The following is a 69793-nucleotide window of genomic DNA, read 5'->3' on the forward strand; positions in this document are numbered from 1 at the left end:
AGGGGGAGATAAAGAGAGACAGAGAGACACCTCAGCCCTGCTTCACCCCTCGTGAAGCTTTCCCCCTACAGGTGGGGACGGGGGCTCGAACATGGGTCTTTGTGCTTAGTACTATGCGCGATTCACTGGGTGCGCCTCCACCTGGCCCTGCACCCTGGCTCTAGAGAGGCATGACAGACTGAGCAGAAGTGCCGCAGGCGCCTGCAGTCAGCGAGTGGTCTCCCGCCTGTCCAGCGGAGGCTCAGGCCACACTTCTGACACCGCAGGAGCTGAGCCTGGACACCGTGGCCAGGACAGAGCAAGGAGGTGGGCAGGCAGCATCCATGGCACCCAGGGCACTAGTCATGGTGGGGGACCTCGAGGGGCCCTGATCAGTGACCAGCACCACCATAGGGGAGGCTGGGGCAGGGGGAGGCCATGCCACAGGGGAGGCCAGGATTGGGAAGAGGCCAGGCCATGATAAAGGCCAGGACAGGGGGAGGCCAGGACAGCGGGAGGCCAGGGCAGGGGGAGGCCAAGGCAGGGGGAGGCCAGGGCAGGGGGAGACCAGGGCAGGGGGAGGCCAGGGCAGGGGGAGGCCAGGGCAGGGGGAGGCCAGGACAGGGGGAGGCCATGGCAGGGGAAGGCCTGAGCAGGGGGAGGCCAGTGCAGGGGGAGGCCAGGACAGGGGGAGGCCATGGCAGGGGGAGGCCTGAGCAGGGGAGGCTAGGATAGGGTGGAGGCTGCATATCCAGAGGCACAGGCCAGAGCACCCTGCAGTTATCTCCTGGCACAGCTGCGGATGGCATGAGGCAACTTCCTGACTGCACAGCTGGACAGCGTGACGGGTCAGGTCTATTTCTGTGCTCTGAGGCTGACGGTGGAGAGGAGCTGGAGGACGGCCTATCCTGCAGTCCCTGGCCCTGCCGCCACTCTACGCTGCCGCCGGTCCTGCTTACGTCCAGGTGCACTGCGTGCCCTTCCTGCGGTTGTCGCTCGGACAGACACCTGAGCGAGGAAGGCTGCCGCTCCACGCGGTGAAAGTCTAGTCTGACCCCAGTAAGCACCCAGAGGTGATGGAGGAACTGGTTTGGATGAGCAGCTCGGCCTGGCTGACGGGCTCTCAGGACTACCCAATGGATGTCCCCAGGCAGGCCCAGCCTCAGCAACTCCCCAGGAGAGTGCACCACCACTAGCCCAGGGGGTGATGGAGGGTGTGCACAGCCTCACTCGTCCACGGGGCTCCGCCTGTGCCCCGGGCATCTGGAGAGCCAGAGGGGCTGCCCCATGGGCCTTAGCCACTGCAGCACCCACCCAGCCTCCCTGCCGCATCTCTGGGGCTGGGACCCAGCCTCCCTGCCGCATCTCTGGGGCTAGGGGTTGAGTTTCAGTTTCCCACTAAGAGAAGGCCGGACAGGTTCTCATGTCTTGTACACAAGTCCTCTGTGGCACTTGACCATCCTGGCTTCTGCTTCTCCTCAGCCCTGCCCTGGCCCGCAGGCTTCTGGCTGACATGGGCCTGAGCTGGAGAGATGGCTCTGTGACTCTGCAGACTCTCCCCGTGTCCCCTATGGGATGACACTCAGCCATTGCTATTGTTGTTATTATTATCATTATTTCACACAGACTCTCAAGGTACAGACTGGCCATGACGCTGGGCTTAGCAGAGACTCAGAGCCACCTAGCGTGGTAACTGTTTGCAGGTGCAGATCTGTATCTGTCCCTCACCACACGGGGCATCAGAATCAGCCTGCTGTGCAGATCTGAGACACTTTGCAATAACCAAGGGGGACAGGTGGGGAGGGCAAGGAGGCTTGGGGTAACCTGAGGCCTCATTCACGGGGCTCTCCATATAGACACTGCCTTCCTGCAGGCTTGGCGGGGTACGATCGGGATCCACAACCCTAGATCCCAGTCTGCATTTCTTCGGTTTACCCCAATAGCTTCACCAAGCCGTCAATGGTGGTAAAACACTTAGGCTGTTCTCAAGCGACAGGTACAACGTCACCATGAACTCCAAGAACTGAGCAAGAGTAGCTGACAGCCGGAGCGACCTGCCTTAGCAGCAGTTTATTAGATCCAGGAAGTTCTGGCTTGGAGGAAATAGATTCCCCAAGAATCCTAGTGCTGGGTTAAAGTTGGGAGGGCAGGAAAACTTTGTTTTTAGGGGCCAGACAGTGGTTCACCTGGTTGAGCACACACAGCACAGTGCGCAAGGACCCTGGTTCAAGCCCCCGGTTCCCACCTGCAGGGGGAAAGCTTCACGAGTGGTGAAGCAGGGCTGCAGGTGTCTCTCCTTCTCTCTTCTCTCTTCCCCTCTACCTCCCTTTCCCTTCTTAACTTCTCTCTGCCTCTGTCCAATAACAAATAACGTCTAAAAAAGGAAGAAAACTTTGTATTTGCCCCCTGAGATCTGAGAGTGGGACAGTCAGGAGCAAGTCAGTGGGAAGACTTCAGTCCTGCTTGCATGCAGGGTGGCCGTGCCTGACCGGATTACATCACACTGTCTTGCCACACGCTGTGACATCATCTCAGCGTGTGGCTTTGTCTCTACGCAGTGTCCTGACAGCATGTCAGGCCACACACCACACACTCTGCCCAGTGCTTCACGTGCTGACATCGGCAGACCCCTCCGTCTCGCCCAGCTCTGTGATGTTCCCCGAAGGCTGGGCAGCCCACAGTCTGTTCGCTGAACGGGCCAGCAGAGCCTTCTGGTGTGGCAGGAACACAATTCCTGAGCCAGGCTCGTCAGAGGAGCAGGGCGTGACACACACCCATGTGGTTCTGACGGGAGCTATCTCTGTCACGGCATGGCATGAGGCAATTCTCAGAACTGCTACGTTTCCCCTGCCTGCTTTTTATAGAAAAGGAAAAGCGATGTTTGTAAGTGTGCATACAGTGCAAACATGTATTCAAAGCTGAGGAAGAAAATGCACAGTGATGCTCACAGCAATGCTGTTTACAGGGAACATTTCAGGGGAGGAGAGTGGACACAGCCTTGCGGGCTGTGTCGAGTGGGTCTGGAGTCAGAGATGGCTGCAGACAGGATACTTCTGTGACTCCCAGGACGGCTGTGAGGAGCTGCCCAGTCTCAGGCTCCCCCACGAGAATGCAGCACACTTTCCTGTGAACAGAAAAACAGGAAAGCCATCTGCTGACTGCAGGAGAGAACCCACATAGCCACATTCTGTCTGAGGTTCCTGCCGGACAACCAGAGGCCCAAAGCCACCACCTAAGCCGCTCTCAGCAGCTACTTGGCCTCACAGCCCCAGGCCTGTCCCTCAGATACCGTGCTCCTGACTGTTGAGTCTTGATTGCTGCTAGGTCAGCTAGGGTGACTTGGGCTAGAACAGAGGAGACTGCAGGAGGTGACACACGGAGGCCTATAGAGGCACTATCAACAGGATTCAGACAACAGAAAACAGGCTTAGAATGTACCTTGCCAGAGGCCGGGCGGTGGCACACCTGGTAAACGCACACATTACAAAGCACAAGGGTCTGGGTTCAAATCCCCGGTCTCCCCCTGTAGGGGGAAACTTCATGAATGGTGAAGCAGGGCTGCAGGTGTCTCTCTGTCTCCCTATCTCCCCCTCCCCTGTCACTTTCTCTGTCTCTAATAAACAAACAAATTAATTAATTAAGCTGTCCCTTGCCACGTGCCCTCTAGTTACTGAGCAGAGCTGCTTCCCACTTCCTGCAGGGAGAGGCGGGATCAAGGGACAGAGAAAGAAACAAGAAGTACTGACACTCTCCAACCAGCATGATGCCGGTCTTTCTGCTCACCTGCAAAACACCCTTTAGGGATGGGAGATGACTCACCTGTGGAGCGCCCACCTTCCCCACCAAGGACCCAGGATGAAGCCCCCAGCACCACACGGGAGCACCAAGTTTTTAAAATGGAGCCTTTGGAATCCGAACTATTAGGGTGAACAGTATGTATGTTTCCTGTTTTGGTTTTCACTTTTTTAAAAAAAGATTTTATTTATTTATTCATAAAGATAGAAGGAGAGAGAAAGAACCAGACTTCACTCTGGTACATGTGCTGCCGGGGATTGAACTCAGGACCTCATGCTTGAGAGTCCAACGCTTCATCCAGTGCACCACCTCCGGACCCGGTTTTCACTTTTATGTGCTGTCTGTTGGCAGTGTGACTTTTATGTGATTTTGTTGCAGCCTGTTGTTTTGATTCCTTTGATGACATCTATATAAATATTTATTGCCTCCTTAGAATATATATATATATATATATTTCTCTAAGTTACATATTGGCGATGTACAATAAACTGAGCTTTATCAACAAATCTGCCTCCTTCTGTAGTTTATTTTCATAACTTTATTAATTATTGTATATTGATAGAAACAAATTGAGGGAGAGAGGCCTGCAGCCCTGCTCCACTGTTCCAACCCCCCCCCCCACCCAGGTGGGATCTGGGGGCTTGAACCAGGTTCTTGGGCCTGGGAACATGTGCACCTAATCAGCTGCGCCACCTCCTGGCCCCAAAATGTAATGCTATCGTGTTTTTAATTTTTATATTTTTATTTATTGATAGAGACAGAGAAAAATTGTGAGGAAACCGATGTCCTTTTGGTTTTGGTTTAGAGACGAGGAGAGAAGCACTGCTCACAAGCACTGCTCACCAGACACTGGTGCTCGGACTCGAACCCAGGGCCTGCACAAAGCAGGAGAGGTGCCGGCCTGGAAGACACCCGCTGCCCCAGAGAGGCTCAGCCCCGGTGGCCCCACTTCTGGAGTTTGGCTTGAACCCCGACCTCTCGAACCACGTGGGCTACCTGCACCCCACTTGTGACCCAGAGACCCAGGGTTGTCCTGCCTCCTCCGGTGGGAGGGAGGGCAGAGGACAGGGGAAGGGGAGAGGAGGCAGAGGGGAGGGGAGCAGAGGGGAAAGGAGGGGTGGGGAGAGGAGAAGAGGGGAGGGGCCCTGCCCCAGGACCCTGGGGCAGCAGCCTGGGACGCGGGGTCAGCAGCCCGGACTCGGGGTTAGCAGCCCGGACTCGGGGTCAGCAGCCGCGATCGGGGTCAGCAGCCCGGGACTCGGGGTCAGCAACCGGGACTCGGGGTCAGCAGCCGGGATCGGGGTCAAGAGCCGGGACTCGGGGTCACAGCCCGGACTCGGGGTCAGCAGCCCGGGACTCGGGGTCAGCAGCCCGGATTCGGGGTCAGCAGCCGGGACTCAGGGTCAGCACCGCCGGGACTCGGGGTCAGCAGCCGGGGACGCGGGGTCAGCACCGCCGGGACTCGGGGTCAGCAGCCCGGGACTCGGGGTCAGCAGCCGGGACTCGGGGTCAGCAGCAGGGACTCGGGGTCAGCAGCCGGGGACTCGGGGTCAGCAGCTGGGACTCGGGTCAGCAGCCCAGACTCGGGGTCAGCAGCCGGGACTCGGGGTCAGCAGCCCGGACTCGGGGTCAGCAGCCGGGACTCGGGGTCAGCAGTTGGGACTCGGGGTCAGCAGCCGGGACTCGGGGTCAGCAGCCCGGACTCGGGGTCACAGCCCGAGACTCGGGGTCAGCAGCGGGGACTTGGGGTCAGCAGCCCGGGACTCGGGGTCAGCAGCCGGGACTCGGGGTCAGCACCGCCGGGACTCGGGGTCAGCAGCCTGGGACGCGGGGTCAGCAGCCGGGACTCGGGGTCAGCAGCCGGGACTCAGGGTCAGCAGCCAGGGACTCGGGTCAACAGCCCGGTCTCGGGGTCGGCAGCCGGGACTCGGGGTCAGCAGCCGGGACTCGGGGTCACAGCCCGGAATTGGGGTCAGCAGCCCGGGACTGGGGGTCAGCAGCCCGGACTCGGGGTCAGCAGCCGGGACTCGGGGTCAGCAGCCCGGGACTCAGGGTCAGCAGCCCGGGACTCGGGATCAGCAGCCGGGATCGGGGTCAGCAGCCCGGACTCGGGGTCAGCAGCCGGGATCGGGGTCAGCAGCCGGGATCGGGGTCAGCAGCCCAGACTCGGGTTCAGCAGCCCGGGACTTGGGGTCAGCAGCCGGGGACTCGGGGTCAGCAGCGGGGACTCGGGGTCACAGCCCCGGACTCGGGGTCAGCAACCGGGACTCGGGGTCAGCAGCCGGGATCGGGGTCAAGAGCCGGGACTCGGGGTCACAGCCCGGACTCGGGGTCAGCAGCCCGGGACTCGGGGTCAGCAGCCCGGATTCGGGGTCAGCAGCCGGGACTCAGGGTCAGCACCGCCGGGACTCGGGGTCAGCAGCCGGGGACGCGGGGTCAGCACCGCCGGGACTCGGGGTCAGCAGCCCGGGACTCGGGGTCAGCAGCCGGGGACTCGGGGTCAGCAGCTGGGACTCGGGTCAGCAGCCCAGACTCGGGGTCAGCAGCCGGGACTCGGGGTCAGCAGCCCGGACTCGGGGTCAGCAGCCGGGACTCGGGGTCAGCAGTTGGGACTCGGGGTCAGCAGCCGGGACTCGGGGTCAGCAGCCCGGACTCGGGGTCACAGCCCGAGACTCGGGGTCAGCAGCGGGGACTTGGGGTCAGCAGCCCGGGACTCGGGGTCAGCAGCCGGGACTCGGGGTCAGCACCGCCGGGACTCGGGGTCAGCAGCCTGGGACGCGGGGTCAGCAGCCGGGACTCGGGGTCAGCAGCCGGGACTCAGGGTCAGCAGCCAGGGACTCGGGTCAACAGCCCGGTCTCGGGGTCGGCAGCCGGGACTCGGGGTCAGCAGCCCGGACTCGGGGTCAGCAGCCCGGGACTCAGGGTCAGCAGCCCGGGACTCGGGATCAGCAGCCGGGATCGGGGTCAGCAGCCCGGGTTCAGCAGCCCGGGACTTGGGGTCAGCAGCCGGGGACTCGGGGTCAGCAGCGGGGACTCGGGGTCACAGCCCCGGACTCGGGGTCAGCAGCCGGGACTCGGGGTCAGCAGCCGGGGACTCGGGGTCAACAGCCGGGACTCGGGGGTCACAGCCCGGACTCGGGGTCAGCAGCCGGGACTCGGGGTCAGCACCGCCGGGACTCGGGGTCAGCAGCCTGGGACGCGGGGTCAGCAGCCGGGACTCGGGGTCAGCAGCCGGGACTCAGGGTCAGCAGCCAGGGACTCGGGTCAACAGCCCGGTCTCGGGGTCGGCAGCCGGGACTCGGGGTCAGCAGCCCGGACTCGGGGTCAGCAGCCCGGGACTCGGGATCAGCAGCCGGGATCGGGGTCAGCAGCCCGGGTTCAGCAGCCCGGGACTTGGGGTCAGCAGCCGGGGACTCGGGGTCAGCAGCGGGGACTCGGGTTCAGCAGCCCGGGACTTGGGGTCAGCAGCCGGGGACTCGGGGTCAGCAGCGGGGACTCGGGGTCACAGCCCCGGACTCGGGGTCAGCAGCCGGGACTCGGGGTCAGCAGCCGGGGACTCGGGGTCAACAGCCGGGACTCGGGGGTCACAGCCCGGACTCGGGGTCAGCAGCCGGGACTCGGGGTCAGCAGCCGGGACTCGGGGTCAGCACCGCCGGGACTCGGGGTCAGCAGCCTGGGACGCGGGGTCAGCAGCCGGGACTCGGGGTCAGCAGCCGGGACTCAGGGTCAGCAGCCAGGGACTCGGGTCAACAGCCCGGTCTCGGGGTCGGCAGCCGGGACTCGGGGTCAGCAGCCCGGACTCGGGGTCAGCAGCCCGGGACTCGGGATCAGCAGCCGGGATCGGGGTCAGCAGCCCGGGTTCAGCAGCCCGGGACTTGGGGTCAGCAGCCGGGGACTCGGGGTCAGCAGCGGGGACTCGGGTTCAGCAGCCCGGGACTTGGGGTCAGCAGCCGGGGACTCGGGGTCAGCAGCGGGGACTCGGGGTCACAGCCCCGGACTCGGGGTCAGCAGCCGGGACTCGGGGTCAGCAGCCGGGACTCGGGGTCAGCAGCCGGGGACTCGGGGTCAGCAGCCGGGACTCGGGGTCAGCAGCCCGGACTCGGGGTCAGCAGCGGGGACTCGGGGTCACAGCCGGGGACTCGGGGTCAGCAGCCCGGACTCGGGGGCAGCAGCACCGGCTGGACCTGGTCGGGGAGCCAATGCGGCGCGTCCCGGAACCCGCCATGCCGGAACTCTCGGCGCGAGCCGGAAGCGGAGGGGAAGGCGTTTGGGACACTTCCGGGGCGGGGCTTGGGGCGGAAGTGCGGGCCGCGCGGGCGAGGGGGCCGCCATGAACCTGGAGCGGCTGCGGAAACGCGTCCGGCAGTACCTGGACCAGGTGGGCGGCGGCGGCGCGGCGCAGGCTCGGACCGGGGACCGGCACCCCGGCGGGCGGAGCCGCAAAGGAGGGGCGGCCCGACCCTGCTGGAGTGGACGGTCCTCGCACCCGGAGCCTCCCGTCGGGCACTGCCCTCCCCCCCTACGGAAGCCACCCTCCGGCATCCTCACCCTCCTCACCCTCAGCCTCCTCACCCTCAGCCTCCTCACCCTCCTCACCCTCAGCCTCCTCACCCTCCTCACCCTCAGCCTCACGCTCAACTTCACCCTCCAGCACCCTCACCCTCCCGGCACCCTCACACCCATGTCACCCTCACCATCCCGTCAACCTCATTCCTGCAGGTTCTCCCACAGTTCTCTCCTGGAGGGGAGGCCCGGCAGCTGGAGCTGTGCTGCTGTTAGTGGCTCTGACGTGGGTGTCCCCAGGGTGACAGGCTCTCTCGCCAGGGTGACAGGCTTTCTCCCCACAGGGTGGCAGGCTCTCTCTCCAGATGGTAACAGCTCTCTCCCCACAGAGTAACAAGCTCTCTCCTCACAGGGTGACAGGCTCTCTCCTCACAGGGTGACAGGCTCTCTCCCCACAGGGTGACAGGCTCTCTCCACACAGGGTAACAGACTCTCCCCAAGGGTGACAGGTTGTCTCCCCACAGGGTGACAGGCTCTCTCCACAGAGTGACAGGCTGTCTCCCCACAGGGTGACAGGCTCTCTCCACACAGGGTGACAGGCTGTCTCCCCACAGGGTGACAGGCTGTCTCCCCACAGAGTGGCAGGCTCTCTCCCCACAGGGTAACAGCCTCTTTCCCCAAGGGTGACAGGCTCTCTCCCCACAGGGTGACAGGCTCTTTCCTCACAGGATGACAGACTCTCTCCCCACAGGGTGACAGGCTCTTTCCCCACAGGGTGACAGACTCTCTCCCCACAGAGTGGCAGCCTCTCTCCTCACAGAGTGACAAGCTCTCTCCCCACAGGGTAATGGGCTCTCTCCCCTTAGAGTAACAGGCTCTTTCCCCACAGGGTGATGGGCTCTCTCTCCAGGGTGACAGGCTCTCTGCCCACAGAATGACAAGCTCTCTCCTCACAGGGTGACAGGCTCTCTCCCCACAGGGTGGCAGGCTCTCTCCCCACAGGGTAATGGGCTCTCTCCCCAGGGTGACAGGCTCTCCCCACAGAGTGACAGGCTCTCTTCCCACAGAGTGACAGGCTCTCTCCCCACAGGGTGACAGGCTGTCTCCCCACAGAGTGGCAGACTCTCTCCCCACAGGGTAATGGGCTCTCTCCCCAGGGTGACAGGCTCTCCCCACAGAGTGACAGGCTCTCCCCACAGAGTGACAGGCTCTCTTCCCACAGAGTGACAGGCTTTCTCCTTACAGGGTGACAGGCTCTCCTCACAGAGTGACAGGCTCTCTTCCCACAGGGTGACAGGCTGTCTCCCCACAGAGTGGCAGACTCTCTCCCCACAGGGTGACAGGCTCTCTCCACACAGGGTGACAGGCTCTCTCCCCACAAAGTGACAGGCTCTCTCTCCACAGAGTGACAGGCTCTCTCCCCACAGAGTGACAGGCTCTCTCCCCACAGGATGACAGGCTCTCTCCTTACAGGGTGACAGGCTCTCTCCACATAGGGTGACAGGCTTTCTCCCCACAGGGTGACAGGCTGTCTCCCCACAGAGTGGCAGGCTCTCTCCCCACAGGGTGACAGGCTCTCTCCCCATAGGGTGATAGGCTCTCTCTCCAGAGTGACAGGCTCTCTCTCCACAGAGTGATAGGCTCTCTCCCCACGGAGTGACAGGCTCTCTCCCCACAGGATGACAGGCTCTCTCCTTACAGGGTGACAGGCTCTCTCCACACAGGGTGACAGGCTGTCTCCCCACAGAGTGGCAGGCTGTCTCCCCACAGGGTAACAGGCTCTCTCCCCACAGGGTGACAGGCTCTCTCCCCACAGGGTGACAGGCTGGCTCCCCACTGGGTGACAGGCTCTCTCCCCACAGGGTGACAGGCTTTCTCCCCACAGAGTGGCAGGCTGTCTCCCCATAGAGTGGCCGGCTCTCTCCCCACAGGGTGGCAGGCCATCTCCCTGGGTGGCAGGCTCTCTCTCTGGGGTCTCATGCCTGTCTCCCCGTCTGCAGCAGCAGTATCAGAGCGCTCTGTTCTGGGCAGACAAGGTGGCCTCGCTCTCCCACGGTGAGTGGCAGGGGCAGGGTTTCCCCATTGGGTGTTGAAGGGGCCGCTGCCCCTCCTACCCTTGACCGAGTCCTGTCCCCCCAGAGGAGCCGCAGGACGTGTACTGGCTGGCACAGTGCCTCTACCTGACGGCGCAGTACCACAGGGCCGCCCACGCTCTGCGCTCCCGGAAGCTCGACAAGGTGGGTCGGTACCTCTTGCTGAAGGGTTGGGAGGGTTCTGACCTCGCTCTGAGCACCTCACCCCTCTCCCCCTGCTGAGTTTCTGCGTTTGGGTTCTTTTCTGTTTGTTATTTAAGAAAATCGCCACCAGGGTGCTTGCTGAGACTTGGTACTTGCACTGTTCCACCAGTGGCTCCTGGTGGCCTGTTGTTTTCGACAGGTTATGTTGTTTTCGCTGGGCTATGCAGTGGTTGTGTAAATAGAATAGTGTTAAGTAGGGGGGATTTAAACCAAATGAAACAGAAGGGGTCTCATGCATACCAACAATTCCCCCTTTCTTTTTAACTAATGGCCATAGTATTAGGAGTGTGGGGTGAACAGAAACTTAGATCGTACAGGCGTTTTCAAAAGAACTGGCGTAAGACATGGAAAACAAAATAGGTGAGCAGCAATAACCAGTGTGATGCCAAGGGGAACGTTTCTTGCCTCAAAGGGCAAGGCCTAGCAGGCGAAAGGGCATTTCTTGCCTCTGGGAGTGCTTCATGCCTCTGGGGGCATCTCTTGCCTCAAAGGGCGTTTCCTGCCTCTGTGGACATAACCTAATAAGGAGGGAGAGTTTTCCGCCTCTGGGGGCAGAGCCTGCAGGCAAGGGGACATGGTCTATAAAGTCTCAAGGCAATTGGCTGAAGTTAGTCTTTGAGAAACACAGCAGCATAAAGGGAAGCTGCTGTAAAGTTGTATAAAGTGTCCAAGAGGTGTACCAGTCCAAAGTAGTTGACCACAGAAGAAAATGCCAAGGGATGAAACGCTGCACGTCTGTCTCGATGGGGAATGTCGGCCACCAGAATTCTGCTTTGCTGTAGAGAGTGAGCTTTGGAGTCTGTGAGTCTGTTTCTTCAGGTCATGCCAGGTCACATTATTGGTCTCCGGGGATGTGTTGTAGTCATTCCATCTTGTGGGCGATGTCAGAGAACAGGGGTCCAAATGCATTTCCAGAAATTTTTATCTGAGTTGATGCTTTTTCATGTGAAGACTTGACAGCTGAAATTCACTTACTTGTCAAACAAAACTTGTAGCAGATTAGAAGTTTACTATAATTGATAACTCCATTATAATTGGAAGTCCTTTCTAGTATGATTTTAAGGTTGTTTAAACAGTTTAAACTCAATAAAATGTGGAAAGGTAAACAGAAGAATCACGGTTAAAAGCCTCAGGCATGAGAATAATTAACATAATCATTGCACTATCTGCCCCACCCATAACTCATACAGTTTTCAGGATTAAACATTTCAGATTCATGTCAAGATGTAAAAGAGAAATCAAAGGAGGGAAAAAACAATTTTTTGGATTGTTTCTGGATGTCTCTAGAAATCATGGCTGCGTCCAGCATTTTTTTTTTTAGTCAATGTCAAACAAAAATTCAGTCATTCAAATCATTCTCTTATGAAACACAACTTGAACCAGATTATCAAGATCTCACCATGTAGGATTAAGAGTCCCCAGAGGGCGTCCTAGTCCAAAAAGCTCCTCGAAATTCCATTTAGGGTGCTTCTGACTGTTCCTGCTGGATTGCTTCAGGCACCCATTTTTAAAAGCGTCTTCCCACCGAAGAAAGAATCCAATCAGGAGAGTAGAACTAACCACGTGTCTCCATACTTGGGAACTGCCAGGGTACTGGAGAATGCTCCTCAAACTAGAGTAGTCCTTCTCCATGGGAAACATTGAAGAAGAAGTTCAGAAAGTCCCAGTGGAAATCTCCATGCATATCCCAAGGTCTACGATCACGGTCATAAAGAACCAAACTGTGGCCCGGAGCAAAATGTAGTCCTTTTCCTCAGGAAACATGGGAGAGGGAATCCAGAAAGTCCAAGGAGAAATCTCAGTGCATCTCCCAAGCTCTATGATCCCGGTCATAAGAAACCAAAGTTCCCGGTCAGGGAACCGAAGTGTGGCCCAGAGGAAAATGTTCCAGAGACAGAGAAACTGTCTCATAATGAAACAATAGAGGCTTTGGCAAACCTCTTCATAAGTAGAAGAGAAGACCATAGTGCATAGGTAGGCAAAGTCTTCACTTACCTGGGAGTTACGCAGGTCCAGCCCCACGTTGTAGCGCCATATGTTGTTGTCGACGGCGACGGGTTATGTTGTTTTCGCTGGGCTATGCAGTGGTTATGTAAATAGAATAGTGTTAAGTAGGGGGGATTTAAACCAAATGAAACAGAAGGGGTCTCATGCATACCAACAGTGGCCTTTCTCTCTCTTTTTCTTCCATCCTCTAAACAGTGATAGACAGAGGGAGAGGGATAGAGGGGTGGGCAGAGGGAGAGGGATAGAGGGGTGGGCGGAGGGAGAGGGAGAGGGAGAGGGAAAGGGGTAGCTAGAGGGAGAGGGATAGACTGGGAGATATGGGGAGGGAGAGGGAAAGAGATAGACAGGGAGAGAGCTGCCTGGGAAGCAGCCCCTGCAGGTGCTTCCATGCGCTGACCAGGGCCTGGAACCCGGGTCCTTGCACGCTGTTGTGTGTGCGCTGAACCAGGTGCACCACTGCCTGGCCCATTTGTCAGTTTCTTCATAGTTTTTGTTTGTTTAATTTATTGGGTAGAGACAGAAATTGAAAGGAATGGGGAAATAGGGATGGAGAGGGACAGAGATGCCTGCAGCACTGTATCTGTGAAGCTTCCCCCCTGCAGGTGGGGACCGGGGGCTCAAACCCAGGTTCTTGTGCACTGTAATGTGTGCGCTCAGTCAGGTGTGCCACTGCCTGGCCCCGGTTTCTTCATTCTTTAGTAACATTTCCCCCTTGCACCTCCATGCTTACACCTTCTAGTCCATCCTTTGAACTGTCACCCAGTGACCTTCCGAGACTGGGGTGATAGTACCACTCCGTGACTCCCTTTTACTCACAAGGTAAAGGCAGGGGCGTCATGAGTGACCGTGGTGTTGGCCTGCCACCCTCAGGTGTGGCGAGTCCTGAGGTCAGGCTGCCAGCTTGCTGAGTTTGCCTATGGAATGAGGATGGGTGGGTTGTTGGGCACTTTCTCACAAGAGCCGTTTCTTTCCTAGTTGTATGAGGCGTGCCGCTACCTGGCAGCTAGATGCCACGTGAGTATGCTCCATCTTGCTTGTGTGTTCAGATCTTTGCCGCATAACTGCTTAGTGGCCCTGTTGGGGATCGGTGATAGAGCTCAGCGGCTTTGGGTTTTGTGAGGAAATGCTCTTTTACTGGTTCTGCTTGATGTAGAATGATAGAGCTCAGCGGCTTTGGGTTTTGTGAGGAAATGCTCTTTTACTGGTTCTGCTTGATGTAGAATATTGATTTTCTTGTTTTTGTTTTGCCTCCAGGGATATTGCTAGTCAGTGCCTGCTCTCCTGGTGGCCATTCTTTCCTGTTTTTTCCCCCCTTGTTTTATTTGACAGAACAGAGAGAAATTGGGGGGAGCAGGGCAGGGAGAAAGAGAGACACCCACAGCCCTGCTTCACCACTCGTGAAGCTTCTCCCCTGCAGGTGGGGAGCGGGGGCTCGAACCCGGGTCCTTGCACATTGTGATGTGTGCGTTTAACTGGCTGTGCCAGCACCAGCCTCCTAGATTTTGTTCTAAGAGCTGAATGCATGAGGAAAACTCTGCTCTGAGAAGTAAGAGGGTGTGCTGCTGGTATTCCCAGTCCGAGCTGCTGTGTGCAGTTTCGTGACGGCTCTGCTTCCCCACAGTACGCTGCGCGGGAGCACCAGCAGGCCCTCGACATTCTCGACATGGAGGAGCCGATCAACAAGAGGCTGTTTGAGAGACACCTCAAAGATGACAGCAGTATGAAAGACCCCTCTTCCGACTGGGACATGTCCCCGTCCTCGGTGAGTGGTGTGTTCACCAAGTTTCAGTGCCAGCAGCCAGTTACCTAGAGGAGCGGGGACACAGCTCAGCAGTTCTGTGGGACCCTCCTATATGAGGCTCTGAGGCCCCAGGTTCAGTCCCTGGAACCAGCATCCAGAGCTCAGCAGGGCTAGTCAGGGACACTGGCTGTCCAGTTCTAGACAGCACAGAACTCAGCTTTCCACTAGGTTGCTTCCAGGGTGACCTGCTATTGGGGTCTCCCTATCAGACGGCCTCGAAGTGGGTTTGATAAGTTCATACTCTCGTGTCTCAGAATCCTGCAGCATTTGCGACAGAACAGGACACCAGGTAGCAGCGTCAGGAACTCAGAGCTTGTTTGTTTGTGTTGCCACCAGGGTTGTCACTGAGACTTGGTGCCTGCATGAATATTCCACTGGCACAGTGGCTTGCAATTTCTTCCATTCTTTCCCTTTTTTTATTTTTTAAATTGTTTTTATAGTTTATTGGATGAAGACATTTAGAAATGGAGAGTGAAGGGACATGAGAGAGAGGGAAGGAGGGAGACAAGAGAGACACCTACAGCATTGCTTCACCACTTGCAAAGCTCTCCTCCTGCAGGTGGGGTTGGGGGTTTGAACACAGCTAATGCGCACCAACACTGGGCGCCTCTCTCTATCCCTTCTTTCTTTCTTACCGGCGCCCTACTCAGCTCTGGCTTGTGGTGATGCTGGGGGCGACTTTGGAGCCTCAGGCATGAGAAAGAGTCTCTTTGCATAACTATTGGGTTTTTCTGCCACACTCTTTTCCTCCTTTTTCTCTCTCTCCTTCCCTCCATCCCTTCCTCCCTCCCTCCCTTTTTATGGAGATATAAATAGAGAGGGGTGAGGAAGAGAGAAAGACAGGCAGCTGCAGTGTGGTCCACCACTCAGGAAGCTTCACCTGCACGGGTGGGAATTGGGTGCTTGGGCCCAGGTCTTCACTCGTGGTAGTGTGTGTTCTGTAGCAGGTGCACCGCTTCATGGCCCGGCGTAGTATGTTTAATACAATAAAATAAAATAAAATAAAAAATTGAGGCTTAAGCCTGACTTGTATAGCTCGTATTCTCCCCACAGATAAAGAGCTCCATTTGTCTCTTACGAGGGAAAATCTATGATGCACTGGACAACCGGACCCTCGCGACCTACAGCTACAAGGAGGCTCTGAAGCTTGATGTGCACTGCTTCGAGGCCTTTGACCTGCTGACGTCCCACCACATGCTCACAGCCCAAGAAGGTCTGGGAACCAGTGTTTTTGTATTTAGCATGATTGGTTGTTGTCACTCTTCTTTAGGTGTGGTTTTTATTCTTGGGGATCTATAGAGTCAAAGGCAGGCCAGAGACTGAGGTGTAGCTGACTGGGCAACATGAAGCCTTGTGATTCGCATGGCCCTGGGTAAGTCCTGGGAGCACACAGCAGTGCTGGCTCCAGGGCTGTGTGTCTCTCCCTCTGTCTCTTGCTGCACACTGAGGAGGTAGCATGATGTGATGTAAAAAGATTTTCACATGTGAGGCTCCAAAGTTCCAAGTCCAGTCTCCCACCACACCATAAACCGGAGCTAAATGAGTTAACAGAAAGAGGGAAAGGTAAGGAAAGGAAAGGAGGAAAAGGTAAAAGTCATCCTGAAAGTGGTGAGATCACCACACACCTGACACTGAGCCCACAGGGGAGAAGGAGCAGGCTCTGTGCAGTTCATACAGACCTGTTAGCTCCGTGTCTTCCAGTATAAAGTGGGGAAAGCACTCTTTCTCTTGCAGTCAGTATTCACGGACTGTGACGTGATGAGACCATCTTTTTGAGAAGTGACTAGGGGTCGTGCAAACCAAGATTTCAGTGGTTCTCAGCCTGATGGCATTTAAAAACCCCAGGAAACCAAGCTTAAGCCCCCAGCCCCCACCTGCATAGGAGAAGCAGTGAAACAGGGCTGCAAGTGTCCTGCCCCCCTTTTAATTTCTCACTGTTTTTATCCAAAATAAATAAATAGGGTGGGGGAGACAGCATAATGGTTCTGCAAAACCGAAGTTCCAGGTTCAGTCCCCCACACCAGCATAAGCCAGAGCTCAGCAGGGCTCTAATGTGTAGCTGTCTCTGTCTCTCATTAAAATAAAATATACTTAAAAATAAATACATAGGGAGTCAGGCGGTAGTGCAGCGGGTTAAGCGCACGTGGCACAAAGCGCAAGGACCCACTTAAAGATCCTGCTTTGAGCCCCCGGCTCCCCACCTGCAAGGGAGTCACTTCACAAGCGGTGAAGCAGGTCTGCAGATGTCTTATCTTTCTCTCCCCTTCTCTGTCATCCCTTCCTCTCTCCATTTCTCTCCTATCCAACAACAACGACATCAATAACAACAACATAATAACTACAATGACAAGGACAACAAAAGGGGAAAATAAATAAATAAATAAATAAATACATAAGGGAGCCGGGTGATGACGTAGCGGGTTAAGCGCACATGGTGTGAAGCACAAGGACCAGCGGAAGGATCCCGGTTCGAGCCCTTGGCTCCCCACCTGCAGGGGAGTCGCTTCACAGGTGGTGAAGCAGGTCTGCAGGTGTCTGTCTTTCTCTCCTCCTCTCTGTCTTCCCCTCCTCTCTCCATTTCTCTCTGTCCTAACAATGACGACATCAATAACAACAGTAACTACAAGAATAAAAAACAAGGGCAACAAAAGGGAAAAAAGTAAAAAAGAATGACTTTAAAAATATTTAGGGGGTCGGGCGGTGGCGCAGCGGGTTAAGCGCACGTGGCGCAAAGCGCAGGGACCGGCGTTAAGGATCCCGGTTTGAGCCCCCGGCTCCCCACCTGCAGGGGAGTCGCTTCACAGGCGGTGAAGCAGGTCTGCAGGTGTCTATCTTTCTCTCCCCCTCTCTGTCTTCCCCTCCTCTCTCCATTTCTCTCTGTCCTATCCAACAACAAAGCAACGTCAACAATGGCAATAATAACCGCAACAAGGCTGCAACAACTAGGGAAACAAAAAGGAGGAAAAAATGGCCTCCAGGAGCAGTGGATTCATGGTGCAGGCACCGAGCCCAGCAATAACCCTGGAGGAAAAAAATACATGTATATTTAAAAAAATACATAAATATGAATTAAAAAGAAAAAATCCACAGAGCTTTAGAAAGATCAGTGTGTCTAGTATTGGGCTCCCATGTGGCTGTGAGGTACAGGGCTGATGTCACAGGTCCATAGTGAAGGGAGGGGAACAGGAACAGGAGGTGGGGGTGCGAACCACAGTCAGACACTCAGCCACTCTAGCTTGCTCAGTGGTTCTCAACCAGGGTCACTGCTTAGCTTTGGGTTGTGGTGTTGCCAAGGATAGAATCAAAAGACATTTAGAGGGAGTCGGGTGGTAGCGCAGTGGGTTAAGCGCATGTGGCGCAAAGCACAAGGACCGGCGTAATAATCCTGGTTTGAGCCCCTGGCTCCCTACCTGCAGGGGAGTCGCTTCACAGGCAGTGAAGCAGGTCTGCAGGTGTCTGTCTTTCTCTCCCCCTCTCTGTCTTCCCCTCCTCTCTCCATTTCTCTCTGTCCTATCCAACAACGATGACATCAAGAACAATAATAACTATAACAATAAAACAGTAAGGGCAACAAAAAGGAAAATATTTTTTTAAAATTTTTAAAAAGACAGAAAAAATATTAGTAGTTATTTATTAGTGGTTTATGAATTTTCAGGGGTACAGTTTAACAGGAGACATTTTTGATGGCTGCAGTGGGGGAGCAGAGGGGACAGAAGGTTATTGTCATCTGGTAGAGGCCAGAGCCCGCTGAACGCCCTGCAGTGTAAGGCATAGCCGGCCCAGGAAAGCTGTGCTCAGACTGGCATCTGGTAGAGGCCAGAGCCTGCTGAACACCCTGCAGTGTAGGGCACAGCCGGCCCAGGAAAGCTGTGCTCAGGGCTCGCGGCCAGCCAGCAGGTGCTCCCTCACTGAGGTCTGCAGCCACTTGCTCTGCTGTTTTCTAGGCACACCTCCGTCTCGATGCTTGTCCCTTTGAGAGTATTTTCATTGTTGACTTCTTCCTCATGAATATTAGGAGGACATTCATTTTTTTCTCTCAACATTTTTAAGAAAAAGAACTTCTGGACTCACTACCTCTTACCAAGCTCTGTCCTGAAGAGCAGGAGTTGCTCCGTTTTCTTTTTGAGAACAAACTAAAGAAGGTGAGTAAAAATGTGGATTGCCTTTGCCTCATGTAGATGTCTTCCCTTAACTGACCTTTGTTTTTACTAATTGATTTAAATTTAGTGCAATAGTAAGAATTGATTTAGACTATCTAAAATGTGATGTGGCCCCTGGTGGTGCGTGTGGCAGAACTTTGGGCCTGAGTTTGATCCCTGGCACCACACATACTGGAGTGATGCCTTCCGTCTCTCTCTCATACATATATACATGCACACATACAGTGTAACACAGGCTTCCTAAGATAGTTCTGTGAAGTATCTGTCTTCTTCTCAGGGACTTTCTATACTGAAAGATTGAATTGTCAGGTGAATGGAATATCGTTGTGTAAAAAATTATTTTTTCCTTGTTTTCTAATTATTTATTTATTTTTATCAGAGCCCTGCTCAGCTCTGGCTTATGGTGGTGTGGGGGATTGAACCTGGGACTTGACTGAGCCTCAGGCATGAGGGTCTGTTTGCATAACCATTGTGGTATCTAAACCCCACCCTCCTTGTGTTATCTTTTACCAAATTTGTAAAATGTTTTGTGGCATGGAATTCTGTGATTAAATCAAGGAGAACTAAACTCCTGAAGGAAGGAGCACTGACTGGTGAAACAGAATCAAAATTCTGGACTCACACAGGTTCTTGCGTAAACGCCTTAAACACCAGGACCAGATTGAATCTGCCTTCTGGTCTGTCATCCTCAGGATTTTCTGTGTGTGTTGTTTTATCTTTCAGTATAATAAGCCCAGTGAAACTGTAATCCCGGAGTCTGTGGATGGCTTGCAGGAAAATCTGGACGTGGTGGTGTCTTTAGCTGAGCGACACTATTATAACTGTGACTTTAAAATGTGCTACAAGCTCACGTCTGTGTAAGTATGTCCACTGGTTCTCGAATGGGAACCTGGGGATCAGACCACTTGTCCTAAGGAGAAGGCATAGCGTGCTGCTGCATGCTGGGTGATGATGACAGTGCTGCTGCTGCTGCTGGCGGCTTGTGTTGCCGCGGCCTTGGCAGAGCCCAGTCCAGCTGCTCATAGACAGAGGCTCATTCCCGCCTGTGGTGTGTCACGCACCTCATCCAGTCTTTGAGATCCAGTGTGCAAACGCCACTCTAGCACATGGTTCTCTGAGGCAATGGAGACGAGTGAGTCCACAGGCACAGGCCAGGCACTCGCTCAGGCTGGCTCCCTGTTGTCCAACACACACTTCACAGTCATCTTTTTTTTTTTAAATTTTTATTTGTAAAATGGAAATATTGACAAGACTATAGGATAAGAGGGGTGCATTTCCACACAGTGCCCACCCCCAGAGCTTCCTACCCCATCCCCTCCCCTGATGGCTTCCCTATTCTTTATCCCTCTGGGAGCATGGACCCAGGGTCATTATGGGATGCAGAAGGTGGAAGGTCTGGCTTCTGTAATTGCTTCCCCGCTGAACATGGGCGTTGACAGGTGGATCCACACTCCCAGCCTGTCTCTCTCTTTGCCTGGTGGGGCAGGGCTCTGGGGAAGCAGAGCTCCAGGACACATTGGTGGGGTCGTGTGCCCAGGAAAGTCTGGTTGGCTTCATGGTAGCATCTGGAACCTGGTGGCTGAAAAAGAGAGTATTAACATATAAAGCCAAACAAGTTGTTGACTAATCATGAACCTAAAGGCTGGAATATTGCAGATGAAGATTTGGGGTCTCCATTTTGGAAAAAGCTCACACTCACCTTTTAGCTTACAAGTTACAGTACTATTTCCTGGGAGTCTTTGGGGCTGCTTCAAACCTTAGGTTCACACTTGAGATTGGTGAACACTTGATATTTACTTAACAGTTCATGAACATTTCTGACTTTTCTAAATACCTGGATTTTGTGTTACAAGTTTTAGTGATAGAAAGTAAATGAGTGATTTTATTACTGAATAAACTAGAGATTCCCCTAACTGAAGCAGCCTGAAGATAATGGAATTAAGAGAGTAAAGAAGGGAGCCGGGAGTCGGGTGGTAGCGCAGCGGGTTAAGTGCACGTGGCGCGAAGTGCAGGGATCCAAATGAGGATCCGGTTCGAGACCCCTGGCTCCCCACCTGCAGGGGAGTCGCTTCACAGGCGGTGAAGCATTTCTGCAGGTGTCTGTCTGTCTCTCCCCCTCTCTGTCTTCCCCTCCTCTCTCCATTTCTCTCTGTCCTATCTAACGATGATGACAACAGTAACTACAACAACAATAAAAACAAGGGCAACAAAAGGGAAAATAAAATAAAAAGAAGGGGCCTTGTGGAGCCGGGTGGTGGCACACTTAATTGAGTGCACATGTTACAATGCACAGTGACCTGGTTTCGAGCCCTCAGTTCCCACCTGCAGGGGGAAAGCTTTGCAAGTGGTGAAGCAGGGCTGCAGGTGTCTCCCTGTCACTTTCCCTCTCTATCTCCCCCTCCCCTCTCAATTTCTGACTGTGTCTATCAACAAATAAAGATAATTTTTTAAAAAGGGGGTAGGGTATTGTTGAGCACTCACTGTACTGTGTGCAAGGACCCAGGTTCAAGCCCCTAGTCCCCACCTGTGGGGGGGAGCTTCACAAGTGGTGAAGCAAGACTGCAGGTATTTTTCTGTCTCTCCCTTTCTATATCCCCACTCCCCTCTTAACTTCTGTCTCTGCTCAAAATAAAACTTCTGTCTCTGCTCCTGTCTTTCTCCTGAATAAATAAATAAATTCTAAAAAAGAAAAAAGAAAATGAACTTTTAAAGAAAAAAAATAGAGCAGTAGTGTAAACCTCGTTTTCATGTTATGTAAAGGCAGCTGGTTATAACGTGTCCTGTTTGGGTGATGTGCTCCTCTCACTTCCAGGGTAATGGAGAAAGATCCTTTTCATGCAAGTTGTTTGCCTGTGCATATAGGGACCCTGGTGGAGCTGAATAAAGCAAATGGTGAGTGTTTCTAACATACACACTAACTGAGGTTAGAGGCAGCAGCCAGGTAGACTGTGCAGTAAACAGTGACTGAAGGAAGGTCCACCTGCCATAGTGGCCACTGAACACTCCTTATCCCTGTCACCTGGTCACTAGTGAAATTTCTGAGTCAGGTCTTGGGGGTTCTAAAGTGTTGACTCCCAATTTTGTGTTTTAATTTATTTTTATTTTTTGCCTCCAGGATTATTGCTGGGGCTTGGTGCCTGCACTATGAATCCACTGCTCCTGGAGGCCATTTTTCCTCATTTTTTGTTGCCCTTGTTGTTGCCATTGATGTTATTGTTGGATAGGGCAGAGAGAAATTGAGGGAGGAGGGAAGACAGGTAGAGAAAGACAGACACCTGCAGACCTGCTTCACCACTTGTGAAGTGACCCCCCTGCAAGTGGGGAGCCAGGGGCTCAAACCGGGATCCTTACACTGGTCCTTGGCGCTGTACTACCGCCTGACACACACACACACACACACACACACACACACACACCAGTTTTGTCTTTCATCTCGTTTTCTGTAAAATCCTTAGGTAAACTGATATGGTCAGAATCAGTCAGTGTTTCCAAGTTGGGAGAGGGCAGATTGCTGCTCTTGTCCTCGTTTTAACTTGCCTGAGACATTGAGTTGTGCTTGGGCTGCACTCACCCCTAAATCCTTCAGACCAAATAGCAACCTCTGTCAAGAGGATTGGAACCAGATTCCCTCCTCAAGGAGGGTGGTGGGGGTGCTGGCTTCATGGCTCAGAGTCAGCCAGGTGGGCTGTAGTGTGCCCGCGTAGCAAGAGACAGGTCTGGGGAGAGCAAGTTTCTGCAGGGACAAGTGCCACGGGGACCTGGCCACGTGCCTTCAGACACCCCTGCCCATGCTGGGATCTGAAGGCAGAGCAAGAGCCGTGTCCTGTGGAAGTGTTACTGGGGAAGCTTCATCTTAAGATTCATTTTATGGGAATAATTTTATTCTTTTCCCTCCCCAATGTAGAACTTTTCTATCTTTCTCACAAGTTGGTGGATTTATATCCAAGCAATCCTGTAAGTACTATGAATCATTTACTTGTATTTTTTGCTGTCTGAGCCTTGAGAATGTCCTAGCATGAAGACAGTAGTGTATTTAATTCCAAGCAAGTAACGTTTTATCTTGAGGTGGTGGAGCAGTCTCTCAATGTTTACAGTAGTTAGAGAACAGCCTTCACCCTCCCAGCATCAACTGAGTCAACAACTTAAAATTATTTTCTGATTATAGAGATTATATTTGCTTATTGTTTTGAAATATTTTATTTTTATTATTTTTAATATTTATCCCCTTTTGTTGCCCTTGTTGTTGTAGTTATTATTGTTGGTGTTATTGATGTCGTTGTTGTTGGAGAGGACAGAGAGAAATGGAGAGAGGAGGGGATGACAGAGGGGGAGGAGAAAGGTAGACAACTGCAGACCTGCTTCGCCGCTTGTGGAGCAACTATCCTGCAGGTGGGGAGCCGGGGGCTCAAACCGGGATCTTTATGTAGGTCCTTGAGCTTTGTGCCACGTGCGCTTAACCCGCTGCGCTACCACCTGACCCCCCCTATTTTGAAATCTTTAACGGAAGAAAACACAGGCAGTATTCGGTAAAGCCAGACTCACGCTTGCCATCGTAAAGGTCTGCTGCATATCACTGGAGCAGATGGAGAGAGCGTGTCTGCCGGCTGCCGTGAAAAGACCGTGACCATGACGCTGAATGTGGCATGAGGAGCTCTGTCCTCATTGACTGGAGGCAGGCCGTCCACCCATGGGCTAGGAGTCGGTGGTGAGCCGACGGGGGGCTGGAGACACCAGGGGGGTGCTGGGGGCGGCCTTCAACCAGGAGCCTCGTGGACAGTGCGTCTCCAGGAGGTGCCAGCCTGAGACAGAACACCCCCACTCCCTCCCCACCTAGTTTGTTAGATATTCCTGATTGCAAGTGGAGCACGTGTGGTGATGGTCAACCATGGACTTTGTAGGTGTCTTGGTTTGCAGTGGGGTGCTACTACCTCATGGTCGGCCATAAGAATGAACACGCCAGGAGGTACCTCAGGTATGGACTTTCATTCCCCTCTGCTTAGCCTGTGTGAAGTGACAAGTGACTGGTGCAGTGGGTAGTTCAGGCAGGTGGAGGAACACGCTTCCTTTAGCAGGCCCCTCCCAGAGTCAGCTCTGCCTTGTTCGTTGCGGGTGTTGGGGGCAGAGAAGAGCATCTGCACTACAGACCTCGCCGTGTGCTTGCTGTGAGTCAGTCAACATGAACAAGAGAGAAAGCTGAAAGCTTCTGTTCCTTAGTTACTGGAGATAGGTACATACTTTTTAGAAAGCTGAGCTATTTGTTTTTTAAAAGATTTCTACTGACATGAGAGAAGGAAGGAGAAACAGGGTCGAACCTGGCCTCAGACATGGAGGTCCTTGTCAGCGCTCCATGCGCCTCCCAGAGACACTGCCAACCTGTTGCTCCTGGGCCCTGTTTGGTAATAGTTGCGAAATCAGACGAAGCAACAGCTGTGACCTTCAAACAGATCTGCCGTGGCTTTAGCTTAAGCACCTCCAGGCAACTTCCTGCGCACCAGAACCGTGCAGACTCGCCAGGCACGGCAGCCCTGAAGGTTCCTCGACGTGAGCAGAGCAGCAGTGGGTTTCAGGGAAGGAACTTTAACCTAAGCTGTGCCGCTCACTAGCTGTCATTCTTTGGGGAAGTTTTTGCTAACCCTCTCCTCTCTTTTCCTCTAAAAGTGGAAGTGAGGCTCTCCTTGCCTCCCAGGACTGTTAGGGACGTCGGCGACACCCAGGAGCCCAGCACCTGATAGTTGTGTGTTACACACTTAGGATAAATTTGCTTGTGCTTCCCTGGAATAAAGCGACAGTCTGACCGTGTAGCTCTGTTGAACTTGGTGTCTCTGGGCCGGTCCGTGGAGAGCTCTGCAGGGACAGCTGTCTGCTGAAGACAGACGTAGCGCAGGAGTCGGGCTTGATTTCCACGCTCTGGGGGTCACCGTTGGGTCAGCTGTGGGCAGTGCTGCAGCCACCGGCCGCGTGATGTCACTTCATCTCAGTGAGCTTACTGTTCAAAACAAAGAACTTGTCTTTGCAAGTCACTAGTGGTAGATGCTGCTTGTAAGGCATCTGACAGTGCCCACCTCCAACTTGGCTCTTGCCGTGCATATTTACTTACTTTGCAGTGGAGGCGGAGAGACAGTGACAGATATGACAGCACCAAGGCTCCCTTCGGTTTGGTGGGGACTGGGTTCACACCTGGGCTGCACACGTGGCGGAATAGCACACCACCAAGCGGGCCGTCTAGCTGGCCCCTCCCTGCTCGTTTTAAGCAGCTCCGGTCCAGGGCCTCCTGCCAGTGTAGCTCCTAGCAGTTGCCCTACCGTGGAGTCACCTCCCAGCCCAGCTTTGATTTGACCCGTGAGAGACGGAGGGAGGAAAGCTCCACTCCAGCAGCCGCGCACCCCTCCTCGCCTGTGCTCCAGGCTGGACCCCGGCCTCACGCATGCAGAGCAGTGCATGTGCATGATAGTTGATAGCCCCCTTCAATAGCTGCTGGCCCCCACTTACTCTCAAGGCTGCAAAGTGAAACCCCTGATGAGTAATAGGACTTGCCCTCTGCTGCAGAAGGCCAGGGGGCTGCAAGTAGCTAAATGGTTCTGAATCTCTCTTACAGTTAAGGTTTGCATCTACTATGAAGCATTTGATTTCAATTGAACATAAATGTTATACTAAGCGTTTCTTATGTTGACATCCAGTTTGTTTAACTGTAATGTCCTTTAGGGGTTAATGTTGGGTGGTCAGAACAGCCATGACCCACTACTGCATAGGAAAACGGAAATATACCATGACTTTCGGGGCAGCCCCGTCTGTGTTGCCCAATGGAATCTGTCATTTCAGTAAAGCTACAACACTGGAAAAGACCTACGGGCCTGCGTGGATTGCGTACGGGCACTCGTTTGCGGTGGAGAGTGAGCACGACCAGGCCATGGCCGCCTACTTCACGGCAGCGCAGCTCATGAAAGGGTAGGCAGCCCCTCCAGCCTCACTGCCATGCTACACTCAACGTGACGCCTCTGTCCAGTAGCTTGTGATCCTAAAATGAGTGTGGACTTTGATGGGCAGGGAAGCTGATGTCTAGAGCTGTCTCTGAGGATGTGAAAATGGAATCTGGGTGACAGAATTCAGTTCGGTGCACAGCTCGCAGTGGCTGATAAAATGGAACACACACATGCAGAGAGCCGCTTGAGTTAAAAGTCAGACTTTTTCATTGAAGTGGGGCCAGGTGGCGGCATGCCTGGTAGGCCATACATATTACCATGCTTAAGGGCCTGGGTTCAAGACCCTGGTCCCCACCTGCAATGGGCAGCTTTTTGAGTGGTGGAGCAGGACTACAGGTGACCATCTTCCCTTTATTCTCTCTCCTCTTTTTCTTTCTCCTCCTCCTCCTCCTTTTTAATTGCCACCAGGATTATTACTGAGGCTCAGTGCCAGCACTATGAATCCATTACCCTAGTGGCCATTTCCCCTGCCCCCCTTTTTTCTTAGTTTATATTTTGTTTGACAGGACAGAGAAATTGAGAGGGAAGGAGAAGATAGAGAGACACTTGTAGCCCTGCTTCACTACTTGTAAAGTTTCCCCTGCAGGTAGGGAGCTGGGCTCAACTGGGTGCACCACCATCTCCCCCCTTCTTTCTCTCTCCTCCTCCCCTCTCGGTTCCTGTCTACTAAAACAAATAAACAGAATAGAAAGTATTTATTTATTTACAGACAAAATTTTTCGTTTTTATTTATTTATTACAGACAGACTGAGAGGAGAGAGACACCCGCAGACCCGTTCCACCACTTGTCCCTCAAGTGGGACCAGGGGCTTAAACCCGGGTCTTTGCGCACTGTAATGTGTGCACTCAACCAGGTGGGCCACCTCCTGGCCCCAAAAGAGACTATTAAAAGAAAGAAAAAAGGTTCACAGGTGGTGAAGCAGGTCTGCAGGTGTCTGTCTTTCTCTCCCCTTCTGTCTTCCCCTCTCTCTACTTCTCTGTCCTATCCAACAACGACGACATCAGTAACAACAACAATAACTATAATAATAAAACAAGGGCAACAAAAGGGAATGAATAAATAAATAAATATTAAAAAAGAAAGAAATGAAAGAAAGATCGATAAAGGTCAAGTGCAGCTGCGAAAGGAGCTGGGACTTGAGAGCAGCCTGGAAGGGGAAGGCTCTGCTGTGCTGCGTTGCTGAAGGGGAAGGCAGGTCCCACCCTTCTGCTTTGAAATCAGGAAGAGCACAGGTGAGTCGGTGCTTTGGAAGGAGAGGTGGCATATGGTTGGTGTAAAATCCCTTTCGGCATCTTTAGATAACAGTGAGTACAGTGGTGCAAGAAACATAGAAACACCGGTACCTGTGTGGGGCCTGTGGTTTGCAGGCGGGATGAAGCAGTTGGTTTCTGCTTGAGCAGAACACGTTCGTGTTGAGCATGTGAACTTTTCCAATATTCCCAGGTGCCACTTGCCAATGCTCTATATTGGATTAGAATATGGTTTGACCAACAACTCAAAATTGGCTGAAAGGTTCTTTGGCCAGGCTCTGAGCATCGCGCCAGAAGACCCCTTTGTCATGCATGAGGTTGGTGTGGTTGCGTTTCAGAACGGAGAGTAAGTACAGAGCCTGTCTGTGTCCTTTCTGTAAAGACTCAAACCTCAGTCACTAGAGTTTAGCAAAGCAGAGTTGTGAGCCAGTTTAGTCCCCAACCCACTGAAAGAGAGAGCTGAGCAGTGCCCCGGAATAAAAAGACAGCGTAGCCCGTTGCAAAAGTGAAATGAGAAATGTTTTCTTGGATGTCCATGAGAGCGTCAAGCCCAGCTTTGGTGCCCTCTGACGAGATGACCCTGAGACTCGGGCTCCGTGACCGGTAGGTCGAGAGGTGACCAGAGGCACTGCTGAGCTCTTGGTCAGATGCTCCTCGTCAGGGACAGTTGCCCATTGGTAAAACAGCTGTTTTCTGATGCCAGTTACTCTGACTAAGTGGTCCAACGTCAGAGTTTCCGCCCGGTGGAAGGATTGCTGTGAACTTAGCTATTTACAAAGCAGGTGATTTAGCGTCACACTCAGAAAAATTGCTGTAGATCTTTGCAATGAGTCAGACAGAAATCTTTTCTTTCTTTCTTTCTTTCTTTCTTTCTTTCTTTCTTTCTTTCTTTTTTTCTTTCTTTATTATCAGAGTACTGCTCAGCTCTGGCTTATGGTGGTACTTGGGATTGAACCTGGGATTTTGGAGCCTCAGGAATGAGAGTCTCTTTACATACCATTATGCTTTCTACCCCCACCCAACAAAAAACTTTTTTTTTTAATGTATTTATTTGTTCATGAGAAAGATAGGCGGAGAGAGAGAAAGAACCATATATCACTCTGGTACATGTGCTGCTGGGAATTGAATTCAGGATCTCATGGTTGAGAATACAATGCTTTATCTACTGTGCCACCTCCCGGACCACCCCAACAAAAATCTTCAAAACAGCATATTACTGCTGTAGTGTTTGGATTCTAAAAATGGGATTTCTTTTATTAAAAATGCAGTAGAGGGGTTGGGTGGTAGCACAGCGGGTTAAGCACATATGGCACGAAGCACAAGGACTGGTGTAAGGAGCCCCCTGCTCTCCACCTGCAGGGGAGTCGCTTCACAGGCGGTGAAGCAGGTCTGCAGGTGTCTGTCTTTCTCTCCCCCTCTCTGGTCTTCCTCTTCTCTCTCCGTTTCTCTCTGTCCTATCCAACAACGACAGCAATGGCAACAATAACACCAACGATAAACAATAAGGGCAACAAAAGGGGAAAAAAAATTAGCCTTCAGGAGCAGTGGATTCGTAGTGCAGGCACAGAGCCTCAGCAGTAACCCTGGAGGCAAAATAAAAGAGGCAGTAGAATGCAGCTGCGACCAGCGTTGGTGCTGGTGGTTACAGACACAGCTGTGCTCCAGAGGCTCTGTCTCTCTCCCTCTCTCTTTCCCTCCTCCTCCGTTTTCTCTCTGTCCTATAAAGTTAAAAATAAACAAAACCTTTAGCTGGGCAGTGACACAGACACACAAGGGATGTGAGCAGGTCAGCCTTCCCTCTTGACTCAGCTCTTGCTTTGCATGACTGTCCTGCAGTCCATGCTGGGTCTTATTCTCCCCTCGGTGCCTTTCGCTGGTGATTTTCTTGTTTACCGGATGCCCAGGTGCATCACCAAAGCAGGTGACTATGGAGAGACTGTATTTATTTTTGCTCATCTCTGGGACTTGACTGCTCCAGGCTGACTTTTTCAGATAGCAAGGACAAGACAGATAGATGGGGTGTAGGGTGGGTGTGGGGACCACAGCACCCCAGCTTCCTCAGCACATCTGGGCCAGGCGCAGACCCGGGCTACACACATGGCAGAGCAGCGCAGTGTCTGGGTGAGTCCTTTGCAGGACCATGAGGGCACCTGCTCAGAGAGGGTTAGAGAGCCACTGGCCTTGTTGGGTGGCAGCTGGCCCACAGCAGGGCTTGGTGGGAACACAGTCGCCAGAGACCCAGCACAGCCCAGACCCTGTGCCTCCCCGGCCAAGAGGCTCAGTGCTTACTAAGTCAGTGTTCAGTGTGACTGAGTGGATCTCAGTTTCTGTGAATAAGAAGCAGCAGTTCTCTCTCCTAAAGTCTCAGGCTTGTTTGATGTTAATGCCATAAAAGTAATGATTTCACCAAGGGCAACAACAACAAAAAGAGACAGCCTCCAAGAGCAGTGGATTTGTCCCCCCCCCCCCCCCCCCCCCGAGTACTGCTCAGCTCTGGCTTATGGTGATGTGGGGGACTGAACCTGGGACTTTGGAGTCTTAGGCCAAGAGTCTCTTTGCATAACCATTATGCTATCTATCCCCACCCTGGAGCAGTGGATTTGTAGTGCAGGCACTAAGCCACAGCAGTAACCCTGGAGGCAAAAAAAAAAAAGTCATCTAAATTTGAGTATTAACTATTGACAAGTCTATCCCAATTAACTTTAATATTAATATAAAGAGGTTCAGATTTTCTAAACAGTGTGTACATCTGCTAATTTTTAATAATGTGCATTCCTCACCCCCCCCCCCTTCTGTTTTAGATGGAAAACAGCAGAGAAATGGTTTCTTGATGCTTTGGAAAGAATTAAAGCAATTGGGAATGAGGTATTCTCTGTCGTTTCTATGACCTGCGCACACTAGTAGGTGTGTTTGTGGTTGACTGGGGTGTTGGTGTAGCGTCTGTGACTCACGCTCCTCACTGCTTCTTACTAAAGGAGGAAAATGGCAGACCCAGACTGCAGTGATGAGCAATGATAGTTAATCATCATGACAGACAACTTGGTGCAGTGACTGCTAAAAGGGGTCTGCTATTTGTGTCTTGTTTTATTAAGACTTTAAATTTTAGTTTTTATCGTTATTGCCACCAGGGTTGTCGCTGGGGCTTGGTGAGGGCGCTGTGAATCTGCTACTTCTGGTGGCCATGTTTTCCCTTTTTTCCTAATTTCTCTAAAATGTATTTTATTTATTTATTTTTAGATAGAAATTGAGAGAGTATGGGAGGATAGGGAGAGAAAGATACCTGCAGACCTGCTTCATCACTTTACTCATGAAATTGACCTCCTGCAGGTGGAGAGTGGGGCCTCGAACCGGGTCCTTGCACTTGGTAATAATGTGCACTTAACTGTGTGCACCACCGGTCAGCCCTCAACTTTTAAAAATTGTTTTGAGAGGTGTGGTCCAGGAGGTGGAGCAGTGGATAAAGCACTGGATTCTCAGCCATGAGGTCAGGAGTTCAATCCCCGGCAGCATATGTACCAGAGTGATATCTGGTTCTTTCTCTCCACCTATCTTTCTCAAGAATAAATAAATCAATTCTTTTTTTAAAATTGTGGGAGTCGGGCAAGTAGTGCAGCCGGTTAAGCGCATGTGGCACAAAACACAAGGACCAGCATAAGGATCCCGGTTCGAGCCCCCGGCTCCCCACCTGCAGGGGAGTCGCTTCACAGGCAGTGAAGCAGGTCTGCAGGTGTCTGTCTTTCTCTCCCCCTCTCTGTCTTCCCCTCCACTCTCCGTTTCTCTCTGTCCTATCCAACAACGACGACATCAGTAAGTACAACAATAAAAAACAAGGGCAACAAAAGGGAATAAATAAATAAATCTTTTAAATTTTTTTCCCTTTTGTTGCCGTTGCTGTTTATCGTCGTTGGTGTTATTGTTGTTGTTGCTGTCGTTGTTGTTGGATAGGACAGAGAGAAATGGAGAGAGGAGGGGAAGACAGAGGGAGAGTGAAAGACAGACACCTGCAGACCTGCTTCACCGCCTGTGAAGGAAACCTCCTGCAGGTGGGGAGCCGGGGGCTCGAACCCGGCCACTTACACCGGTCCTTGCACTTCGCACCACATGCGCTTAACCCGCTGTGCCACCGCCTGGCTCCCATAAATAAATATTTTTTTTAAATCTTAAAAAAAAATTGTATTGAGAGAAAGAGCATTGAGGTATCACTCTAGAACATGTGATTCCAGGAAGCAGACTCGAGGAGGACCTCGTGCTTGGAGGGCTCGGCTCCCTGGCTCTGGCTGATGACCCAGGAGTGCTCAACATACTGGTGGCTGAAACGGGGAGTCTGGGGTACTCAGCATCTGTCTTAATGTGTCCTCGAGAACCTTTCGACTAAGTTGTTGACACACTGTGGTAGCAAAAGTTATATGGGGCTAGAGTGAGAGTATGAGGGTTATGCAAAAGACTTTCTGTCTGAGGCTCGGGTCCCAAGTTCAATCCCCAATATCTGAGCCAAAACTGAGTGGCACTGTGGTAAAAATAAATAAATAAATGGCCATATTAAATTGGGGAAAACAGTGTTTACCCTGATATGTAAGTTGCAACCATGTCAGAATGGCCACAGGGAAGCTGTCCTGCCTAGTGCCCTGAGGGTTTGGTTACGTTCCCATGGGCCTCATGGAGCCGGGCTTGGGAGACTTAGTGTGGCCCGATTCTGTCCACCTGGAGCACATCTAAGACGTGTCGGCCATGTCCTAGCTGTGAGCTGGCAGTTCTGTTCTCGGATGCCCAGGGGACCACAGAGAATTAAATGGCAGTGGCCCACGTGGGACCTGGGCCGAGCCGTCACTTCATCCTGAGGGTGGCCAGAGGTTAGGCAGGTGAGCAAAGGGACCTTCAGGTGTGGGGATGTTGGTGCTGCTTCAGGAGGGCTTGGACCGCAGCTAGAAAGAAGGTCAGGTTGCCGAGCAGGAGGCTAAGTGTGGGCCTATAATCTCAGGCCCAGAAGATGGAGGTTGAGTCTGCACCCTTTCCTGAGGGGCTGGACAATAAGCGGTGTGTTTTAAGCTTTTCTTCCCCTTATCTGTATTTATTTCTTTTATCGCCACCAGGATTATCCCTGGGGTTTGGCACCTGCTTGATGAATCTACCGCTCCTGACAGCCATTTTTCTTCTCTCCTTTCTCCCTCCTTTATTTTTAGCAGGACAGAGAAAAATTGAAAGGGGACGGAGAGAGACACCTGCAGCTCTGCTTTGCTGCTCACGGAGCTTCCCTACCGGTGGGGGTGGGGACTTGAATCCAGGTCCTTGTGCATGGCATGCAGTTAACTGAGTATGCTGCCACTTGCCCCCCCCCCCCCCATTTTTAAGGACTGTTGATTTTTATGACAGACCAGAATTTTGACCTTCTGGCATCTGCAGTGCCAAGGGCATGTTGTCCTGCCTCCCTATCTCAGTGAGAGGCTTACAGAGGGCAGCATCCCCAGACGTGTGTCGCTGGAGCCCAGGCAGTGTCTGCCAGCTTTTCTGATGCCCGTTGGGTTAGGAGCAGCGTGGTGGTGGCACCCGGGACCGTGAGCTAGGGAGCGGGTGGCAGGAGAGGTGTGTGTGTGGGTAGTTGGTTCAGAGTGTTTTTTAAGAGTCCCAGGTGCAAGTGTCCAGTGGGCAGATGGAGAACTCAGGGCAGGAATGGAAACTTCATCAGAGAGGACTCTGCTGTCCTCAAAAAGTCTCACCTAGCAGGAAAGAAAGATTGGCAAGGGGCTGGGTGGTGGCGTACCTGTTTAGGCACAAACGTTACTGTGTGCAAGGACCCGGGTTCAGGTCTCTAGTTCCTGCCTGCAGGGGAAAGCTTCACGAGTAGTGGAGCAGTGGTGCAGGTGTCGTCTCTCCCTCTCTATCTTCCCTCCTCTCTCAGTTTCTGTCAAATAAGAAAAGAAGAGGGGCCAGGCAGCGGTTTAAGCGCACATGGAGCGAAGCGCAAGGACTGGTGCAAGGATCCCAGTTCGGACCCCTGGCTCCCCCACCTGCAGGGGGGTCGCTTAATGAGAGGTGAAGCATGAGAGGTCTGCAGGTGTCTGTCTTTCTCTCCCCCTCTCTGTCTTCCCCTCCCCTTTCTATTTCTCTCTGTCCTGTCCAACAGCAACGACATCAGTAACAACAACAATAATAACCACCACAATGATTTAAAAAAAAACAACAAGGGCAACAAAAGGGGAAGAATAGCCTCCAGGAGCAGTGGATTCAGGCACTGAGCCCCAGCAATAACCCTGGAGGCAATCAATCAATCAATCAATAAGTAAATAAAATAAAGTTTAAAAAAAAAGAAAAGAATGGCTGCAGGGAGCAGAGGTGTCTGGGGTCTCAGCTGCGGTCTGTACACCTGGTGCAGGTGTCTGAGGGTCTCAGCTGCGGTCTGTACACCTGGTGCAGGTGTCTGAGGGTCTCAGCTGCGGGTCTGTACACCTGGTGCAGGTGTCTGGGGGTCTCAGCTGTGGGTCTGTACACCTGGTGCAGGTGTCTGGGGGTCTCAGCTGTGGGTCTGTACACCTGGTGCAGGTGTCTGGGGGTCTCAGCTGCGGGTCTGTACACCTGGTGCAGGTGTCTGGGGGTCTCAGCTGCGGGTCTGTACACCTGGTGCAGGTGTCTGGGGGGTCTCAGCTGTGGGTCTGTACACCTGGTGCAGGTGTCTGGGGGTCTCAGCTGTGGGTCTGTACACCTGGTACAGGTGTCTGGGGGTCTCAGCTGCGGGTCTGTACACCTGGTGCAGGTGTCTGGGGGTCTCAGCTGTGGGTCTGTACACCTGGTACAGGTGTCTGGGGGTCTCAGCTGCGGGTCTGTACACCTGGTGCAGGTGTTGGTGGTTGGGGGGGTCAGGTCCTATGGATGTGTGACACCTGGTTACAGTCACATGCATGGGCTCACCTGTGGCAGTGATGACTTGGTCTCTGTTGTAGGTGACGGTGGACAAGTGGGAGCCATTGCTGAACAACTTGGGGCACGTGTGCAGGAAACTGAAGTAAGTGCAGAGCTTCCTGCCTTTCATGGCCTTTCCCATGATTCCATGTTGATACCTTCAGGTAGAGCAAACACCAAAAATTACTTATCTGCTGATGTAATTTTATGTTAAAATGTTATTAACAGGAGTCGGGTGGTAGCGCAGCGGGTTAAGCGCAGGTGGTGCAAAGCGCAAGGACTGGCATAAGGATCCCAGTTCGAGCCCTGGCTCCCCACCTGCAGGGGAGTCGCTTCACAGGCGGTGAAGCAGGTCTGCAGAGGTGTCTGTCTTCCCCATCTCTCTTCATTTCTCTCCGTCCTATCTAACAACGATGACAACAATAATAACTACAACAACAATGAAAAACAAGGGCAACAAAAGGGAATAAATAAAATATTTTTTAAAATGTTATTAACAAAATTGTAATAACTTTGTTTTCTGAATGTTACTAATATTGAACATTTCGTGTGGAAGAATTAGGGCTGTAGAATCTATTTTATTTTGCTAACTTACTATTTTTCTAGGGTTTGCTCAGAGCAGTGCTCAACTCTGGCTTTCAGTGGTGCCAGAGATTGATTGACTAGACCAGGGACTGAACCCAAGGCCTACTACTAGGCTGTTTCTTGCCCCTAACATAAGTTTGGGGATTCTAGGTTTCTCTGAATGTAACAGGTTATTTTGTTTCTTGGCGTTTAGGGTGTACTTTGTGAGAACTCCAGCATTTCTTTCCACATTGACTACAGAGCGTTTTTCCCCCACAGAATTTATAGGGCACATTTCCCATAGCAGCTGGAAGTGCTGTCTAAAGTGACTGCTTTGGGGCAGGAGTAGATAGCATAATGGTTATGCAAAGAGACTCTCATGCCTGAGGCTCCAAAGCCCCAGGTTCAGTCCCCTGCACCACCATAAGCCAGAGCTGAGCAGGGCTCTGGTAAAACCCAAAAATAAATAAAGTGACTGCTTTGAAGCCAGCTCTGCTTATAGTCACTTTGATAGGGGAGGGTTTCCCTCCCTTAAAGGAGGTCTTGCTGTTGGCGGGGGTGGGCAGACCTAGATCCAAGGGTCAGGCTCAAGTTCCAATCTCCTGCCTCACATGGGGGTTCAGAGTAGAGGGGGTACAGCTCCTGTCTCTGCGGGGTGGGCTCAGCACCCTGAACAACCCAGGCTTTGCTCTGCACCCCCCATGGCCTAGGCAGGTGCTGACTCAGGTGCTGAGACCCGGCTCTTGGTACGGACGAGCTGTCCCCACTAGATGAACGCTGTGATGTCCTGTGTTTTCATGCAGATGAAAGCAGGTTCCTTAGTCTGGAACCTTGTGCTGGTTGCTCTATCTGTCCTCACTGTCCCTCCTGGTCTTCTCTCACAGGAAGTATGCAGAGGCGTTGGACTATCACCGCCAGGCTCTGGTGCTAATTCCTCAAAATGCGTCCACCTACTCTGCCATCGGGTATATCCACAGTCTCATGGGCAACTTTGAGAATGCCGTCGACTACTTCCACACGGTATGTCTTCTGTTTGACCTGACTGGTCTGAGAGACGGTTTCCACACAGTATGTCTTCTGTTTGACCTGACTGGTCTGAGAGACGGTTTCCACACAGTATGTCTTCTGTTTGACCTGACTGGTCTGAGAGACGGTTTCCACACAGTATGTCTTCTGTTTGACCTGACTGGTCTGAGAGACGGTTTCCACACAGTATGTCTTCTGTTTGACCTGACTGGTCTGAGAGACGGTTTCCACACAGTATGTCTTCTGTTTGACCTGACTGGTCTGAGAGACGGTTTCCACACAGTATGTCTTCTGTTTGACCTGACTGGTCTGAGAGACGGTTTCCACACAGTATGTCTTCTGTTTGACCTGACTGGTCTGAGAGACGGTTTCCACACAGTATGTCTTCTGTTTGACCTGACTGGTCTGAGAGACGGTTTCCACACAGTATGTCTTCTGTTTCACCTGACTGGTCTGAGAGACGGTTTCCACACAGTATGTCTTCTGTTTCACCTGACTGGATGTGAGACGGTTTCCGCTTGGTATGTCTTCTGTTTCACCTGGCTGGTCTGAGAGACGGTTTCCACTCGGTTGCGAAGGCCTCCTGTCAGCAGTATCTTGCCACTGCAAATGGCTTGGGGCAGCCCTGAGTCCTATGCTTTCCCCAGAGGAAAGCACATGCGCACTGTGCATTGGTTTTCACACTACACGGCTGTGGGGCTTGCGCATGAGCAGAATGTCTGTCGACCCTGTGAACTAGGTGTTGTGTCCAGTTAGGGAGGCATAGGTGCCGGGATAGCCTGAGGGTACTTCTTCCCGAGCTAGTGCTCTCTGGGTTGGAGAGAACTCAACTGGAGCTGATCTAGGCTGCTGTGTGGGAGAGGGATCAGGAACGCGTGCTGCACCAACTTCCGCAGGAGATACACTCTGGAACTCTCGGAGCCGGAAAGCAATTTCCAAGTGTCTTTAATCAGAAGAGCAGCTGTTTTTATACTCTCCAAGTAGGGTGGAAACAGGATGTGATATAGAGAGGGTGGAGAGAAAAGTGACTGGTGAAAATCAGAGTGTGACAAGGAGGGGGCGGAACAGGCGAGAATCCTATAACTGAACCACCAATGCCCTGGAGTGCTTTATGTAAAAGTGATTTATGTAAATAGACCAAACCTTTGGATCAGTAAATCCCTATATAGCCATATGGATAAGAAGAAGCCAGGGGGAGATGGCAACTACCCAACACATAGGGAGTTCCGGTCCATCTGCTATGGTCAGGTGAGTCTCATCAGTCACGTTTACACTGTGCCGAGGTCTCCAGTGTGCACCACACCAGCGCCGTGTGCCATGGCCTCTCCAGTGTGCACCACACTGGTGGAGCAGACAGGAACTGAGCACTTGCTCTGGAAGTGGGGCTCTGGAAGTGGGGCGTTGGTGGACCAACCTGACCCAAGACTGAGCAGGCCTCCTCTGAAAAGTACCAGCGGAGTATTGTGAGGGGAGGTGTGCCATGACCTCAGCTCAGTGAGGCCCTGGGAGAGCCAGGCCTTCCTGCCTGTGGGTGATGATGAGGGCAGTCTACATTACCCCAAGGAGGGGACACCATCCTGCAGGTGCTGCGTCCCATCAGCTCTGAGGCACCTTGGTGAAGAGATGCAGTCAGTTTAACTTTGACACCAGGCACTTTGACTTGGTGCTGATACGAAAATGCACGTGATCTTGCTCAGGGTTGACTTGAATCACTTTCGTGCCCTGTTGCCAGTGTCCCTGCTTACCCACGTGCCCTGCCCAGCTCTGCTTCCTTAGGCTGAGGCTCTGACTGCATCTCCAGGAAGTGTCTGGAGCTCGCAGACAGCACCCGCCGTCCACAGCTCCTTGGGTCCCTTCCCGTCTGCCGCCGCCATGCCCATCTTGCCCACACCATGCACTCTGGACCCTCCCTCACCACTGCGCTCAGCTGACAGCAACAGTCAGAGGCCGCCAGCTACAAGGCGTTCCCGTTCCAGAGAGGCTGGGGTTTGAAAATTGTGCATTTGGGAATCAAAGAAAGAGTAGCATATGGTTTAAAGTCTCGTCTGTGAGTGATAGACTCACAGCTGATTTTCAAGGGTGGGGGACAAGTTGCAGGTGAGATGAAGTCGGAAGGAGTCACTGGAAACAGGCCGTCCTGCTTGTGTGGCGATGTGAATGCTGTACCTTCTGTGCCTTCAAGAGCACGGGAGACTTACGGGGCTCTGGACGTCCAGCTCCAAAGTTCTTTCTGCCGGAAGGGCGCTTCAGCAACAGGAGCAGTCACCCCGAGCTCCAGTTACTACTTAGCCTCTGGCAGGTGGCCCTCTTACTGGGCCCCTTGGGGGTAGGAGGTGCTGTCTTGTAGTGACCACGCTGATCTTCCCGCAGGCACTTGGGCTTAGGCGAGATGACACGTTCTCTGTCACCATGCTTGGCCACTGCATTGAGATGTACATCGGGGACTCTGAAGCCTACATTGGTAAGATGAGCATCATTCTTCCCATCAGTCATTTGCTTTTCGAAGCAGTTGCTTGTCTCTGTTCAGCTTCATCAGGTTCTCATGTCTGTTTCTGAGTTTATCTTTTTTTGTTTTTGTTTTTAAGATTTTATTTATTTATTCATGAAGATAGAAGGGGAGAGAGAGAAAGAACCAGTCATCACTCTGGTACATGTGCTGCCGGGGATTGAACTCAGGACCTCATGCTTGAGAATCCAGTGCTTTATCCACTGTGCCCCCTCCCAGGCCACAATCTTTTTAATCTTTATTTTTTTAAATTCTCTTTATTTATTTATTGGATAGAGACAGCCAGAAATCAAGCAGGAAGGGGGAGATAGGGAGAGAAACAGAGAGACACCTGCAGCCCTGCTTCACCACTCGTGATACTTTCCCCCTGCAGGTGGGGACCAGGGGCTCGAACCTGGATCCTTGTGCACTGTAACATGTGCACTTAGCCCGCCCCTCTTTTAATCTTTCTAACTGTACTGAGAAATGCCGTGGTGGGAGGGACACTGTGGGAATCAGTGAGTTGTAAGTGTCAGTGCTGCTTGTGTGCAAGATAGTCAGAGTTGCTGGGAAAGTACGATGGTTTCAGTTCAGTCTGGTGGTGGCTCCTGGTTAAGTGCATATATCACCACGCACAAGGACCTGGGTTCGAGCCCCCGCTCCCCACTTACAGGGGGGAAGCCTCACAAGTGGTGGAGCAGGGCTGCAGGTGTCTCTCTGTCTCTCCCTCTCTCCCCCTCTTTCTCTCTGTCTCTCTCCCTCTCTCCCCCTCAATTTCTCTCTGTCTCTCTCCCTCTCTCCCCCTCAATTTCTCTCTGTCTCTCTCCCTCTCTCCCCCTCAATTTCTCTCTGTCTCTCTCCCTCTCTCCCCCTCAATTTCTCTCTGTCTCTCTCCCTCTCTCCCCCCCTCAATTTCTCTCTGTCTCTCTCCCTCTCTCCCCCTCAATTTCTCTCTGTCTCTCTCCCCCTCAATTTCTCTCTGTCTCTCTCCCTCTCTCCCCTCAATTTCTCTCTGTCTCTCTCCCTCTCCCCCCCTCAATTTCTCTCTGTCTCTCTCCCTCTCCCCCCCTCAATTTCTCTCTGTCTCTCTCCCCTCAATTTCTCTCTGTCTCTCTCCCTCTCCCCCCCTCAATTTCTCTCTGTCTCTCCCTCTCTCCCCCTCAATTTCTCTCTGTCTCTCTCCCTCTCTCCCCCTCAATTTCTCTCTGTCTCTCTCCCTCTCCCCCCCTCAATTTCTCTCTGTCTCTCTCCCTCTCTCCCCCCTCAATTTCTCTCTGTCTCTCTCCCTCTCTCCCCCTCAATTTCTCTCTGTCTCTCTCCCTCTCTCCCCCTCAATTTCTCTCTGTCTCTCTCCCTCTCTCCCCCTCAATTTCTCTCTGTCTCTCTCCCCCTCAATTTCTCTCTGTCTCTCTCCCTCTCTCCCCTCAATTTCTCTCTGTCTCTCTCCCTCTCCCCCCCTCAATTTCTCTCTGTCTCTCTCCCTCTCCCCCCCTCAATTTCTCTCTGTCTCTCTCCCCTCAATTTCTCTCTGTCTCTCTCCCTCTCCCCCCCTCAATTTCTCTCTGTCTCTCCCTCTCTCCCCCTCAATTTCTCTCTGTCTCTCTCCCTCTCTCCCCCCTCAATTTCTCTCTGTCTCTCTCCCTCTCCCCCCCTCAATTTCTCTCTGTCTCTCTCCCTCTCTCCCCCTCAATTTCTCTCTCCCTCTCTCCCTCTCTCCCCTCAATTTCTCTCTGTCTCTCTCCCTCTCTCCCCCTCAATTTCTCTCTGTCTCTCTCCCTCTCTCCCCCCCTCAATTTCTCTCTGTCTCTCTCCCTCTCTCCCCCTCAATTTCTCTCTGTCTCTCTCCCTCTCTCCCCCTCAATTTCTCTCTGTCTCTCTCCCTCTCTCCCCTCAATTTCTCTCTGTCTCTCTCCCTCTCTCCCCCCTCAATTTCTCTCTGTCTCTCTCCCTCTCTCCCCCTCAATTTCTCTCTGTCTCTCTCCCTCTCTCCCCCCTCAATTTCTCTCTGTCTCTCTCCCTCTCTCCCCCTCAATTTCTCTCTCCCTCTCTCCCTCTCTCTCCCCCTCAATTTCTCTCTGTCTCTCTCCCTCTCTCCCCCTCAATTTCTCTCTGTCTCTCTCCCTCTCTCCCCTCAATTTCTCTGTCTCTCTCCCTCTCTCCCCCCTCAATTTCTCTCTGTCTCTCTCCCTCTCTCCCCCTCAATTTCTCTCTGTCTCTCTCCCTCTCTCCCCTCAATTTCTCTCTGTCTCTCTCCCTCTCTCCCCCCCTTCAATTTCTCTCTGTCCCGTCGAATACAATGGAAAAAAAAGTGGCTGCCAGGAGCAGTGGATTTATAGTGCTGGCACCAAGTTCCAGCGATAACCCTGGAGGCAAAATAAAGAAATAAAAATAAAATAGTAATGAGGAAGTTTTAGAGGCGTTTTGGGATCCAGCAGTAATACAATGTAGGGCATGTCCCTCCTTAGACTTCTGTGGAATATGGTTTACGTCCATGTTCCACAGCTACGTGACACTTGATTCTTTATGGTGAGCAAATCATGAGATATTTTTGGATTAAAGTTTGTAATTGGAAACTGAGTGATAAATCTCTGTAAGGTCGAGGGGTTTATTAAGATGAATATAGGGATGTTCTGTTAAGGATGAACTTGGCACCTTGAGGCAGGTGAGAACGTCTTGAGCACTGTGCTCAGCCGGAACGTGGTCTTGAGTGAAAGCAAGAGCTGTGGCCCTCAGAGGCAAAGTTCTCTCTGTGAGGACCTGAGCGAGAAGGCCTCAGGCCAGCAGAGGCTGCGGTACTGGGACCTGTATTTAGAATTAAACATAGGCCCTGAGAGTCAGTGCGAGGAAGTCAGGTAAGTAAGGCCTGCAGAATGCTTGAGTGCTGGCGTCCCAGGTAATACAGAGCAGCTGACGGTTCTCAGGTTCTTTCCTCAGGCGGATGGAAGTGAACCGCAGTGTGACGCCACAGCACAGCTGCAGAATGGCAGCCCGGGGGCCCCTGGTCCTGGGGGGCTCCCCTTATGTTACTGGCCGTTGATGGGTCCTGACAGGCACGTCCAAGGGATGTGGCCCATCCACCAGCCTCCTGCCGCTGCCTCTGCCACCCAGCTCAGAGACATCCCCCTGCTTGAGGCTCCCACCTGCTGGCGTGCCATGTGGTCTCCCAGTGTGGCGGGCAGCTGGTACACGCTGGGGCCTCAGCCAGCAGCTCTCGCCCAGGGCCTCCTGATGGCCTTGGGACACCAAGGGGTAGAACCTGTCCCCAAGCTCAGGACCACATTAGAGGGAAGCTACGCAGACTCAAGCATTAGACTTAACAGCTTTGTGTGGGAGGGGCAACCCACGGGCCTTAGTCCAGAGTGCATGCCAACAGACAGGGTACCCTGTCCAGCAGGCTGGGAGGACAGCACAGAGGTGAGTATGATGCTGTCTCAGCAGAATATCGCACAGAGAACTGGCTGTCAGATGTAGACAGAAGAGACATACTGATTGTCCCCGGAAGGTCAGAGCAGTGACTGCCTATCTCTGTGGGGGAGGGAGTGCTCCTCAGGGAGGGGCAAAGTGGTGTCTGGAGCTGGAGAGGTGGTGGTCACATGTGCTGAGCAGGTAGTCACCATCCCATCCACGAGAAGACATTTCTGTTGTCACTGCACTTAAAGTCTCAGCCTCCAAGGAGGCACAGATGTCGGGAGCTTTCTGTGTGCAAATGTGAGAACTCACAGCTCTGCACAGTGCACAGCACGCTCACTGAGGCTTGAGAGCAAAGCCAGAAGCCTGGGCTGCCGCCTGCGCTGACTCAGTAGCCCTGAGGCCTGCCCAGTTCCAGGGCTGAGGGGTCCAGCGCAAGAGGCTGGGGGCGGCCTGCCAGGCACTTTGCCTCTTCTCACAGACCGGACTGCAGGCTGCCGTGCAGGCCCTTGCCTGCCACCGGAGGAGACAGAGCTGCCCGGAAGCTGTGGGAAAGTCGTGTGTCACTATGCCAGAGTGACTCAGTTCCGGCCTCATTCCTTAGACTCTGATATGTGGAGGAGAATGTACTTCCCCCACTATCATGTGTGTCGCATTGTACTTATGAGAGACAGAAATCCAAAGGGAAGAGAGGCAGGAGAGATGTCTGCAGCCCTGCTTTGCTGTTTGGAAAGCTTCCCTGCAGATGGAGTCTGGGGGCTTAAGCCTGGGTCCTTGCACATGGGTGACATGTGTGCTGAACCTGGTGCGACACCACCGGGCCCCGCTTTGGCTTTGTTGCATAGAACTTGGGGCCCATTGCGTCCGCGGGTATTGGTACCCGTGGAGTTGCAGCCTCTTACAGAGCACAGCAGCGACTCGCTGTGTTAGGGCTAGTGGCCATCAGTCAGTCGCCATTCCGTGGGTTTAGTGTGCGTGCTTTAGCTGAGCGTCTGCGCCTTTCTGTCGGCTCTGGAACCCACCGCATACCCCCAGATACTGAAGGACAGAAGCTGACATCCTGCGCAAGGGCCAGTGTCAGGATCCCGGTTCGAGCCCCCGGCTCCCCACCTGTAGGAGGTTGCTTTGCAGGCGGTGTGGCAGGTCTGCAGGTGTCTGTCTTTCTCTCCTACTCTGTCTTCCCCTCCTCTCTCCATTTCTCTCTGTCCTATCCAACAACAACAACAGCTATGACTACAACAAGGGCAACAAAACAGGAAAAAATAGCCTCCAGGAGCGGTGGATTTGTAATGCAGGCACCGAGCCCCAGCAATAATCCTGGAGGCAAAAAAAGAAGCAGCAGCAGCTGATGTCCTGAGGTGTAACACGCAGTCCTTGTCTGTCACGGGTGGGACAGTCATGTGTGGGCCCACGGCCTTGGCTGGGGCCGGAGCTGGGGCTGGGGGCGGCTCAGCCACGCGGCCCTGGGCTACATGTGCTTCCCAGGGTCTCCTGCCACCTCCCTGAAGATACAGATGGAGAAAGGAAGAGATGGGGCCTTGCCCTCGAGCCGTTCCTATGCTGAGTACCCTCGGACTTGGGTGACTGAGACTCAGAAGCGAGGGAATGACAGGTGAGTGCCGGGATTCCTTGTTCTTACTGTGTGTTTCTTTCTAGGAGCAGACATTAAAGACAAATTAAAATGTTATGACTTTGATGTGCATACCATGAAGACACTCAAAAACATCATTTCACCTCCGTGGGATTTCAGGGAGTTTGAAGTAGAGAAACAGACTACAGAAGAGACAGGGCTTGCGCCACTGGACACTCCGAGAAAAACCCCAGATTCTAGACCTTCCTTGGAAGAAGCCTTTGAAATCGAAATGAACGAAAGTGACATGATGCTGGAGACATCCATGTCTGACCACAGCACGTGACTGCACTGGGGCTGGTCGGCAGAGGTGGACGGTTCTTCCTGGGAGTCCAGGCTGCGCCCACGGGGAGCAAGGCCTGCCTCCAGTCTTGGGCGGCGGAGCTTGGCTGCAGGCGTTCTCCTGAGACTAAAGGAGTCCTGTGCAGCGGAATAAACAAGGTGAAACCTCTGTTAGCTGCTCCCCCCCCCCCCAGTAAACTTTTGTTTTGGACTAATTTTAGTTTTACAGAAAGCTACTGAGAAAACTTCCGTCACACACACACACACACACACATGCGCGCGCGCGCGCCCCAGCATCTTATGTCCCGTGGTAACTGAATCCCGTGGTGGTGAGCTACCAGCACTGCAGACTTTACCTGGAGCACAGCTGTTTCACCAGCTCCTCTTTCTGCCCCAGCAGCAGGTCACTTTTTTTTTTTTAATTAATTTATTTATTTTCCCTTTTGTTGCCCTTGTTGTTTAACATTGTTGTGGTTATTGATGTCGTTGTTGTTGGATAGGAGACATAGAAATGGAGAGAGGAAGGAAAAACGGGGAGAAAAAGACAGACACCTGCAGACCTGCTTCACCGTCTGTGAAGGGAACCCCGTGCAGGTGGGGAGCTGGGGGCTCGAACCAGGATCTTTATGCTGGTCCTTGTGCTTTGCGCCACATGCGCTTAACCCGCTGCGCCACCCACCACCCGACTCCCTAGCGGGTCACTTTTGTCCTCGCCTTCCATCATCTGAACAGTTCTGAGGGGTCTGGCTGGGTATTTGTAGAACGCCCAAGTTGAACCTGACCTGTGTGTCTCACGACCTGGCTGAGGTCCTGGGTGTGGTGCCCTGGAGGTGAGGTGCGTGGGCTGTGGTCTGGGCCTGACCTCTAGCACCCATGGTGTGGAGCCCAGTCTGGGTCTCCCTGCTATTCTTCAGAGCTAGATGCCCAGGTTCTGTCATCCTTGGGGAAGCCAGTGGCTTCAGTACCTGGAGGAGACGCTTTGTCCTCTCTTGGAGTCTGAGGAAAAGCCACCCTCCACTCACTCCTGGTGTGTGCCTGAGCCCTGCTCCTTGTGCTAAAAGGGTGGGGGGAGGGACACACTGTCTGTCCCCTCCATTCTAAGGATCTGTCACCCATGATCTCCACAAAGCATTGAGGAGAGAGAATGATTTTTAAGTTTTATTGAAAACAAAACATGTTAGGGCATGAGAGGGAGAGAGACAAGAGTTACATTGTCACAAGGTCTCGAAAAGAGACAACCTTCAGCCTTCAACACAAAAGCCCTGCCCACCCCTGTAAGCACTCTATATTCTGGGTGGTACCAGGCCACCGCCTGCTCCCCGGGCAGTCACTGTGAGATGCACTCGGTGATGCTTGGTGCTGCGCCCTCGTCCAAGGTGGGTCCCGCATGGAGGGGCCCAAGCGGTCAAGTGTCGGCTTCAGGAGTCTGGGCCTCAGCTGCTTCGCAAGGCCAATGCTGTCCGGCTCCGTCTGCCTGTCCCCACGAGGCAGTAAGGAACCTGCTTTCTCTCCAGCGGTCGGTGGTCTTAGTTCCACTTCAGGAATCACGTTTTCTCTGGTGTCTGCTTGTTTTCCGTGATGATTTTAGAGCTTGGGAGGTAGTACCCTCAGTGGAGCTACAGCTTGCATCCCGGCGTCATGACTGCCAGTGCGATGCTCTCCCTTCTCTCTTGTGAAGTAGGAGCTTTCTGAGAGAAGGGGAGAGAGTCAGAGCACCACGGACATTCAGCTTGGGGGTCCAGTGTAGAATGAGTGCGTATGTGCGCACTGCTCACTGTGGCCTGTTCATGGCGCCAGGAATTAAACCTGGGACCTCAGAAGCTCTGCATACAATAAATGCTTTTTAAAAATGTGTGCCACAGGGTGAGGGGCGGTAGCACACATGCAAAGAACAAGGACCAATGTAAGGATCCCGGTTCAAGCCCCCGGCTCCCCACCTGCAGGGGAGTCGCTTCACAGGCGGTGAAGCAGGTTTGCAGGTGTCTGTCTTTCCTCCTCTCTCCATTCCTCTGTCCTATCCAACAACAGCGACATCAATAACAACAATAATAAAAAAAACAAGGGCAACAAAAGGAAAAAAATAGCCTCCAGGACCAGTGGATTTGATTCGTGGTGCAATAACCCGGAAGGAAAAAAAAATGCATAGGGAGTCGGCCGGTAGAAGTGCACGTGGCGCGAAGCGCAAGGACCAACGGACGGATCCCAGTTCAAGTCCCCAGCTCCCCAACTGCAGGGGAGTCGATTCACAGGCGGTGAAGCAGATCTACAGGTGTCTGTCTTTCTCCTCCTCTCTGTCTTCCCCTCCTCTCTCCATTTCTTTCCGTCCTGTCCAACAATAATAACAACAATAAAACAAGGGCAACAAAAGGAAAAAAAAAATATTTTAAAAAAAATTTTGAGAAGTGTGTCAGCAAGGGGAGAGTGTGTTGTTTCCCCATCACACTGTGGCTGTGGCTCCTGTCTCACAGCTTCTCTTTTCCTCTTGTTTTCCCCTCAGACTGTGGCTGTGGCTCCTGTCTTACAGCTTCTCTTTTCCTCTTGTTTTCCCCTCAGACTGTGGCTGTAGCTCCTGTCTTACAGCTTCTCTTTTCCTCTTGTTTCCCCTCAGACTGTGGCTGTAGCTCCTGTCTTACAGCTTCTCTTTTCCTCTTGTTTTCCCCTCAGACTGTGGCTGTAGCTCCTGTCTTACAGCTTCTCTTTTCCTCTTGTTTCCCCTCAGACTGTGGCTGTAGCTCCTGTCTTACAGCTTCTCTTTTCCTCTTGTTTCTCCGTCAGACTGTGGCTGTAGCTCCTGTCTCACAGCTTCTCTTTTCCTCTTGTTTCCCCATCATACTGACTGTGGCTCCTGTCTCACAGCTTCTCTTTTCCTCTTGTTTCTCCGTCAGACTGTGACTGTGGCTCCTGTCTCACAGCTTCTCTTTTCCTCTTGTTTCTCCGTCAGACTGTGACTGTGGCTCCTGTCTCACAGCTTCTCTTTTCCTCTTGTTTCCCCTCAGACTGTGACTGTGGCTCCTGTCTCACAGCTTCTCTTTTCCTCTTGTTTCCCCATCAGACTGTGGCTGTGGCTCCTGTCTCACAGCTTCTCTTTTCCTCTTGTTTCCCCATCAGACTGTGGCTGTGGCTCCTGTCTCACAGCTTCTCTTTTCCTCTTGTTTCTCCGTCAGACTGTGGCTGTAGCTCCTGTCTCACAGCTTCTCTTTTCCTCTTGTTTCCCCATCGACTGTGGCTGTGGCTCCTGTCTCACAGCTTCTCTTTTCCTCTTGTTTCCCCATCAGACTGGCTGTGGCTCCTGTCTCACAGCTTCTCTTTTCCTCTTGTTTCCCCATCAGACTGGCTGTGGCTCCTGTCTCACAGCTTCTCTTTTCCTCTTGTTTCCCCATCAGACTGGCTGTGGCTCCTGTCTCACAGCTTCTCTTTTCCTCTTGTTTCCCCATCAGACTGGCTGTGGCTCCTGTCTCACAGCTTCTCTTTTTCCTCTTGGAGATGACTTTGAGGGAGACGAGCGCCAGGAGGGAGCCACTGCGCCCACCCTTGAGCCTCTGCAGTGAGCTACCTGGGTCCTTGCACGTGCGTTTTTCTAGGTGTATGCTCGGCCCCTCTTAAAAAGTACTTATTATTTAAAAAAAATAATAATCCTCTTGTTGGATTGTTGTAGTTATTATAGTAATTTTTGTTGTTGTTGGATAAGACAGAGAGAAATGGAGAGAGGCGGGGAAGACAGAGGGGGAGAGAAAGACAGACACCTGCAGACCTGCTTCACCGCCTGTGAAGTGTCTCCCCTGCAGGTGAGGAGCCGCGGACTCCAACCAGGATTCTTAGACCAGTCCTTGCTCTTTGCCCCACGTGAGCTAACCTGCTGTGCTACCGCCCAAGTCCCCTAAAAAGTACTTTTAAGTATTTGAAGATTTATGTTTATCAACGAGAAAGAGAAGGAAACAACTATAGTGTCACTCTGGCATATGTGTTGCTGGGACCTGAACCGACCAGTTCAGTGCTGTCTCCCGTGGTCCAGCCCCCAGAGAGTGGGCAGGGGACATGGAGAAGGGAAAGAGGGATGTGGGGAGGGGACCTGGGGGCAGAGGGAGGGGACATGGGGACAAAGGGGAAGGGACATGGGGACAGTGGGGAGAGGTTATAGGGGGACAGAGGGGAGAGGCTATTGGCGGCAGAGGGGAGAGGTTATTGGGGGCAGAGGGAGACGTTATTGGGGGCAGAGGGGAGAGGCTATTGGGGGCAGAGGGAGAGGCTATTGGGGCCAGAGGGAGAGGCTATTGGGGGCAGAGGGGAGAGGCTATTGGGGGCAGAGGGAGAGGCTATTGGGGGCAGAGGGGAGGCTATTGGGGGCAGAGGGAGAGGCTATTGGGGGCAGAGGGGAGGATATTGGGGGCAGAGGGAGAGGCTATTGGGGGCAGAGGGGAGAGGCTATTGGGGGCAGAGGGGAGAGGCTATTGGGGGCAGAGGGAGAGGCTATTGGGGGCAGAGGGGAGGCTATTGGGGCCAGAGGGAGAGGCTATTGGGGGCAGAGGGAGAGGCTATTGGGGGCAGAGGGGAGAGGCTATTGGGGGCAGAGGGAGAGGCTATTGGGGGCAGAGGGGAGAGGCTATTGGGGGCAGAGGGGAGGCTATTGGGGGCAGAGGGAGAGGCTATTGGGGGCAGAGGGGAGAGGCTATTGGGGGCAGAGGGAGAGGCTATAGGGGGCAGAGAGAGAGGCTATTGGGGGCAGAGGGGAGGCTATTGGGGGCAGAGGGGAGGCTATTGGGGGCAGAGGGGAGAGGCTATTGGGGGCAGAGGGGAGGCTATTGGGGGCAGAGGGGAGAGGCTATTGGGGGCAGAGGGGAGAGGCTATTGGGGGCAGAGGGAGAGGCTATTGGGGGCAGAGGGAGAGGCTATAGGGGGCAGAGAGAGAGGCTATTGGGGGCAGAGGGGAGAGGCTATTGGGGGCAGAGGGAGAGGCTATTGGGGGCAGAGGGAGAGGCTATTGGGGGCAGAGGGGAGAGGCTATTGGGGGCAGAGGGAGAGGCTATTGGGGGCAGAGGGAGAGGCTATTGGGGGCAGAGGGAGAGGCTATAGGGGGCAGAGAGAGAGGCTATTGGGGGCAGAGGGGAGGCTATTGGGGGCAGAGGGGAGAGGCTATTGGGGGCAGAGGGGAGAGGCTATTGGGGGCAGAGGGAGAGGCTATTGGGGCCAGAGGGAGAGGCTATTGGGGGCAGAGGGGAGAGGCTATTGGGGGCAGAGGGAGAAGCTATTGGGGGCAGAGGGGAGGCTATTGGGGGCAGAGGGAGAGGCTATTGGGGGCAGAGGGTGTTGTTAACATTTCGGAGGCTTTTGTCGGCCGGCTTGCTTCAAGGCGGGTAACAGACGCGGAGACAACGGCTGGGCAGGGCAGCTGTATTTCTTTATTCAGGAACAACGATTCACAAACTAAGACAAACTAACCACCAAACAGAACTCTGCTGTCTCTTTGCGGCGGCACAAGCACTCTCTCTCTCACTCTGGAACTCAGGAACCCTCCAACTCTGGCACTCTGGAACTCTCGTACTTGAGAACCCTCTGAAAGTCTGGCACACTGGAACTCTCTCTTACTCTGTAACCCTGAAACTCTCGAACTCAGGAACTCTTCAACTCTCGGACTCAGGAACTCCCCAACTCTGGAACTCTGGAACTCTACTCTGGAACTCAGGAACTCTCGTACTCGGGAACCCTCTGAAACTCTGGCACACTGGAACTCTCTCTTACTCTGAAACCCTGAAACTCTCGAACTCAGGAACTCAGGAACCCTTCCACTCTCGCACTCTCGAACTCAGGAACCCTCGGACTCTCGTACTCTGAAACTCTGGAACTCCCTTACTCTGTCACCCTCGAACTCAGGAACCCTCTCCCGGGGTTCCTTGGGGCGGGGCCAAGCGGGCCCGCGAAATTAATTGGGCTGATCCAATTCTCTTGGCGGGGGGGAGGGCTAGGACAAACCAATGTAAAGCATACGACAAGAGGGAGAGGCTATTGGGGGCAGAGGGAGAGGATATTGGGGGCAGAGGGAGAAGCTATTGGGGGCAGAGGGAGAGGCCATTGGGGGCAGAGGGGAGGCTATTGGGGGCAGAGGGGAGAGGCTATTGGGGGCAGAGGGAGAGGCCATTGGGGGCAGAGGGAGAGGCTATTGGGGGCAGAGGGAGAGGCTATTGGGGGCAGAGGGGAGAGGCTATTGGGGGCAGAGGGGAGAGGCTATTGGGGCCAGAGGGGAGAGGCTATTGGGGGCAGAGGGGAGAGGCTATTGGGGGCAGAGGGGAGAGGCTATTGGGGGCAGAGGGGAGAGGCTATTGGGGGCAGAGGGGAGAGGCTATTGGGGGCAGAGGGGAGAGGCTATTGGGGGCAGAGGGAGAGGCTATTGGGGGCAGAGGGCGAGGCTATTGGGGGCAGAGGGAGAGGCTATTGGGGGCAGAGGGAGAGGCTATTGGGGGCAGAGGGGAGAGGCTATTGGGGGCAGAGGGAGAGGCCATTGGGGGCAGAGGGGAGGCTATTGGGGGCAGAGGGAGAGGCTATTGGGGGCAGAGGGGAGAGGCTATTGGGGGCAGAGGGAGAGGCTATTGGGGGCAGAGGGGAGAGGCTATTGGGGGCAGAGGGGAGAGGCTATTGGGGGCAGAGGGGAGAGGCTATTGGGGGCAGAGGGAGAGGCCATTGGGGGCAGAGGGGAGGCTATTGGGGGCAGAGGGAGAGGCTATTGGGGGCAGAGGGGAGAGGCTATTGGGGGCAGAGGGGAGAGGCTATTGGGGACAGAGGGAGAGGCTATTGGGGGCAGAGGGGAGAGGCTATTGGGGGCAGAGGGAGAGGCTATTGGGGGCAGAGGGGAGAGGCTATTGGGGGCAGAGGGAGAGGCTATTGGGGGCAGAGGGAGAGGCTATAGGGGGCAGAGAGAGAGGCTATTGGGGGCAGAGGGGAGGCTATTGGGGGCAGAGGGGAGAGGCTATTGGGGGCAGAGGGAGAGGCTATAGGGGGCAGAGAGAGAGGCTATTGGGGGCAGAGGGGAGAGGCTATTGGGGGCAGAGGGAGAGGCTATTGGGGGCAGAGGGAGAGGCTATTGGGGGCAGAGGGGAGAGGCTATTGGGGGCAGAGGGAGAGGCTATTGGGGGCAGAGGGAGAGGCTATTGGGGGCAGAGGGAGAGGCTATAGGGGGCAGAGAGAGAGGCTATTGGGGGCAGAGGGGAGGCTATTGGGGGCAGAGGGGAGAGGCTATTGGGGGCAGAGGGGAGAGGCTATTGGGGGCAGAGGGAGAGGCTATTGGGGCCAGAGGGAGAGGCTATTGGGGGCAGAGGGGAGAGGCTATTGGGGGCAGAGGGAGAAGCTATTGGGGGCAGAGGGGAGGCTATTGGGGGCAGAGGGAGAGGCTATTGGGGGCAGAGGGTGTTGTTAACATTTCGGAGGCTTTTGTCGGCCGGCTTGCTTCAAGGCGGGTAACAGACGCGGAGACAACGGCTGGGCAGGGCAGCTGTATTTCTTTATTCAGGAACAACGATTCACAAACTAAGACAAACTAACCACCAAACAGAACTCTGCTGTCTCTTTGCGGCGGCACAAGCACTCTCTCTCTCACTCTGGAACTCAGGAACCCTCCAACTCTGGCACTCTGGAACTCTCGTACTTGAGAACCCTCTGAAAGTCTGGCACACTGGAACTCTCTCTTACTCTGTAACCCTGAAACTCTCGAACTCAGGAACTCTTCAACTCTCGGACTCAGGAACTCCCCAACTCTGGAACTCTGGAACTCTCGTACTCGGGAACCCTCTGAAACTCTGGCACACTGGAACTCTCTCTTACTCTGAAACCCTGAAACTCTCGAACTCAGGAACTCAGGAACCCTTCCACTCTCGCACTCTCGAACTCAGGAACCCTCGGACTCTCGTACTCTGAAACTCTGGAACTCTCTTACTCTGTCACCCTCGAACTCAGGAACCCTCTCCCGGGGTTCCTTGGGGCGGGGCCAAGCGGGCCCGCGAAATTAATTGGACTGATCCAATTCTCTTGGCGGGGGGGAGGGCTAGGACAAACCAATGTAAAGCATACGACAAGAGGGAGAGGCTATTGGGGGCAGAGGGAGAGGATATTGGGGGCAGAGGGAGAAGCTATTGGGGGCAGAGGGAGAGGCCATTGGGGGCAGAGGGGAGGCTATTGGGGGCAGAGGGGAGAGGCTATTGGGGGCAGAGGGAGAGGCCATTGGGGGCAGAGGGAGAGGCTATTGGGGGCAGAGGGAGAGGCTATTGGGGGCAGAGGGGAGAGGCTATTGGGGGCAGAGGGGAGAGGCTATTGGGGCCAGAGGGGAGAGGCTATTGGGGGCAGAGGGGAGAGGCTATTGGGGGCAGAGGGGAGAGGCTATTGGGGGCAGAGGGGAGAGGCTATTGGGGGCAGAGGGGAGAGGCTATTGGGGGCAGAGGGGAGAGGCTATTGGGGGCAGAGGGGAGAGGCTATTGGGGGCAGAGGGAGAGGCTATTGGGGGCAGAGGGCGAGGCTATTGGGGGCAGAGGGAGAGGCTATTGGGGGCAGAGGGAGAGGCTATTGGGGGCAGAGGGAGAGGCTATTGGGGGCAGAGGGAGAGGCCATTGGGGGCAGAGGGGAGGCTATTGGGGGCAGAGGGAGAGGCTATTGGGGGCAGAGGGGAGAGGCTATTGGGGGCAGAGGGGAGAGGCTATTGGGGGCAGAGGGAGAGGCTATTGGGGGCAGAGGGGAGAGGCTATTGGGGGCAGAGGGAGAGGCTATTGGGGGCAGAGGGGAGAGGCTATTGGGGGCAGAGGGAGAGGCTATTGGGGGCAGAGGGGAGAGGCTATTGGGGGCAGAGGGGAGGATATTGGGGGCAGAGGGGAGGCCATTGGGGGCAGAGGGGAGTCCATTGCGGGCAGAGGGGAGGCCATTGGGGGCAGAGGGGAGTCCATTGCGGGCAGAGGGGAGGCCATTGGGGGCAGAGGGGAGGCCATTGGGGGCAGAGGGGAGGCCATTGGGGGCAGAGGGGAGTCCATTGCGGGCAGAGGGGAGGATATTGGGGGCAGAGGGGAGGCCATTGGGGGCAGAGGGGAGTCCATTGCGGGCAGAGGGGAGGCCATTGGGGGCAGAGGGGAGGATATTGGGGGCAGAGGGGAGGCCATTGGGGGCAGAGGGAGGATATTGGGGGCAGAGAGGGGAGGCCATTGGGGGCAGAGGGGAGGCCATTGCGGGCAGAGGGAGGATATTGGGGGCAGAGGGGAGGCCATTGGGGGCAGAGGGGAGGATATTGGGGGCTGATGGGAGGCTATTGGGGGCAGAGGGAGAGGATATTGGGGGCAGAGGGAGAGGCTATTGGGGGCAGAGGGAGAGGCTATTGGGGGCAGAGGGGAGGATATTGGGGGCAGAGGGGAGGCCATTGGGGGCAGAGGGGAGGCCATTGGGGGCAGGGGTTGGTCTCTGGAAGACTCTGGCGGCAGCTGTCCTGGGAGGTGGCAGGTGCAGGAAGGGCTGGGGGGGTCCAGGTGCCTCTGAGAGCCGCCTAGCAGCCGAGAGAATCAAGGATGGTGGCACAGTGAGCAGGGCAGCGGCAGGAATTCAGGGAGAAGGGGCGGGAGAGCCAACTCACAGAGCCCAGGGAGGTCTCCTTGCTGGTGACCAGTCTGCAGTGTAGACCCCTCCCCTGCTGTCCCCGTCTGCAGTGTAGATTCCCTGTCCCTGCTGTCCCGTCTGCAGTGTAGACTCCCTCCCCCTGCTGTCCCCAGTCTGCAGTGTAGATTCCCTCCTCCTGCTGTCCCGTCTGCAGTGTAGACCCCTCCCCCTGCTGTCCCCTGTCTGCAGTGTAGACCCCCTCCCCCTGCTGTCTCCTGTCTGCAGTGTAGACCCCTCCCCCTGCTGTCCCCCATCTGTAGTGTAGACCCCTCCCCCTGCTGTCCCCTGTCTGCAGTGTAGATCCCCTCCCCCTGCTGTCCCCTGTCTGCAGTGTAGATCCCCTCCCCCTGCTGTCCCCTGTCTGCAGTGTAGACCCCCTCCTCCTGCTGTCCCCCGTCTGCAGTGTAGACCCCCTCCTGGTTGTCCCCTGTCTGCAGTGTAGACCCCCTCCTCCTGCTGTCCCCTGTCTGCAGTGTAGACCCCTCCCCCTGCTGTCCCCTGTCTGCAGTGTAGATTCCCTGTCCCTGCTGTCCCCTGTCTGCAGTGTAGACCCGCTCCCCCTGCTGTCCCTCATCTGCAGTGTAGACCCCCTCCCCCTGCTGTCCCCGTCTGCAGTGTAGACCCCCTCCCCCTGCTGTCCCCTGTCTGCAGTGTAGACGCCCTCCTCCTGCTGTTTCCTGTCTGCAGTGTAGACCCCCTCCCCCTGCTGTCCCCTGTCTGCAGTGTAGACCCCCTCCTCCTGGTTGTCCGCTGTCTGCAGTGTAGACCCCCTCCTCCTGCCGTCCCCTGTCTGCAGTGTTGACCCCCTCCCCCTGCTGTCCCCTGTCTGCAGTGTAGACCCTCTCCCCCTGCTGTCCCCTGTCTGCAGTGTAGATTCCCTGTCCCTGCTGTCCCCTGTCTGCAGTGTAGACCCGCTCCCCCTGCTGTCCCTCATCTGCAGTGTAGACCCCCTCCTCCTGCTGTCCCCCTTCTGCAGTGTAGACGCCCTCCACCTGCTGTCCCCCGTCTGCAGTGTAGACCCCCTCCTCTGCTGTCCCCCGTCTGCAGTGTAGACCCCCTCCCCCTGCTGTCCCCTGTCTGCAGTGTAGACCCCCTCCTCCTGGTTGTCCGCTGTCTGCAGTGTAGACCCCCTCCTCCTGGTTGTCCCCTGTCTGCAGTGTAGACCCCCTCCTCCTGCTGTCCCGTCTGCAGTGTAGACCCCCTCCTCCTGCTGTCCCCTGTCTGCAGTGTAGATGCCCTCCTCCTGGTTGTCCGCTGTCTGCAGTGTAGACCTCCTCCCCCTGCTGTCCCCTGTCTGCAGTGTAGACCCCCTTCTCCTGCTGTCCCCTGTCTGCAGTGTAGACCCCCTCCTCCTGGTTGTCCGCTGTCTGCAGTGTAGACCCCTCCCCCTGCTGTCCCTGTCTGCAGTGTAGACCCCCTCCCCCTGCTGTCCCTCATCTGCAGTGTAGACCCCCTCCCCATGCTGTCCCCTGTCTGCAGTGTAGACCCCCTCCTCCTGCTGTCCCCCGTCTGCAGTGTAGACCCCTCCCCCTGCTGTCCCTGTCTGCAGTGTAGATTCCCTGTCCCTGCTGTCCCCTGTCTGCAGTGTAGACCCGCTCCCCCTGCTGTCCCTCATCTGCAGTGTAGACCCCCTCCCCCTGCTGTCCCCATCTGCAGTGTAGACCCCCTCCCCCTGCTGTCCCCTGTCTGCAGTGTAGACGCCCTCTTCCTGCTGTTTCCTGTCTGCAGTATAGACCCCCTCCTCCTGCTGTCTCCCGTCTGCAGTGTAGACCCCTCCTTCTGCTGTCCCCTGTCTGCAGTGTAGACCCCCTCCCCCTGCTGTCCCCGTCTGCAGTGTAGACCTCCTCCTCCTGCTGTCCCCCGTCTGCAGTGTAGACCCCCTCCCCCTGTTGTCCCCGTCTGCAGTGTAGACGCCCTCCCCTGCTGTCCCCTGTCTGCAGTGTAGACCCCTCCCCGTGCTGTCCCCCGTCTGCAGTGTAGACCCCCTCCCCCTGCTGTCCCCGTCTGCAGTGTAGACGCCCTCCCCTGCTGTCCCCTGTCTGCAGTGTAGACCCCCTCCCCCTGCTGTCCCCTGTCTGCAGTGTAGACGCCCTCCTCCTGTTTGTCCGCTGTCTGCAGTGTAGACCCCCTCCCCCTGCTGTCCCCTGTCTGTAGTGTAGACCCCCTCCCCCTGCTGTCCCCCGTCTCCAGTGTAGACCCCCTCCCCCTGCTGTCCCCTGTCTGCAGTGTAGACCCCCTCCCCCTGCTGTCCCCTGTCTGCAGTGTAGACGCCCACCTCATGGTTGTCCGCTGTCTGGGTCACTGGTTCTATCCCAGCAGCAGCATGTGCACAGCCAGCAGTGTCCTGGTTTGCTCTTCCTTCCCTCTGAATCTCTTCCATAAATTAACTAATAATGGGGCCGGGTGGTGGCGCACCTGGTTGAGCGCATGTATTACAATGCGCAAGGATCCGGGTTCAAGCTCCCGGTCCCCACCTGTAGGGGGAGAGATTTACAAGTAGTGAAGCAGGGCTGCAGGTGTCTCTCTATCAGCCCCCTCCTTGATTTCTGGCTGTCTCTATCTAATAAATAGAGATAATAAAAATTAATAATGTTTAAAATAAAGTCAACAGCAAATTTGGCATTATTATTTATTTTGCCTCCGGAGTCTGAGGCTCGGTGCCAGCACTATGAATCCACTGCTCCTGGAGGCCATTTTTCCATTTTACGGGACAGGACAGAGAGAAATTGAGAGAGGAGTGGGGAGAGAGAGGGAGAGAGACAGACAGACAACCTGCAGACCTGCTTCACTGCTTGTGAAGAACCCCCCTGCAGGTGGGACCCTGGGGTGTTGAATCTGGATCCTAGTGTGGGCCCTTGCACAAAGTACTGCGTGCACTTAACTGGATGTACCACTGCTCCCTTATGTGACTTTGCCAAAGTGTGACAAAGGGCTGTTGGGGGGCCCGGCAGTAGCAGAGCGGCACAGTGGGTTAAGCGCATGTGGCACAAAGCACAAGGATCGCAGTTCGAGGCCCCGGCTCCCCACCTGCAGGGGAGTCGCTTCACAGGCGGTGAAGCAGGTCTGCAGGTGTCTGTCTTTCTCTCCCCCTCTCTGTCTTCCCCTCCTCTCTCCATTTCTCTCTGTCCTAGCCAACAACGAATGACATCAGTAACTACAACAATAAGCAACAAGGGCAACAAAGAGGAAAAAAATGGCCTCCAGGAGCAGTGGATTCGTAGTGCAGGCACCGAGCCCCAGCGATAACCCTGGAGGGCAAGAAAAGGGCTGTCAGGACATCGCAGCTGCATCACACAGTGAGGGTGTGGCGCGCTCCTGTCTGCTGCAAACCACACAGACATGCAGACTCCAGCCCTGGGCGCCCCGGCATCGACCCCGTGGCCCCCCACCTGCCCCACCGCGCCATGTTGTGGCGGGCTCTTTGTAGCTGCGTGACGGATGACCCCGGAGCACATCTCCACATGGGCCCAGCACAGCTCAGCTGCCCACCGTCGTCACCGTCATCACCACCAGGGCGACCACCTTTACTGCCACTCTGACAGCTTTATCTCCAGTACTGTGAGCACTCGTACACTGAACTTTTAAGTAAATGCGTCACAGTGTGCAAGGACCCGGGTTCAAGCCCCCAGACCCCACCTGTAGGGGGCAGCTTTGCGAGTGGTGAAGCAGGCCTTCAGGTGTCTCTCTGTCTCTCTCCTTCTCTGTCTCCCCCTTATCTCTCAATTTCTGGCTGTCTCAGTCCAATACATAAAGGTAAAAAAATTGTGGTCCGGGAGGTGGTGCAGTGGTTAAAGCACTAGACTCTCCAGCATGAGGTCCTGAGTATTGACCCCAGCAGCACATGTACCAGAGTGATGTCTGGCTCTTTCTCTCCTCCTATCTTTCTCATTAATAAATAAAATCTTTAAAAAAAAAAAGAGGGGGAGTCAGGCAGTAGTGCAGCAGGTTAAGTGCACATGGTGCTAAATGCAAGGACCAGCGCAAGGATCCCAGTTCGAGCCCCCGGCTCCCCACCTGCAGGGGAATCACTTCACGGGCGGTGAAGCAGGTCTGCAGGTGTCTGTCTTTCTCTCCCCCTCTCTGTCTCCCCTCCTCTCTCCATTTCTCTCTGTCCTGTCCAACAACAACATCAATAACAATAACAATAATAAACAAGAGCAACAAAAGGGAAAATAAATATAATAAAAATTTTAAGAAAAAAGGTAAAACTCCAGGGTGTAGGATGTGTGTGCGACTGCCCTATAGAAAATCATCCGGGGGCGCCAGGTGGTGGCACACCTGGCTGAGCACACATTACAGTGCACAAGGACCCAGGTTCGATCCCCTGGTCCCCACCTGCAGGGGGAAGCTTCACAAGTGGTGAAGCAGGGCTGCAGGTGTCTCTCTATCACCCCCTTCCCTCTCGATTTCTGCCTGTCTATCCAATAAATAATAAAAATAATTTAAGGAGGGTTTAAAAAAAATCATCCAGTGTGGGTCTAATGTGTGCTTGAGGATGGATGGTTGACCCCGGAAGCTTGTCTATCAGACTCTCCTTGGCAAGCCAGCCTTGTGGTCGAGTGAGATGTGGCCAGAGTACGTGGGGGAGTTCCAGCCAGCCTGCCAGTCTCACCGCATCACCCACCCCTCCTCCCTCTGGAGGCTTTGCCTCGTTCCTGCATCACCATCCGTGCCTTCTCATCGCTCTCTTTTTCCTTGTAAGGAGATGTTGGTCTCACTGGCCAGCTTGGCCACTTCCCCTGTACAGCTGCCCCTTTATAAACTTGTAACTGAAACAATAAAGGGTTCCGTCCACTGCCATGGTGCCCTGAGGCGGTCTGTCGTACCTTCCGCCCCAACGGTACGCTGTAGACCCCACAGCGAGCTCACCCCTGCCGCTCTAGCCCAAGGCCCCCGCTCGCTCTCCGTCTAGGTTCTGGTGGCTGACAGACCGGGGGTGACGTGGGAGCCGGGCTGGCTCGTTCCCCCAAGGAACCCGACGATCCAGGTGGCACAGCGGGTCAAGTCCACATGATGCAAAGTGCAAGGATTGGGTATAAGGATCTCGGTTCGAGTCCCCACCTCTCCACCTGAATTGGGGTTGCTTCACAGACGATGAAGCAGGTCTGCAGGTGTCTGTCTTTCTCCATCTCCCCATCTCCCTCGATTTCCCTCTGTCTTTGGCAACAATAACATCAATGCCAACAGTAACAATAATGACAACAAGGGCAACAAAATGGGAAAAAACGGCCTCCAGTAGCAGTGGATTCGTAGTGAGCCCCAGGTGGTGGTGTACCTGGTTGAGTGCACCTGTTACAATGCAAGGACCCGGGTTTGAGCCCCTGCTCCCCACAAGTGGTGAAGCAGGGCTGCAGGTGCCTCTCTGTCTCTCTCCCTCCCAGGCCTGAGTCATCTCGGCCTCTCTCCTTAGTGAAGTGTTTGCCGTGACCCTGAGGCTAGCCTGCAATTACAGTACCATGAGTTTGATCTGATGGGTCTGTGATGTGTTTGGAGAACTTGCGTTTTTTTCAGCTTGGAAAGTAAAATCTGTGGAGAAATACCTAAAGCAGCTGTACTAATTGCCTGAAAACAAGATGGAGAGTTGGCCTCCTGACCATTTTTAAGAATACAGAAATAGAGGGGCTGGGTGGACACGCACCCAGCAGCACACACACATTAGCACGTGCAAGGAGCGGTGGATTCATGGTGCAGGCACCGAGCCCAGCAATAACCCTGGAGGAAAAAAGAAACCGGGGCCCGGGCGGTGGCGCACCTGGCTAAGTGCACACACCCTACAGTGAGCAAGGACCCGGGTTCAAGCCCCTGGTCCCCATCTGCAGGGGGAAAGCTTGACAGGTGGTGAAGCAGGGCTGTGGGTGTCTCTCTGTCTCTCTCCTTCTCTCTTCCCCTCCCTTCTCAGTCTCTGTCTCTGTGAAATAAATTAAAAAAAAAGAAAAGAATAAAAGAAGCCAGGATAGGATGACAGCCCAGCCAGGGAGTCAGCACAGGAGAGAGGGAGGGTGCAGGTGTTGGAGGTGGGAGGTGGGGCTCCTGTCCCAGCCATGGAGCCCTGGCCCCACCCACAGCCCCTGGAGGGCTCCCTGGAGGAGCTCTGCATGGCAGGGTCTCACTTGTGAGAGCTGCATGTCTCGTAGCCTTTGGGGACTTACAGGACACGCTGCCTGCTTCCCGCACACGCCTGGGTCCTGGCGGAGAGGCCTCTCGGCTGCCTCACCGCTGAAACGCCCTTGTCTTTCCTGGGAGATCCCTTATTTCAGATCCGCTTTCTGGTTCCCTTCCTCTTTGACTTTTATCAGTTTATAATTTTCCTCTGTAAGTTGATTTATTTTGCCCGTTTGTTGTAACTAGTGTCCAATTAAAATGACTTGTCAAGGCAAAAGATAAGGAGTAGAATCAGAATCAAAACGCTGATTCTTTTGCAAAGGGACATGCAGCCAACAGTGGGCAGCAGTGCCTCACCTTCTCCTGTCTTTTTTTTTAAACATCGTTTTATTTTTTTATTTACTTATTCCTTTTTGTTGCCCTTGTTGTTTTATTGTTGTAGTTATTGTTGGATAGGACAGGGAGAAATGGAGAGAGGAGGGGAAGACAGAGAGGAGGAGAGAAAGACAGACACCTGCAGACCTGCTTCACCGCCTGTGAAGTGACTGCCCTGCAGGTGGGGACTGGGAGCTCGAACTTGAGTCCTTGTGCCCTGTGACGTGCGCTCAACCCGGTGTGCCATCACCTAGCCCCCCTTTTTAATTTTTTAAATATTTATTTATTTATTTTCCCTTTTGTTGCCCTTGTTGGTTTAGTTATTATTGTTGTTGATGTCGTCGTTGTTGGGTAGGACAGAGAGAAATGGAGAGAGGAGGGGAAGACAGAGAGGAGGAGAGAAAGACAGACGCCTGCAGACCTGCTTCACCGCCTGGGAAGTGACTGCCCTGCAGGTGGGGAGCCGGGGAACCAGGATCCACATGCGCCTAACCCGCTGCGCCACCGCCCGACTCCCCTTCTCCTGTCTTGATGCCTGATGCAGAACTGTCTCCTCCACCCCTGGGCTGGGTTTCAGAGCTCACAGTCTCCCCATTACTATTTTATTTTATTTTATCTGGTAGAACAGGGAGAACTTGAGAGGGAGAGGGAGATAGAAAAGGAGAGAAAGGGAGTCTGGCGGTGGCGCAGCGGGTTAAACACGTGGCGCAAAGCACAAGGACCGGCGCAAGGATCCTGGTCCGAGCCCCCTGGCTCCCCACCTGCAGGGGAGTCGCTTCCCAGGCGGTGAAGCAGGTCTGCAGGTGTCTGTCTGTCTCTCCCTCTCTCCGTCTTCCCCTCCTCTCTCCATTCTCTGTCCTATCCAACAATGATGACGTCAACAACAATAATTATAACTACAACAACAAAAAGGAAAATAAATATTTTTTTTAAAAAGAGAGAAGAGGTCGGGTGGTGGTGCACCTGGTTGAGCTCCCATGTAGCAAAGTACAAGGGCCCAGGTTCAAGCCCCCAGTCCACACCTGCAGAGGGAAAGCTCTGTGAGTGGTGAAGCAGGGCTGCAGGTGTCTGTCTCTCTCCCTGTCTCCCCACTCCCTCTCAATTTCTGGCTGCCTCTATCCAATAAATAAAGAAAGATTTAAAAAATTAAAAAAAGAAAAGGAGAGAGAGGTGTTGTTAAGATTCGGAGGCTCCAGCTGACCGGGCTGGCTTCACGGGCGGGTAACAGAGACTCGAGGACACACGGCTGGGCAGGGAAGCTGTATTTCTTTATTCAGGAACAACGATTCATAAACTAAACCCAACTAATCACCAAACAGAACTCTGCTGCCTCCTTCCCCCGCGGCGGCGCCAAGAACTCTCGAACTCTGTCACTCTGGAACTCTGTCGGGGTTCCTTGGGGCGGGGACAAGCGGGCCCGTGAAAACTAGCAGGACTGAACCAATTTTTTGGCCGGGGGAGAGCTAGACCAGACCAATGTAAAGCATACAACAGAGAGAGACGAAGAGACACCTGCTGACCTGCTTCGCTGCTTGTGAAGCTTTCCTCCTGCAGGTGTGACTGGGGGCTTGAACCAGGGTCCTTGTGCACTTAACCAGGTGCGCCACCACTCGATACCTCCCTGATGTCTAAATAAGGAAAGAGTTTGAGGGTTTCTACTGAAGGATTAGCAAGCACTACAAGTAAATATTATCTGACCAAAGAATGCAGAAGTAGGGGCCGGGTGGTGGCACACGTGTTACAACGCACAAGGACCTGGATTCAAGCCCTGAGTCTCTGTCTGCAGGGAGATAGCTTTGCAAGTGTTGAAGCAGAGCTGCAGGTGTCTGTCTCTCTCCCTCTCTGTCACCCCCTTCCTGTTGATTTCTGGCTGTCTCTATCCAATAAATAAAGATAATTTAAACAAAACAAAAAAAAAAAAAAAAAGAAAAGATAAAGAATGCAGAACTAGTGGTCCAGGAGGTGGTGCAGTGGATAAAGCATCAGACTCCCAACCATGAAGTTCTGAGTTCAGTCCCTGGCAGCACATGTACCAGAGTGATGTCTGGCTCTTTCTCTCTCCTCCTATGTTTATGTTTCTCATTAATAAATAAAATGTTTTTAAAAAATGCAGAACTAGTCAGCACAGGTAGCTATAGATAACAATTTATAATTTTTTTCCTGTACTCAACAATTACTCTATTCATATTTCTTTGGGGAGAAGATATGTCTGTGTCTTACACAGGCACTTCAGTTTTGGTGTGGAGGTGTACATAGGAGTGTCCAGTGCAGGAAGAAGGCAAGAGCTGTCCTAGCAGGGAGCCCTCACAGCAGCGACCCCAATGTCAGGGCAGTGACACTTCATCATGTGCCATGGCTCAGCCTCACCTGCCTCTGCGCCCCTGGCCTGTGGTGAGGTCCCCCAAGTGGCATCTGCCTGCTGACTTGGTGGGGCTGCCCACGGCCTTCCCTGGAGCCGCTCAAGGGCCGCCACCAGCCACAGAGGACCTGAAGTGACAAGTGGCTTTACTCTGGGGCCAGACACCCTGCCACAGCAAACCTGAGGTTTACGTTCTGCATCCCGAGGCAGTTTCATTCTTTTTTTTTTTTTTCTTTTTAAGGTTTTATTTATTTATTAATGAGAAAGATAGGAGGAGAGAGAGAAAGAACCAGACATCACTCTGGTACATGTGCTGCTGGGGATCAAACTCAGGACCTCATGCTTGAGAGTCCAATGCCTTATTCACTGCACCACCTCCCAGACCATGGCAGTTTCATTCTTAAATGACTCAACACAGAGCCCTACAGCTATGCAGTCCATGGCACTTGTCTTTCAGTGAAGTTTTTAGTGTTAATGTATTTGGAGCATTTTTTATTTATCAAGTAAAAACGGCTGTGGGTCTGAATTCAAGCTGTCTTGTATTTTTCAAATTATCTTTATTTATTGGATAGAAACAACCAGAAATCATGAGGAAAGGGGTGGTAGAGAGGGGGAGACAGACACCTGCAGCTCTGCTTCACCACTTGAAAGGCTTTCCCCCTGCAGGTGGGAGCCGGGTGCTCAAACCCAGGTCCTTGTGCATCATAATGTGCACGCCCTCAACCAGGTAAGCCACCAGCAGCCCCGTCAAGCTGGCTTTTCTACATGGAATCTTATATAACTAAGTCGTGGGTTTTAAAATGTGCCTTTACTTGTGCTGTGGCCTGTACCGTTCTTCTTCCGCCATCGGGTCATTCCTGGGGCTCAGTGCCTGCATGCATTCTTCCCAGTGGACGGTGTTTCCTACTCTAAATACAGGGTAAGGCGACAGAGACAGATCACACATTTCTTGACGTTTAATGCAAAGCAAGTGTCCCCCCCCATATCAAAGGTGAGTGACTAACCAGCATGGGGAGTCTCCCGTGTTCTTTAGATCGTCACTGCACTTGGCACACGTGAGAAACCTCACTAGAGCCGACAGTCCCTGCCACTGAGCTGTCCGGACCGGCTTGACGGGCTTCCCCTTGCAGTGAGGGTTTCCTGAGCCACGGTGCTTAGGGGAACAGCCTGCTGCCACCAGGGCCAACAGCTGGCATAGTGCTAAGATGCTGAGCCTCACTTTAAAGCGTCACGGCTCACAGCTCACGGCTCACGGCTCACGGCTCACGGCCCGGCTGAGACATGCCGCAGGAGGTGAGGGAACTGTGTTGCCGCTTGGCTTCTGCTCAGCTCTGGCTTCTGATGGTGGTGTTGGGGACTGAACCTGGGACTTTGGAGCCTCAGGCTTGAGTCTCCTTGCATCAACTTTATGCTATCTACCCCTGCCCTCACTTGGTTTCTTTCTTTTTTTTTCCCCTTAAATGTTGCTCTTTAATTTTTATTTATTTATTTAAATAATTTATTTATTATTCATGAGAAAGACAGGAGAGAGAGAACCAGCCATCACTCTGGTACATGTGCTACCGGGGATCGAACTCAGGACCTCATGCTTGAGAGTCTAGTGCTTTAGCCACTGCGCCACCTCCTGGACCACAAATGTTGCTGTTTTAATGATTCCTTTTTTTAAAAAAAAATTTTATTGTCTTTATTTATTTATTGGATAGAGACAGTCATGAGAGGGCGAGAGACAGATATCTGCAGCCCTGCATCACCACTAGTGACACTTTCCTCCTGCAGGTGGGGACTGGAGGCTTGAACCTGGGTCCTTGCGCACTGTAATGTGTGCGCTTAACCATGTGTGCCACCACCCGGCCCTCACTTGGTTTCTATATTCTATTTCAGTCCTTGGTTCTGCCCAACCAGTCACATTCTCGTGCTTACACCTGGAATGTGAACACAACATACCGTTCACATTCAGGGCAATGGCTAAGCACCAGTGTATATATATATCTGCCTTCAGGATTATCGCTGGGACTCAGTGCCTGCACTATGAATCCACTGCTCCTGGAGGCCATTTTTCCCCACTGTTATTGCTGTTGTCATTGTTGGATAGGACAGAGAGAAATGGAGAGAGGAGGGGAAGACAGAGAGGGGGAGAGACAGACAGACACCTGCAGACCTGCTTCACCACCTGTGAAGTGACTCCCCTGTAGGTGGGGAGCTGGGGGCTCGAACCGGGATCCTTGTGCTGGTCCTTGCGCCTTGCGCTATGTGTGCTTAACTCTCTGCGCTACCGCCCGACCCCCATCACCAATATTTTTATTGCCCTCAGTCCTGCTGACACATGACAACCAGCTGACTGAAGTTACGCCTCAAAGTAGCACGGGGCGACTTGGCTTTGCCACCTTAGTAGCTATCTTGCTGCCTCTCGCCCACCTGTCCCACGTTGGACACTGGGTCACAGGCCTCTGGAGGACGGGGTCTCATCACACACCCAGGGGTGGGGCGTGGTGAGAAGCAGCCTTTCTGCCCTGCCCAGAGGTGAGCTCAGTGGGCAGAGGACCCAGGGTGCCCTTAACCACAAGAAACAACTCTGGATTGTTTGGCCTTTTCCTCACCTCTGACAAGAAATCTAACAATCTGCACTTTAAGCACATTTGGTTTCGATTCTGTTCTTCCTATCTTCAGAATTAAGATACAGAGAAATAGACAACTACTTATTTGATTTCTGTTAATAGATGAGTAAAGAAAAGAAAAGCTGAGGATTCGACTTCCGGAGGCGGAGCTACGAGCAGCAGATCACTTTCTCTCCTCTCCTCTCCTCTCCTCTCCCGGATCAACTAGGAATACCAAAGGAGACCACCCAGACCGAAACAAGACAGGACTAGAATGACCACAGAAACCCAGTAAATCACCCGTGAGTACAAACACGTGTGGCTGGTGACAGAGAGGAGAGAGGGGCCTAAGGAGAGACTAAGTGACTGCTAACAGTTCAACAGTTTGTCAGTGGAGACACCACCTCCAGTCTGCTCCACCAACAAGGGGGCAGCTGAAGGGAGGAAAGGACTCCCCAGAGACTCACCAAGTGCAACTCTGAGTCTCCATTGCTACTACCCTCAGAATCTGGAGCAGCAACAGGGAGGGACACCAGGGTACACCAGGGTACAGAGATCTAACCGGGAAACTCAGGAGAAGACCTATACCTCGGTGGCATAGCTGAGGGGCTGTGAAAGTCTCTTTGCATAACCACTGGATTATCTCTGCCACACCCTGCTTTATCTCTTGGTCAGGAGTCAGTGATTAAGCTAAGAAGCCTATTGATAGTTTAAAAGCCCTCAGGCTCCCATAGCCTACAGGGGAAAAAAAAAAAGGCTTTTACACCACTGAAATCCAACTCAGAGATTTAAAAAACTGTTAACTTATATAAAATGGTTAAAACAACAAGAAAAAATATTGGAGACTCAAACCAGGACAAGAGTCCAGCTAAAAGTCCTCCAGAGGGTGAAGCACAAAACAACGAGTTCAACATCCAAACATTAGCTAAGGAAATAATAACAGGAGTGAGTAAAGAATTTGAAAAAATTGTAATCAGAAATGCAGGAACAACAAATGAGAATATGGAAGAAAATTCTAATAATCTCATGGTTATTAGAGAGCTGAAAGCTGAAATCGCTGAGCTAAGAAGGCAACTAGCTGAACAAGCTAAAACAGTATCAGAGCAGGGCAACAAGATAGATGAACTCCAGAAAGCAGTAGAGGGCAGAGAGAATAGAATCGATGAGGCTGAAGACAGAATTAGCAAGATTGAGGATGAATTAGAGACAACTAAAAAAGAAGTAAGAGATCTCAAAAAGAGATTAAGAGATTCTGAAAACAACAACAGAGTCCTATGGGATGACTTCAAAAGAAACAATATACGCATTATTGGCTTACCAGAGGAAGAAAGAGAAGGGGAGGAAGAAAGCATTCTCCAGGCCATAATAGCTGAAAATTTCTCTAGTCTAGACAACATCAAAGACATAAAGATTCAAGAAGCCCAGAGGGTCCCAAACAGAATTAACCCAGACCTAAAGACACCAAGACATGTCATACTTAGATTGGAAAGGAATAAGGATAAAGAAAGGATCCTCAAGGCTGCAAGAGAAAAACAAAGAGTCACCTACAAAGGAAAACCCATAAGATTAGCAGCAGACTTCTCCATACAAACACTACAGGCCAGAAGAGAATGGCAAGATATCAATCGGGTGCTCAATGAGAAAGGCTTTCAGCCAAGAATACTATATCCTGCTAGATTGTCATTCAGACTAGATGGAAGCATCAAAACCTTCTCAGACAAGCAACAGTTGAAGGAAGCAACCATCACCAAGCCTGCCCTGAAAGAAGTTCTGAAAGGTCTCCTATAAATAGTCAGACCACCACAAATAGGACATATATCAAAACACTCTAAAACTCTACAAGAATGGCGTTAAAATATCTTCAATCTTTGATATCAATAAATGTCAATGGCCTGAATTCACCTATTAAAAGACACAGAGTAGGAAGATGGATCAGAAAACACAACCCAACAATATGTTGTCTACAGGAAACTCACCTAACTCAACAAGACAAACACAGACTTAAAGTGAAAGGATGGAAAACTATCATTCAAGCCAATGGCCCACAAAAAAGGGCAGGAACAGCTATTCTCATATCTGACATGATCGACTTTAAAATAGATAAGATTAAAAAAGATAGGAATGGACACTACTTAATGCTCAGAGGATCAGTCAATCAAGAGGACTTAACAATTATTAATATCTATGCACCCAATGAGAAGCCATCTAAATACATCAAACTTCTACTGAAAGAGCTACAGCAATATATTAACAGTAACACAATCATAGTAGGGGACTTCAACACCCCACTATCTCAACTTGACAGATCATCCAGGCAGAAAATCAGTAAAGACATAAGGGAGCTAAATGAAGAGATAGATAAACTAGAACTATTGGACATTTTCAGAGTCATTCATCCCAAGAAACTGGAATACACATTTTACTCAAACCCACATGGGTCATTCTCAAGGATAGACCATATGTTAGGCCACAAAGACAGCATCAGCCAATTCAAGAGAATTGAAATCATCCCAAACATCTTCTCAGACCACAGTGTAATTAAACTAACACTTAACAATCAACAAAAGATTAGTAACAGTGCCAAAATGTGGAAGCTCAACAGTACACTTCTTAACAACTTCTGGGTCAAAGAGGAAATCAAGGAAGAAATCAAAATGTTTCGAGAGTTCAATGAAAATGAAGACACAAGCTATCAAAATATTTGGGACACAGCTAAAGCAGTCCTAAGAGGGAAGTTCATAGCTATACAAGCACACATTAGGAAACAAGAAAAGGCACAAATAAAAAGCCTGATTGCACATCTTAAAGACCTAGAAGAAGAACAACAAAGGAATCCTAAAGCAACCAGACGGACAGAAATTACTAAAGTTAGGGCAGAAATAAATAACATTGAGAATAGGAAAACCATACAAAAGATCAATGAAAGTAAATGTTGGTTCTTCGAAAGAGTAAACAAAATCGACAAACCTTTAGCCAGACTCACAAAACAAAAAAGGGAGAAGACCCAAATAAATCAGATAGTAAATGAAAGAGGAGAAATCACAACAGACACTGCAGAAATTCAACATATCATGCGAGGCTTCTATGAACAACTATATGCCACCAAGCTAGAGAACCTGGAAGAAATGAATGATTTCCTAGATACCTACCAACTTCCAAAACTAAGTAAAGAGGAAGTGGATAACATGAACAGGCCCATCACAGCTAATGAAATTGAAACAGTTATCAAAAATCTTCCCAAAAATAAAAGTCCTGGACCAGATGGTTTTACAAATGAATTCTACAAAACTTTCAAAGAAGAGCTAATACCTCTACTTTTAAAAGTCTTCCAGAAGATTGAAGACACTGGAATACTCCCTGCCAGCTTCTATGAAGCCAACATCACTCTGATACCAAAAGCAGACAGGGACACAACCAAAAAAGAAAACTACAGACCAATATCTCTGATGAACATAGATGCGAAAATATTGAACAAAATTCTAGCCAACCGGATACAGCAGTATATCAAAAAAATTGTTCATCATGACCAAGTGGGGTTTATCCCAGGCATGCAAGGTTGGTTTAATATACGTAAATCAATCAATGTGATCCACCACATCAACAAAAGCAAGACCAAAAACCACATGGTCATATCAATAGATGCAGAGAAAGCCTTTGACAAAATACAACATCCCTTTATGATCAAAACACTACAAAAAATAGGAATAGATGGAAAATTCCTGAAGATAGTGGAGTCTATATATAGCAAACCTACAGCCAACATCATACTCAATGGTGAAAAACTGGAAGCATTTCCCCTCAGATCAGGTACTAGACAGGGCTGCCCACTATCACCGTTACTATTCAACATAGTGTTGGAAGTTCTTGCCATAGCAATCAGGCAGGAGCAAGGAATTAAAGGCATACAGATTGGAAGAGAACAAGTCAAACTCTCCTTATTTGCAGATGACATGATAGTATACATGGAAAAACCTAAGGAATCCAGCAAGAAGCTTTTGGAAATCATCAGGCAATACAGTAATGTGTCAGGCTATAAAATTAACATTCAAAAGTCAGTGGCATTCCTCTATGCAAACACTAAGTTAGGAGAAATTGAAATCCAGAAATCAGTTCCTTTTTCTATAGCAACAAAAACAATAAAATATCTAGGAATAAACCTAACCAAAGAAGTGAAAGACTTGTATACTGAAAATTATGAGTCAGTACTCAAAGAAATTGTAAAAGACACAAAGAAGTGGAAAGATATTCCATGTTCATGGGTTGGAAGAATTAACATCATCAAAATGAATATATTACCCAGAGCCATCTACAAATTTAATGCTATCCCCATCAAGATCCCAAGCACATTTTTTAGGAGAATAGAACAAATGCTACAAATGTTTATCTGGAACCAGAAAAGACCTAGAATTGCCAAAACAATCTTGAGAAAAAAGAACAGAACTGGAGGCATCACACTGCCAGATCTCAAACTGTATTATAGGGCCATTGTCATCAAAACTGCTTGGTACTGGAATATGAACAGACACACTGACCAGTGGAATAGAATTGAGAGCCCAGAAATGAGGCCCCACACGTATGGACATCTAATCTTTGACAAAGGGGCCCAGACTATTATATGGGGGAAGCAGAGTCTCTTCAACAAATGGTGTTGGAAACAATGGGTTGAAACATGCAGAAGAATGAAACTGAATCACTGTATTTCACCAAATACAAAAGTAAATTCCAAGTGGATCAAGGACTTGGATGTTAGACCAGAAACTATCAGATACTTAGAGGAAAATATTGGCAGAACTTTTTTCCGCATAAATTTTAAAGACATTTTCAATGAAACGAATCCAATTACAAGGAAGACTAAGGCAAGTATAAACCTATGGGACTACATCAAATTAAAAAGCTTCTTCACAGCAAAAGAAACCACTACCCAAATCAAGAGACCCCTCACAGAATGGGAGAAGATCTTTACATGCCATACATCAGATAAGAGTTTAATAACCAACATATATAAAGAGCTTGCCAGACTCAACAACAAGACAACAAATAACCCCATCCAAAAATGGGGGGAGGACATGGACAGAATATTCACCACAGAAGAGATCCAAAAGGCCGAGAAACACATGAAAAAATGCTCCAAGTCTCTGATTGTCAGAGAAATGCAAATAAAGACAACAATGAGATATCACTTCACTCCTGTGAGAATGTCACACATCAGAAAAGGTAACAGCAGCAAATGCTGGAGAGGGTGTGGGGTCAAAGGACCCTCCTGCACTGCTGGTGGGAATGTCAATTGGTCCAACCTCTGTGGAGAACAGTCTGGAGAACTCTCAGAAGGCTAGAAATGGACCTACCCTATGACCCTGCAATTCCCCTCCTGGGGATATATCCTAAGGAACCCAACACATCTATCCAAAAAGATCTGTGTACACATATGTTCTTGGCAGCACAATTTGTAATAGCCAAAACCTGGAAGCAACCCAGGTGTCCAACAACAGATGAGTGGCTGAGCAAGTTGTGGTATATATACACAATGGAATACTACTCAGCTGTAAAAAATGGTGACTTCACCGTTTTCAGCCGATCTTGGATGGACCTTGAAAAAATCATGTTGAGTGAAATAAGTCAGGAACAGAAGGATGAATACGGGATGATCTCACTATCAGGCCGAAGTTGAAAAACAAGATTAGAAAAG

The 69793-nt window shown here is 52.6% G+C and overlaps 1 protein-coding gene and 1 long non-coding RNA gene across 2 annotated transcripts; one reads left to right on the forward strand and one right to left on the reverse strand.

Annotated features, from left to right (window-relative positions):
- Window positions 1-2831: 2831 nt before the first annotated feature.
- LOC132536106 (uncharacterized) lies at window positions 2832-8387 on the reverse strand. Its single transcript, XR_009547779.1, has 3 exons — window positions 8144-8387; window positions 3418-3502; window positions 2832-3103 (listed from the first exon to the last, which is right to left on the reverse strand). It is a non-coding gene; the product is annotated as an uncharacterized LOC132536106 (long non-coding RNA).
- On the forward strand, window positions 8041-43277 carry CDC16 (cell division cycle 16). Its single transcript, XM_007538600.3, has 18 exons — window positions 8041-8152; window positions 10278-10332; window positions 10417-10514; window positions 13557-13595; window positions 14203-14343; window positions 15436-15595; window positions 18433-18524; window positions 19266-19399; window positions 21355-21434; window positions 22447-22496; window positions 23441-23514; window positions 25362-25487; window positions 26967-27119; window positions 29575-29638; window positions 33709-33770; window positions 35116-35251; window positions 37628-37718; window positions 42807-43277. The coding sequence occupies exons 1-18, from the start codon at window positions 8105-8107 to the stop codon at window positions 43064-43066; spliced, it is 1863 nt and encodes a 620-aa protein (XP_007538662.3). The 5' UTR covers window positions 8041-8104; the 3' UTR covers window positions 43067-43277.
- The last annotated feature ends 26516 nt before the right edge of the window (window positions 43278-69793 follow it).

Source organism: Erinaceus europaeus (assembly GCF_950295315.1).
Source record: "Erinaceus europaeus chromosome 5 unlocalized genomic scaffold, mEriEur2.1 SUPER_5_unloc_1, whole genome shotgun sequence".
NCBI classification, from domain to species: Eukaryota; Metazoa; Chordata; class Mammalia; order Eulipotyphla; family Erinaceidae; genus Erinaceus; species Erinaceus europaeus.

Bases quoted from the DNA above. Each gene is read 5' to 3' on its own strand.
- CDC16 (XM_007538600.3), top strand. From the start codon at position 8,105: ATGAACCTGGAGCGGCTGCGGAAACGCGTCCGGCAGTACCTGGACCAG. The intron at 10,515-13,556 runs GTGGGTCGGTAC...TTTCTTTCCTAG, and splicing joins GCTCCCGGAAGCTCGACAAG to TTGTATGAGGCGTGCCGCTA. The intron at 35,252-37,627 runs GTATGTCTTCTG...ATCTTCCCGCAG, and splicing joins CCGTCGACTACTTCCACACG to GCACTTGGGCTTAGGCGAGA.